Source organism: Solea solea, chromosome 6, assembly GCF_958295425.1.
Source record: "Solea solea chromosome 6, fSolSol10.1, whole genome shotgun sequence".
Lineage (NCBI taxonomy): Eukaryota > Metazoa > Chordata > Actinopteri > Pleuronectiformes > Soleidae > Solea > Solea solea.
Window position 1 is genome coordinate 3,651,940 of NC_081139.1, and position 51,016 is coordinate 3,702,955.

The 51,016-nt window shown below is 39.7% G+C and overlaps 1 protein-coding gene across 3 annotated transcripts; it reads left to right on the plus strand.

The window, feature by feature from the left end:
* Nucleotides 1-1,427: 1,427 nt before the first annotated feature.
* On the plus strand, nt 1,428-34,299 carry LOC131460388 (SLIT-ROBO Rho GTPase-activating protein 3-like). Of its 3 annotated transcripts, none has more exons than XM_058630840.1 (22): nt 1,428-2,020; nt 9,553-9,748; nt 13,018-13,180; nt 14,943-15,005; nt 16,877-17,068; nt 17,671-17,799; nt 17,883-18,104; nt 18,215-18,316; nt 20,605-20,802; nt 20,883-20,967; nt 21,905-21,932; nt 23,489-23,591; nt 25,364-25,424; nt 26,455-26,532; nt 26,740-26,874; nt 26,971-27,076; nt 27,151-27,378; nt 28,757-28,830; nt 28,919-29,099; nt 30,298-30,441; nt 30,547-30,859; nt 31,646-34,299. In XM_058630840.1, exons 1-22 carry the CDS (start codon nt 1,954-1,956, stop codon nt 32,111-32,113), a joined length of 3,336 nt encoding a protein of 1,111 aa, XP_058486823.1. In that variant the 5' UTR covers nt 1,428-1,953; the 3' UTR covers nt 32,114-34,299. The 3 variants fall into 3 exon arrangements, 2 of the variants coding, with proteins under 2 accessions (XP_058486823.1, XP_058486824.1); XM_058630841.1 differs by lacking the exon at nt 23,489-23,591 and adding an exon at nt 24,460-24,490; XR_009240384.1 differs by lacking the exons at nt 23,489-23,591; nt 26,740-26,874; nt 26,971-27,076; ... (4 more) ...; nt 30,547-30,859; nt 31,646-34,299 and having other exon boundaries at nt 24,460-25,424; nt 26,455-26,533.
* The last annotated feature ends 16,717 nt before the right edge of the window (nt 34,300-51,016 follow it).

Genomic DNA, 51,016 nt, shown 5'->3' on the forward strand with positions numbered 1-51,016 from the left:
ATGAATGTGCACAATTAAATTCATATGGCGGTTGTCTTTTCAGCATTGGGAACTATAGAGGTGACAACATTTCTTATCACAATATTGTTCCTTAAGGGCTGCTTTCTTCTTGGACACCTCACCACAGCAAGCAGTCACTTTTAAATCCTTCATATAACCATGTCCCCAAGGTCCAAGCTGGATTTGGGTGTGGTGGGAGGGAGGGGCAGTGTTGTGTTGTTGTTTTCTTTCTTTGTGTACTTTCGTTTTTGTTTTTCTTGTTTGTACTGGTGAATGTGTGTGTGCATGTTCTGATTATTATTCTAGTTTCTTTTGCTCCTCTGTGACAGTAAACTCAATAATAATAAAAACACATTCTCATTAAGAATTGACTCGAGATCCTTACACCAAAGAAAACAAGCGCGTCTTAAGCTTCGCTTTAAATACATCAGCTGAACATGGCCGTCTGATCTCAAGAGGCAGACTGATCCAAAGTGTTGGGAGCACGAAAAGCAAAGGCCCTCTCACCCACTGTCCTCTTTTTTGACCTCTTGGACGCACACAAAAGGCCGGTCCCCTGTGAACGCAGTGACCTAACCAGCACATGCAGCTTCACCAGATCACACAAATAAGAAGCTGCCATCCCATTTACTATTTTAAACCTAAGTGACAGCACCTTGGAAGTCGGCTCTGGTTTCAACAGGCAGCCAATGAAAGGCATCATCAATAACTTGATAACTTAACAAACATTGATTGGAGGTCATCATCATCATCATCATCAGCAGCAGCAGCAGCAGCAGCAACAGAATGAATTTTGGCAATTGACATTTTTCTGTATTAAGGATGCAAATGATCAATAAAACTAGTAAACAATCGTACGAAAGAGTATTAGGGCCACATGTAAAAAAATAAATAAAACAGCATGAATTCTGAGATTAAAGTCAGAATTCTTAGAAAAAAGTGAGATTAAAGTCAGAATTCTGAGAAAAAAGTGAGATTAATCCCAGAATTTCTGACCTTTTTCTTAGAATTCTGAGATTAATCTCACTTTTTTCTTTTCTTTTTTTAAAAGAAAGTCAGAATTCTGAGATTAAAGAAAAAGTCAGAATTCTGAGATTAGAGTCAGAATTCTGAGAATAAAGAAAAAGGTCAGAATTCTGAGATTAGAGCCAGATTTCTGAGATGACTGATTTAATCTCAGAATTTTGATTTTTTTTTGCTGTATTTTTAATATTCTTTCTTTCAATTTTTTTTTTTTTACATGAGGCACTAATACTCTTCCGTAGAATCGACAGATTATTCGGTTATAATAAAATGATAGTAGGTTGCAGCATTAACTAAGGAGGAGAGCCTTAAATCATCCAGGAGAAGAAGAAGAAGAAGAAGTGTTGAGGGACAGAAAGGAGGGGCTGTGGGAGGAGTCTCATCTTGACTTTGAATCCATTCAGCCTTTTCTGCAGCACCACTGAACTTGCTGAGAGACAAATGCAGACTCCATAGTGTTGTGCAGAAACCTCTCACTGCTGCTGATGCTTCTTATTTTTTAATCCACCCCCCTCCTCTTATTATTATTCTTTTTCGCTGCCGTCGGCTTCTCCAGGCTTTTTTTGTGAAATGTCCACCAAACGTGACTTGCTGTCGGATTCACCGCGGAGTGCTGCTGCTGCTGCTGCTGGAGAGGAGGAGGAGTGGTCAGGGACGCAGATCATTGTGTACTTGTAGATCGACGGCGCCCCTGAACGCATCATCGCAGCGCCTCCAGTGCCTTTGATCTCTGAAGTTGTGCTGAGACTGGCGATGATTGGCGTCTAATTTGTTGCTCAGTTGTGTGGAGAGGACTCACGGACGGACGGACTGACTGACTCACGGACGGACTGACTGACTGCAGACAGCCAGGCAGGGGAGCCAGCGCTGCATTGTAGTAACTGAGACGCCGATTCCTCCCCGAGGATTGCACAACCCCGTCCGCTCAAAATGTCATCTCAGGCCAAAGTCAAGAAGGACAAAGAGATTATTGCCGAATATGAGACACAAGTGAAAGGTTGGTACCGTGCAGGCCTAAGCCTATTCTTTGCTATTCGGCATGTCGAGGCACTATTGCGTAACTTTACCACAACCTTTTTTTCCACTGCTTTCCCCAGTGCTGTGCTGTTGTGTTGTGGGGTGGGACGAAATGCTATAACAGTCATTATCATTCTGTCTTACACTGTCTACGTCAGTGGAACTCAGCGTTCAGCTATTGTTGTTAAATCAAAGATGTAACTTGGCTGAACCGGTTTTTTTTTTTTTGAAGATGTATCCCAGGGCGATAACATGCCCAGCCCTGCTGTGTTCAGGGCCATGTAAACCAGTGGAGCTTCATAATTTCTCTCCAAGTGCGGCTGGTGTGTCAGTGAGACGGTGCTAATGCTTGTACACCCACTAAGGGAATGTGCCAACTCACCTTGGACACATTTTCTCCTCCTGACAGACTGGAGGTCACGCATGCACCTATGCTCATACAGTACAAGGTCCTGGCAGGCAGCTTTTTGGCACCAGGACCTTTTTCATAAAGTGAAATGAATTGATTTAATCCAATGCATAGCCTCAGGGAGGTTAAATAACATCAGACGTCTCTGTCAAAGTTGCATACACATTGATTGGCTACTTAAAAGAAAGTCAAAATCAACAGGGGGAGGCACAAAGAAGCAGTTTTTTGCAGCTCCATTTTCTATCTCCTCGCTGTTATGTCCATAGATTGTATATATAATAATAAGGCCAGATTTTGTGATTTGACTGGGCATTCACCAATGTCATCCGGTACTAGCTGCTGAATCACATGGCGTCTACTCATGTGAGCTGCAGTGATTTATCCTCTATTTTCCCCTGAATGGGAACAGAATTTACATCAGAGAAGAGCTGAAACTAGCCGTTTAGATCCTTAACTCCTCAAGAAAATGTTTACAGACATTATAAATCAGATGAGAAGAAGGTTAAGAAGGTTTTCCTGTAGACCTCCATTCAAACAGAGTTCATTTCGCAACCACAGGAGTCGCCCCCTGGTGGCTAAATGCCCCTTCCGTCCTACTTCCTGGGCTTCACTTTTACAAACCAGTCTATAGTCACATGTAGCTTGATTAATTTAGCTTAAACTGGGCTAAGAATGTCCCCCCTTATGTCCTTAGACCTGCTTCTTGAAGGTAAAGGGTTAAACTTTTGAACGTTTGTAGAGATTTGTGTTGGTCATAAAAACGGGATCTGGAGTAAGTGTTATCCTGACACCCCTGGACAAAGTAGTAGGATGAGGGAATGCTCGGGGAAGGTCACACAGCAAACGGTTAAGAAAGTCCGTAAATAATGTATACTGTCTGTATGAATTATGAACCATGAAAGGATTTTTACTGTCTGCCACCAAGAGAGGGAAGGAAGTCAGGGACACTGACACTGTGGGTCGTCTTCTCAGCCTTTAGAGAACCTTTTCACTGCTCTTCATATATATCTGTCTTCATAGAGATAAAGCGTATTGGCTTCCTTCTACAACACATGATCACTTTGAACCAGATAGAGCTTCCAATTCTTTAGTCCATCAACTGAAAATTGTGTGAAAAAAGAGTTTTGCTCATTTGGGCTTTTGGAAGCTGTAAGAGTGTCTTAAATACTGAGCTTTAAAAGTTGGTCAAGATCGTTATTAACACTTGAAGTATATAAGGTCACTGGGAGTCTGGATCAAAAACAGACTAAACTTAAATCTGTATTACTGAGTAACTCACAGTGGCAGAAACCACAATATTAGAACTCTTGTTATTTTACTTGCAAAGTGCAGTTTTGGACAAAGTATATTGTTGTCTGTAATCTTGATCCATGGGCCTCAAATCTTTCATACAAAGTATCACATGAGAAAATATTGAGCTTGTTATCTCCAAAGTTAAAATACAGTGGTGTGAATATGCCGAGCAAAGTCAGATACAGACTTTTCACTGGAGGCAGATATTTATCCCCAATAAGATAATGCCCATTTCATACAAACATGTGAAATGGGCGAGGAAGGGATTTGTTTTAGGTTAAGACAGACAGGCAGCAACAACAACATTGCGCTAGTAAAGTGAGGCAGTTGCAAACCGCTTGTAGAATGGCTGAAAACATAAAGATGTGCCCAGGAAAAATCTCAGAAGCAAAGTCTGCTGCTCAAAAACCTGCTTGCTTAGCAGTTTAATGGGATAAACGATTCTTCTTAAATAGCTTGTTGTGGGGAGATTGTGGTTCTGTCTCCACTGCGCTTGGAGTCCTCAGTATCAGGAGATATAGGGTGATGTATAAAGTTTTCAGGTCACAAATTGCTTCACTTCGCTACACAAACATACCCCCTGGGCAGGTACAGACTATAAGATCTAGGCAGCGATAGCGTCGTTTTTGACGTTCATCATGGCAGAGGAAAACTGAGCAAGCGGCCACACACAAGTAAACATTGGACCAGCACATATCACTTCAGACACTGGTATAGTGAGATTAGAGGAAGCTCCACAGTTTGAGAACCAAGGCTCTAGATCAGGGGTGTGAAACATAACCCTAACCCTTCACTTTGTGCCTTTAGTAGATCCACTGTGATCTGTAAGTTGCAATGCACACGTGTTATTGGTAAACTTAATGGAAATCAAAGGCAGACATTTGGATTTTTGTTTATAGGTTATTATGCTGTTATTTTATTGGTTCAGCCTACTTGAGATCAAATTGGGCTGTATGTGGCCCCTGAACTAAAATGAGTTTGACACCCCTGATTCTAGATAATTGAAAGCATCTCAACATCCAATTTTAGTGTCTGGATTTCAGTTGTCCAGATAAACAGTTTACCTCTGTATTAGACTAGTGTGTCTAATGTCACAGAAAATGTAATGGGCGTAGCCACCTTTTACATCTTTACTGAGCTGTACCGCAAGAGCTTTTATTTAATGCTTGTTTATTGGATGAGAGAATTGACTCCTCTCTAATGCAAAGGTGTGCCCACTAAACATGCTGCACTTAGAAGCCCAGGTAGAGCTTTTCTTAAAGACTGCAAACAGGGAGAGGCACTTTGCCAAATCCTTGGCTCGATGTAGTAACATCCTGGAGTCAAGTGGCCATGGTTCAGGTCATAAACTGCTCTAAAGCCACATCTTTGTTTGTATGGTATACAAACCACACGCAACATGTTAATTAGTGAGGTTTAGCGGTGTTAAAAGTTTCTACACAGCCGCCACTTGTTTACATTTTTCTACACGGCCAATCGCTGCTGCGACTTGTTTAGATTACAGATACGAAAGTGGTACTAATCTGCTCGTTTTCCACATTTCACCGTCATTTTACTTCAATTGATTTATAGAAATGACATCATTTATTGGTATAGCTCTGCATTATTTGAATATATAAGCTCCACAGTTCAGCAAATGCCATTCAGATGTCCGCCGAAGCTCTGCACCGGCTCCAATTCCATTTTAGAAGTCGTTTAAAAATTCTGCTTTTTACTGATAAAGCCCCATCTTACCCCAACATTGTTTCCTATCCTGTCTGTTTTATGTATTTATGCGATGTGCAGCACTTTTGGTCCATAAATGTGGATTGGGTGGGAAATCTAAAGCCACTGAAGGTGGCCGGACTTAAGTTAGACCTCACTGTTATTGCAGGGAAGGAAATAACAAAATATTGTGAGCGTGTTTGTGGAATGAAGGGTATGATTAGCGTTATGGCGGCGACAGAGGTGCGGTTTATTTATTGGTTCCCTGTCTTTGTCTGTTTATTTGTCTTCGTCTGTCTCTGTCTGGTCCCCACACCGGCGTTGTGGCTGGGAGAGAGAGAGAGAGCCATCACAGCCCCCATCGCTCGTCTCAGTTTCAGGAAAAGCTTTTAAGCCGACATCTTAAGCTCATTTGCAAATTGGGCATAGTTCACTTCTGACACCGACACAAATGACCAATAATGCTGAGTTCAGCATACAGACATTCAAATATAGACCTTAATGCACTTGGCGTCCGGTGTGTTTTCAGGTCACGGGGGTTTTACAGGTCTGGACCTCTGTTGTCACATGTCAAGTCTGATTCATCAATGACTGAACAGTTGCTCATGAAGCAGCAGATGAAGTCATCAGTTGGTCATTATTTTAGTTTTTTATTTATAAACACAGCAATGTTTTCTCACCAGGTTTATTTCTGCAGCATTTTATTTCTTGTGGCTGATCTTTGAGGGAAAACAGAGCATTTATTTTAGGTGTTGTTGTTGCCGAGGGAACATAGTGCCCTTCAGAAATTGTAGCGATCTTTAAAGGATATTTGCCAGCTGAGATCATTTAAAAAAATCGAATAGATCTTTGGATGTGAGTGATATGATAAGTGTCACTCTTAAGAAGGTAGGAGCTCCCACTGCTACTGTACCCTCTGCAGTGCAGACACACCCCTTCTGCAGGTATTCATCATAATGAAAGAATGCTCGGACTGAAACTGTCTTGAAACGTCAGCGTTGCGTTACAACAACGAAACTGTATCTTTGTTTCCCGTTGCACTGGCGACACGTATGACACGTTGCTGTGTTGACAGATTCATATTCACAGCTGAACATTATGAGATTATGAGCATTATAAAGAAAACAATGTCTGGTATTCTGCCCGTCACAGCACCTTCTGGATTTTCCTGTCCTGTGATGCCCCCCCCCGCCCTTTTTCTTTAGGCACATCTGCATGGAAAGAGCGGCAGAGATGTGAACTCGTGCAAATAGACGGTGGAGACATACCGCGGTCATTAACGCATTCAGAGGACAAGTGTTCAGAGAACGCAGTCTTGATTTGTGCCAAATTATGTCAACATGTCGGTCTGGGTTAGGCCACGTGTGAGTAGCCACGCGTGGCTAACTGCAGACACAGCCCCAGAGAGAGCTACCGGCCTCCGCAGTAGATGTGCAAGGCTAGTTGGAGCAGGCTGCCGTGGCGACAATGACTTCTCACTATGTGATATTTGGTGCTCTCTGCTGCAGTGATGATGCACGAGTCTAATTAGCAGCCCTGCAGGGCGAAGCCATACGACCGGGCACATAACCTTTGCAGACACGCTGCATTTGAACTTGACGGATCGAGATGTTTGTCACCTTTTTAAGGATTCAATCACACACGATGGTAATAATAATGCTAAAGACAAACATCTGCAATTGTGCAATTGCACAACAATATCCTGTTGATTAAGTAGTTCCCTCCTTAGTTTTTTCCTGTGCTTCAGTGTTGCCTTTACTGTAGGATGTCCCTTCATTTATCCTTAAAGTGCGCATCGTCACGAGTCGCGTCGGTTTGGGCGGAATTACTATTACAAATGGTCCTATTGGCGTGATTTGTAAAGATCTTTGGGTGTGGACCGCTTTATTCATGTCGGTGACATCCTGCTCCCGAGTTGGTCCCTGGTCGCTGCGTGTGACTTTCTGTATCCATCAAAGGAAAGCAGTACCACTGTGAGATCAATAAAAAAGATGGCAAAAAAAGAGGCTGCATTTCGCCCCGTGTGGCTTAATTCTTGGTGTATTATTCACTTCTTGCCAGCTTCCTTGTAATTATGCATTACTCTGCTCGGGCTTGAATCCTTCATTGAATGTAATGCTCTGGTTGTGACTGTTTAAGTTCTAAAAATATCACGCTCTACGAGAGAGAGAGAGAACGCAAATATCACGAGTCTATTTGTTGCCTCGCTGATAAGATGATCCATTTTAATCCATTTATGTTATGTTGTCTGCTCATTCTTTCCCACTGTATGATGCTAAATGATTCAGCAGAAGTACAGTACATCGAGCTTCTTCCTGTCTTGAGCGTGATTGCGGCCATGTTCGTCCGCACAGGCTGTTTACTGTGTATTTCGTCGAGGGGGAAAAAAAAAGAAGAAAGTTGCCCTTGTCCTTGGCCATTATGCTAAACAGACTGACTGATGTCAGAACAGGGAACTGGCCAGCCCCCACTGAGATGCCTCCAGAGGCATGTAACCAGGCAACCGGACAACTATGGAGACCACGAGGGGTACTTCTCCAATCGGCAAAGGGACTACTTATTTACTCTCCCCGTTGGTGCGCTGTCATTCATATTTTTCACTCGCAGATGATGTGGGAGGCATTTTTGAAGTCCTTTTCTTCGAGATACAGAAACTGCATTTTCAAGTGGACAAAGGGCTGTTTCTTTCTTTCCCCGTGGGCCATCTTCTCCCATTGAGAAATTTCAACTGCGTTTCTCTCAACTGCTCGACAATCGTATGCATGGTTGAGACAGTCAGTCATCATGGAAGTGTCTCACACAGAGAGAGAACAGAAGCTTTGTTTAACCCCCCCCCCCCCCCCCCCACGCACACACACACGTGTGCGAGAGTACGGTGCACATATTTGCAATCATTTCACAATGTAATGGAACATATCAGCGTTTAGAGAAGAGAAAGTTATCGGGCGCCGCGTCACTCGCTGATAAATGGCTGCAATCACACGTCCCCGAGCCACTTAGCCACTGGATTGACGACGTCCCTGCAATAAACGGCGTATATAGATAAAATAAAACGTGACCTGTATTCCTTCTCGGTTTTAATGTACAACCATAAAAGTGCTGTTATTACCTCTGTGGACGTGTTTATACCTGAACTCCCTGAGGTATTTTGGAACAGTTCTCTACGGTAATAACACTGCACTGCAGCTCAGGTGAAAGTCATTTTTGTGGTCATTGTGGAGAAAAACAAGAAAACATGACGACACAAGACTTTCTGGAGAGTTATATCCTATTTGTAACTTTACATAAATAATTAAATGATTCATCGATTAGTAATCGATCACTAAATTAATCGGTTTGAAGCTTTTTTTCATTTTTAAAAACAAGATTTCTGATTGTTTCAGCTTCTTAAATGTGAATGTTTTCTGGTTTCTTTGCTCCGTGTAACAAAGAAATCATTTCATCATCTGAGAAGCTCATTATTTAAAATTTTTTTTAACGTTTTCTGGCATTTTATGGACCAAACGATTACTCCATCCAGCTGCAGCTCTACGGAACACGACGCTTACCCAAAAGTCAAAAATATTGGTTATATATTGTACACATTATGTATCTATAGATCTGTATTCTCACCGTACTTGTTTTTAAAATAGCAGACGGACAATATTTAAAAGTGCAGAGCAATCGTCTCATCAGACGAACGCCGGCATTTTGTTTTCATCGTACAAACTTTTCTAAAGGATGGCTCAGCACAAAGCATTTTTAGAAGCTGACCTATTTTATATTTTCCGAGCTGTCTGCTGCAATCATCAGACGTGCATCTCATACGCACGTGTGCTACCCCAGCACTTGGACACCCCCACATTCCCTCTCTCCCCTCACACACACACACACAGAGCAGACAGATGCAATTTGACAAACAGTTTTATCCAATTATGATGATTTTGTTGTTTCGCTGCTGGCTTTACTGTGTCCTTACATATTTCTACTTACTCTGACTGTGGGTTAAAAGCTGACCTGTGGCTCTATTTGGCAGGCAGACGTGAGGCCCAGCATGTAAGCCCACTCCCCCTGTCGGCCTCTGTTTGTTCTAAAGGTGGTCTCCCGTTTTTTTTTTTCACATGCAGAGATCCGTAACCAGCTGGTGGAGCAGTTCCGTTGTCTGGAGCAGCAGTCTGAGTCCCGGCTGCAGCTGCTGCAGGACCTGCAAGAGTTCTTCCGTCGGAAAGCAGAGCTCCAGCTCGAGTACTCCAGAGGCCTCGACAAACTAGCCGAGCGCTACGCTGCCAAGATCCGCACCTCCAGAGAGCACCAGCACTTCAAGTGAGTCCTGTCACTGTGTGTTTGCTAAGCACTCCGACGCCTGCATCATCAAATGTGTTTGACAAACAAAGTGTTAGGCGCTTAATACTGATCACTGACATAGCACAGAGATGGAAAGAACAGAGACGGAGGAGAAGAAAGAATGGCCGAGCAAGACAAAAGGGGAGGGGGGGGGGGGGGGGGGGTGAAAGCAGAAGAACTGACCTGAAATGAAGCCAGAGCTAAGGAAGCTTGTGGCCTCCGGCTGCTGTGTTTTTCCCCAACTAGGTCAGACTCTTTATCCCTCCTTTTTTCTCTGTGGCTGTCGTTTCACTTCCATTCTCAAACGGCTTCAAATCAGACTGCTGCACTGATACTTCTGTCCTGTCAATAGACACAACAAAAAGAAATAAACCAGAGCTTGTTTGGATTCTGAGGAAAGGAACAATAGAGGCCACCACGCTGTATTCCTTTTATCTGTTTGTGTAACAGAGATGTGTAGTCATGAGGCAAACACCCCGCAGCACACTGAGGAATAACTTCTCAGATGCTCTGACCAGCCTGCAGCGTGCTGTGGCTTTTTAGATCCCGCTGTAAATGTAAACGCTGTGTGGACGGTCATAAATAATACATCGTTAAAACCCTGACACGCGAAGACTCCACGATCGACGAGTTAAAGTTAAAACTGTAGTGTGTAACTTTTAAATGAACCCACTGTCACACAATCATGCTGCTCCACACAACTCTCTCTCGCTCTCTCTCTCTGTATTCTTTTCTCGTGTCGCCTGGCAACACTCCCCGCGCTGCTGCACACGGGGAGTGATTTCTTTTATGTCGAGACACACGGAGGCAGAGGCAACATTGCACTGGTAAAGCTCGATGTCTTTGGACGGGTCGGAGTACGAGTGAAAAGAAAAGAAGCGCCCACAAAGGTCTTCAGAAGTGAATTCCACTGATGGAAAAAACACAGTTTGACTGAATGAAGGTTTCAGTCAGGGCTAATGGTATAACTTGGCAGAACATGAATGAAAGACACTGCTGACAATTAACGTTGCATCGTTTCTGTCCACAAACACGAACAGAGGCAGATTAACACCAAAGAAAAAATCACCAAAAGTTGAACACAGCAGCTTTAAACTTTATTTGTTTCACACCTGTCACTGGTGCTTTATAGATAAATGTAAAATGTAAATGTATAATGAATGAATTGATTATTTACAAATAAGATAATTAGTGACTCTGTAAGAATGTGATAAGATTTATTTGCCAAATAAAAATGTACTAAAATTAGAGCTGAAACAATTACTCGCTGAATCGATTACTAAATGAGTCGTCAACTATTTTGATCACCGATTAATCGATCTCGGATTGTTTCAGCTTCTCAATTGTGAATATTTTCTTCGTTCTTTTGCTCCATGCAACAGAGAAATCATTCAAACTGAATCGTTGTGGTTCGTGAACAAAAACAAGACACGAGAACATCGTCAGCTCCAGGTTTGACAAACACTGATTGACATTTTTTTAACACTTTCTGATATTTATGGAGCATAATCATGAGTTGCAGCTCTAACCAAAATGATTTATTATTTTAATTTCTCTCTATATATATTCGTAATGAAGTAGCAGTGTAGTATAATGTATTATAGGACAGTGGAGAAAGTGTAATTGACATGTAGGCAGTTGTACACCCTACTTAGCTGTGTCAGTCATGCATAACAAACATTGGTTTACTTAGTCTTTCTCTGGCCACTTGGATATAAAGTGTCATAATCATGGCAGAGAGCTCCCTCCCATCACTAGGACACTGATTAATGAAGCATTCCCTGGAAGGGAGACCCTTGCATGACTTCCCTCCTCACCCCGGTGTCCCAGATTCTCTCTCTCTCCCCCGTCACATTAAATAGTCATCTTTTAACTGACTGTCAATGACTACATTCATACTCGCCTGTGACTGCGACGGACCAACTACTACGTCTGTAGCATTAATCATCCCACATCCACGTCGTCAAGTCATCAAGTCTCCCAGCACTCTGGGTTACCAGAAGCATGACATCTCGTTGATGTGTGGCACTTTTCAGATTGCAATTGCACTGGGTTTTGTTTTGTTTTTGTTTTGTTTTCCCACATCATACTTAGTCATCAATGAAGCATGAAGCAGAGGAAACTGACATTTAACTGAATGTGAGGAACACATCTCGTGAGACTGTGTGTGGAAACTGCTAATGAGTGAGTTTGTTATTCAGATCAGTTTCTGATTTAACAGCAGAGACGGTCGCATGCATTGTTGAGTTTTACCAAAAATAATCCCCTTTTAAAATAAAGATGAAAGCATTTAGAAAATGTCCCAGAATAAAAACAGTGTCAGTGTTTTTGAAATAATCCGACAGGAAACAAGTCAGTAGCACTCTTTCAATTTGAACTTCAAAGCTAAATATGAGAGAAAAAGCTTCAGACCTAGATGATATTGACACAGTTATACAGACAAACAAAGATATTGGCAGTTTTAAGAGGACTTGTATTGTTAATTCTCTATAATTGCATAGGTTCATACAAGTATGAATCAGGTTTTAGTCCATGATCACGGAACAAAAACAATTCTGTTCTCATTTCTACTGGATCCTGACTGAATTCAAATTTACATTTTTAAAATCACTGCGAGCGTTTTGCTCCTCCAGACTTTCCACGTGTATATTCTGGTTTATAAAATGGAAGTCGTGTTTGTTTACATTTTCTGTGGTTGAAAATCAATTGTGTCTGTGATCAAATGCTGCACATCTGCAGGTTATCTGCATTTTTGTGTCTCGTATCACATGAACGTCTTCAGTGCGTGGCTCTGATAGGAATGACTCCATTTCAAGTAACAAAAACAAACAAACAAACAATTGGAATGTTTTCTAAAGACAAAGGAAGAAGACACACAGACTCTTTGGTGTGAGGATAATTGAACTCACATGCTTCTCTGAGCAAGGAAGCAAGTGCAGTCAGCTTGCCCTGTGTGTGTGTGTGTGTGTGTGTGTGTACTGTTCCCTCCTTTTTCCCTCTTTCTTCACCACATGTGCAGCGACCTCTTGATCTCAGTGTTTTTTTTATATTGTGATCGGGAGACGGTTATTAAACTTCTCCTTTTCAGGTTCAGAAAATCCCCCACTTTTCTCCCCTGGGAAAGCATGTTCTTTATGGTCTGGATATCACAGATGCATTGATGTAGACGCATCTTAAACGAATGAATTTATTTTTTTTTTAGTTTCAAATAGTGACAGTAACAAAGTATCTCCCCTTGGCCGTTTCAGAAAGGACCAAAATCTGCTGTCCACCGTCAACTGCTGGTATTTGGTCCTGGAGCAGACCAGACGGGAGAGCAGAGACCACGCCACGCTCAGCGACATCTACAACAGCAACGTTATTGTCCGTCTGGCACACGTGGGCGAGGATGTCATCAGACTTTTCAAAAAGGTCAGCATCGGAATTAAAGCGACGAAAGGCACGTCACCCCGGCCGTTACTAACGCGCGCAGTCACAGGAATCATCTGCATGAACTGACGCCCACAGCTCAGAACTTGATGCCACGACTCCTGAAGTCAAACGATCATGTGTCAGGACATAATACGGATCAGTTTTCGTGTATGTGGAGCGTATTCATTCTGACTCCTTGATTTGCCATTGTCTTTTCATGTGACCAGTCAAATTTGATTACGCGCTAATTATCGTACACTTAGAACAGCAGCCCCTGCCACTTCATACTCCACTTAAAAGCTGCTTATGAGCTTTTATCCTTCTCGTAACCTTCTCGTTGATAGTGGATGCTTGTTACTGTGAGAGTGGCGAGTGTCTGCAATTAGATTTCTTCACTTAGACCTCTTCCACGCCGCGTATTGTCATGCTCAATATCACGCGTAATTTGCTCGCCGTGCTTTTCACACCTTATCTGCTCCTTACTCGTTTAATTTCACACCAGATTGACATTAACCTGGCGTTCATTCAGCAACGTGCGGACTAGAGCTGCAACTAATGATTATTTTCATAATCGATTAATCGGTCGATTATTTTCTCGATTAAACAATTAATCGTTTGGTCCATAAAATATCATAAAACCTTAAAAAATGTTGATCGGTGTTCGTCAAACCTGGAAATGATGATGTTCTCAAATGTCTTGTTTTGTCCACAAACCAAAATGATTCACTTTTAATGATTAATTTGTTATCCAGAGCAAAGAAACGAAGAAAATATTCACATTTAAGAAGCTGAAACAATTGGAAATCTTGTTTTAATCATGAAAAAAGCTTCAAACCAATTAATCGATTATCAAAATAGTTGTCGATTAATTTAGCATTCGATTAATAATCAAAAAATGGATTAATCTAGTTCTAGTGCGGACACAAATGTGTTGCATTTTAACAACATACGATGTGTTTTGCGTCTTTGGTTATGCGCTGATGCTGCATGGCTAATGCCTGATACAGCGGAGTGCTCGTGGTTCATGCAGAATCTGCCTCTGGGATCTTGAATCAGTGTCGTTTGACAGCAGCGGGAATCTGTGGTAATTTATGCCCTCTAGGGGGCTCTCCACTGTCATGAAGGAAGCCCTGATGGGAATGGGATGGCCTACAGCCAGAACGAAAGAGCCTGCAGATAAACTGTCTCCCTCTGCATGAAGTTAACTTGCGTCGTGACAACGAGAATCCCGTGAAGCTGCGGCGTTCCTGGTTCAGCTGCAGCACAGACTCCCGGTTAATAATCTAATAAACATGTGGCAGAAAATAAACGTTGTATGAAGAGATGTTTCCCCACGTTTGATTCTAGTCACATGGGAAAAAAAAAGTGCGCGGTCACTGTTTTGGTCGTGTCCTTCGTCCGTCTGGTTTATTTCCTACGGTCACGGGACACGTTCAGTTCACCGTAGGCTCTCGGCCGCTGTAACTGAGCTCCAGCCTCCGCTCCATGGAAAAATGCTTTGCAGTTACTGCCCAGTTCTATTTTTATCCACTTGTGCGCTGTATTAGATCTGTTTCTGCTGCAGTGTAATGACAGCGTTTCAAATCCTGCTGCTGACATCCCTCACGTATACAAAACAAAAACTGACGCAGCCTTCAAGCATTTCATTTTGCGGGGAAGTAATTGTTAGAAACGTTTAGACGTTTGGCCTATTTTATTATCCATGTGTCATTTTTGATCTCTTTTGGAGTTGAACTGTTTTCTTTATTTCCCTCCTTGACAGAGCAAAGACATCGGGGTGCAAATGCACGAGGAGTTGGTGAAAGTCACCAACGAGCTCTACACTGTGAGTGAAACACATATCATTGTCTTTTTTTATCTCTGAATGTTGTGTGCTGCCTTCCTGTACACCCTCAATACTAACGCTGAGCCTTCCGTTTGAACGGAACATAATTAAGCGTCTCACGAGTCGAGATCATGACTTCGCAATGCGCGCTTTTTGACCCACACACGTGCAGCTGTAATTTCCCCTTAAGCTTGAACCGATAACCTGAGAAGCAGCTGGCACTGACGCTGCACACGGCAGATATGCCGTATCAGCAAGTGCAGCCTCTTACAGGTCATTTATTTCTTCTTCAGAGGTCTGGAAAGGCGGAAATGTGCATTCTTCCCGCTGCTGTGAATTTCTTCATCAGCTGGAGCTGGAGAGCGGTTCTTGCCACACTGGCTGTGCTTTTCGCAGAGTCAGCACTCTGTGCTGCAGAGATTCACTGTGCTCCCTTCAGACATAAGCTGCTGTAACACACACACACACACACACACACACATCTGTGTGTTGTTACACACTGCACTCACATGCAGAACACTTATCTGACATTAACTGTAGTATAAGTGGTCGTGCCTGCGTTTACTCTCGATGCATCATCGCTTTGGCCGAAGAAACAAAACGTGGCGCAATGAAATCATGATCGTCTGCTGTTGACGCTGGACGCACTTCCTCCTTCAGGGTCTCGTTACACAATCAAAACATTATAGCAAACTATATTTAAACAGCTAATGGAGCAATAAAAGCTCACTTAAAAACAAGTTTTTTTCAGGCTCCATGTTGAGAAGGAGACAAAATATCCTACATCACAACAAAAAGTCACTAACAGTAATGAATGAATGAATGAATATCTTTATTTCATATAAAAAGTAAACAAAAAATTAGATCATTAAGCAGTACTACTAGTCTAGTACTAGTACTAGACTTTCAATTTGCATTGTAAGCTGCATTATTTTACATTTCAAACTACATTCCACAATCTACATTTGATATTTGTTGTCGCTTTGATCGTTTCAAACACAAATAATCCTCCTTCTCTTAATTTAAAGAACGTCTGAATGTGCAGAGGATCACAAATGGATCTGAAGTAAAAATACAGCCGTGGTACGAACCACATGAGAAATACTCTCACATGTAACATTATACAGCACTTAACTGCTCGACTCGTATTGATTATTTCTTTTTCCTTTTTCTTGGATTCATCCATTATTAAATGTCCGTCTGCAGCTTCCACAGACACAGCAGAAGGAATCTCTGTTGTCTGTTCGCATTCACAACGCTTAGAATTTGGACCAAGAGTTGCATCATTTGTTTTATCAGATACTAGTAGGGATATCGTGTCGGATACCGATATCAGTTATTATTTTAGACCTTTGAACGCTGCACGTTTGTGCCATTTCAAGTGATTTCAAAGATTACAGCTGTCTCCAACTGTGCAACAAATATAGTTCTTGCTGTCATTGATTTTTATTTACATTTTTTTAACATTCTCTGTGTAGTGAAGCACAAATGTGATGGATTATTATAGAAATACCTTAAATTGAACTAAACCATGACAAAAGGAGGCAAGTAGACCACTTTTTCAGTAACCAATATTAGTTTGAAATTCTGTCTTTTAATTATACTATAGTGGCAGCTATAGAGTTATGATTGATGCTGCTATCAGAAAGATTAAAAATTCATATTGATATCAGCCACAGTGTCAGCTACATAATGAGGCACACAGAGGACTGCACTGTAAACAAATCCCCCTCACTTGTCATCGATTGAAGTCATTTTTTTCTTCTCCTCAAAGTCACCTTCCTCTTAAAAAAGTAACTCGCCACTATGACGCTGCTGCCGTTGACATTGAGCGGGAATGTGATGTCATGTGATGTATTTTATGCTCCCAGGTGATGAAAACCTACCACATGTACCACACGGAGAGTCTCAGCGCCGAGATCAAGCTGAAGGAGGCGGAGAAGCAGGAGGAGAAGCACATCGGCAAGGCCAACGACATAGGCTCCAGCCTGCTGCGCTACGGCCACGACGAGCGTCCACAGCGACGGAGCTCCGTCAAGAAAATGGAGAAAATGAAGGAGAAGGTCTGTTCGTTACAAACCACTTTCTGTATATTCCGGCACTTTATGGCGTAACATTTGCACCATAATATATATTTTTCATAATATACTTATTTTCTACTTTCTGTCATATTTCAGCTTCTTAAATGTGAATATTTTCTACTTCCTGTCATTTTTCAGCTCTTAAATGTGAATATTTTCTACTTTCTGTCATTTTTCAGCTCTTAAATGTGAATATTTTCTATTTCCTGTCATTTTTCAGCTCTTAAATGTGAATATTTTCTACTACTGTCATTTTTCAGCTCTTAAATGTAAATATTTTCTACTTTCTGTCATTTTTCAGCTTCTTAAATATGAATATTTTCAACTTTATGCTAAAAAAAACCAGTAAACTTTTTAAATATTCCCATTTAAGATATATATATATATAACGCCATAGCACACCTATATTCATGGATGAGAGTGGCACAGTGAAAGCTATAAGACGCCTCAGTTTCCACATTGTGTAGAGTCGTAACAATACGCTAAATTGATTATAAAAGATAAAGTCTGTTTACTGTCGAGATGGCATTTTCCGTTCTGATTTTAATGGGATCTATTTTCTTGCCCCCCCACACACACTCTAGAGACAAGCCAAGTACTCTGAAAACAAGCTGAAATGCACAAAAGCTCGCAACGATTATCTCCTCAATCTGGCAGCCACCAATGCCCTGGTGGCCAAATACTACATCCACGATGTCTCCGATATGATAGATGTAAGTCAATAAAGAAATGCATATATTGATATGAGCCATCACTGTATCTTTGTATTAACTTTGTACGATCTTGCGTCCCTCAGTGTTGTGACTTAGGATACCATGCGAGCTTGGCACGCAGCATGAGAACCTACCTGTCTGCTGAGTACAGTCTAGAGACGTCTCGCCACGAGGGCTTAGACTTACTGGAGGGAGCGGTGGACGCGATGGACATCAGAGGAGACAAGCTGAAATTTATGGACACGCACAGCCAGATCTTCTGTCCTCCAGCGCGCTTTGACTATCAGCCGCACATGGGCGATGAGGTGAGTCACCGCAGGAGTCTCAAGGGTTTTACAGTAGTACTCGATTCAAAGTCTCTCTCGTCATGTTTGCCGTTCAAATCCCTCTGCTAATGTTCCTTCTTTTATCCAAGGTGTGTCAAGTGAGTGCACAGCAGCCTGTTCAAACTGAGCTCTTGATGCGCTACCACCAGCTGCAGTCTCGCCTGACCACACTGAAGATAGAGAATGAAGAGGTGAGGGTGCCATTTATTTTTCTCCTGACATAAATGGGAATGACTGGATCTGGTAAGCTACGTACATAAGCTATGAATTTGAGTCTCTTTCGCTGAGGTCCTAAGTCGCCAAGATCTTTAAACGCGCCAATTAGTTTGCGGATGACAAACTCAACAGAAGCCGTGTGTGTATGTGTGTACCAGGTATTACTAATGTTGTGGGGACCAAAACCTGTTTACACAGTCACATTATGGGGACTTGTCCTCCTTGTGGGGACAAAAAGCAAGTCCCCATAACGTAAATTACTACATTTTAAGGTGAAGATATGTTTCATGGTTAGGTTGAGGTTAGGGTTAGGGTTAGGGTTAGGATTAGGATTAGGCCAGTAGTAATTGTGGTTAAGGTTAGAGTAAGTCTCCAAGAAATGAATGTAAGTCAATGCAATGTCCCCTCAAGTCATGAATGTCGAACATGTGTGTGTGTGTGTGTGTGTGTGTGTGTGTGTGTGTGTCTTTTGCTGCGCGCAGTGACACATCTGCTCCTTTTGACGTAGCGATGAATGATGATGACTGTATGATCTCGGTGTTTCCTGCGAACTTTTCTAAAGCGGCACAGTCATTCAAATGAGCCGCACCTACGAAACCGCTGCACATAACCCTAATTTAACACACACACACACACACACACACACTTCTGCACATATCCGTTATTCCAAAATACACTTGTCGACATATTACTGCACATTTACTCTGCCAGGAAAAGGAAATAAAAAATTTTTTTAATGTAAAATAGTCCATAAAAGAGTGTTAAACACTGTTCTGTGAGCTATGTGTGATACGATACCACAGTATTATTGGAACCGTTTAATTCTCGGGGAATACTGTAATTAAAAGAGGATCAAAACCATGATCGTATTCTGTATGCATGTGTAAATGTGCAGGTTGTAAGTTTTTTGCTAGAGCTACAGAGAGATCAATGATGGCATTAGTGCAATAGAATTAATAAAGTAGTTCTTAGGGCTGAAACTATTACTCGATGAATTGATTACTAAATTAATCGTCAACTACTTTGACATCGGTTTGAGTGTTTTTAAGGAATCAAAACAAGTTTTCTGATTTTTCAGCTTCTTAAATTTTAATATTTTCTGGTTTCTTTGCCTCACGTAACAAAGAAATCATTAAAACATGATTTAGACAAAACAAGACATTTTAGGACATCATCCTTTGCAGGTTTGAGAAACACTGATCAACATTTTATGGACCAAACGGTTACTCGATTAATTGAGAAAATAATCGACAGATTAATCGATGAAGATAAAATAACCGTTAGTTGCAGTGATGGTAGTTATTAGCTGGTAATTGTTGACATCGACCACTTGCCAAAGAAGCCACAAATTTATGTTTTTTACATTTAGTTTGCTCGGATTCGGCAAACAAAAATATGCAGTGTTTATTTGTGTGAGCCGCGTGATTGTCACCCTTGCACAGTGTTCCCCTCATTTCAATATTTTTTTTTAGGTCGATACAATTTGAGATATTTTTTTTATGAGGGCAACAACAATTGGAGTGTGTACTTGTCATTTCGTCCGTCTCGCCCAGCACTCGTCGAGTTTGTTGAAATTGGATGCGCTTGTCTGTGCACACTGCTCTCCACTGGGACTTTCTGCTGGAGATCACTCTCGTATTACTCATTACAGCGACTACTAACTCCATGTACTTTGCTATATTTAAAACTGGGGGTTGGCAGCCAACACCCTCACTTGTCTCCCATCTCACACTCCTCTTGAGTGTCTGTGTTTTTTACGATGTTGTGTAATCTAGCGCTGACCTGCGGGGGTCTTCCTGCCTCCCATGGGAAGCCTTTGCAGGGATCTACCTGGCCCGCTGCCCTGGAGTCCCCAGGCAACCGTGACTCATGCAGACCTGTACTAGGATGTGTCGGGGCATGAATATGGAAATGGCACCCTCCATTTCCTGTCTGCGTCACAAGGCAGGGATATAGTTAATCTTCCATGTCGCGGTGCGTCATGCAAGGAAGATAATTACTCTGTTTACGGTGTGTCAGTCAAACTGCTGTGCCAATGCCCTGCAGCGGTATAATCGTAGGCCGCGTCACGTTGTTTACACCGTACAGCTTGTTTGTGATAATGCATTTAAGTATAAATACTTTACTTGCTGTTGTTTTGATGTATGCAAGCCAGCGATGTTCAATTTTACAAGGATTTCATGCAATTATACCGTAATATATCACAAAGCCGTTTGTGATTGCAGTCACGTTTCTGTTGTGCTCACGCCGCTCTTTCTTTCAGGTGAGGAAGACTCTCGACGCCACAGTGCAGACGCTTCAGGACATGCTCACCGTCGAGGACTTTGATGTCTCGGAAGCCTTTCAGCACAGCCAATCCACAGAGTCGGTCAAATCGGCTTCCTCCGACTCCTACATGAGCAAGGCCAGCATCGTCAAAAGGCGAGCCAATCAGCAGGAGACGGAGGGTTTCTACTTCACAGTGAGTTCTCAGACAAACGCAGACGCACCGCCGTTCAAAATGCATTCGGTGCAACTAACTTTTATCCATCTCGTGTGCAGAAATACAAGGAGTACTTGAATGGCAGCAATCTCATTGTAAAACTGCAGGCCAAGCATGACCTTTTGAAGCAGACACTAGGAGAAGGTGAGAGTTTGGAGTGAAAAGTATCGGTGATACTCAAGGATCTGTCTTTTTGCCCATTTTAGTTTGAGTGGAATGGGAGTAAAGTAGCAATATTAGTCTTTGGAGATTTCTCATTACAACTGCAATGAATTTATCTTCATGCAGCTTTGGATCAAAAATACCTCGATATTCAGTTCAACATTATCTGTGTGGAGTTGTATTATTTTAGGAAAGTTAAGTTTATTACAAGTTTTTACAATTTGCTAAATATACACACAGTAGCACATACGATCAGTGATCCATTGTTTATGATAATACACAAGTTGCCCTTATTATGACACATAGGACTTTTTTTTTTAAACAAATGACATCACTCGTTATAGCATAAAATATGAGCATCCATTTTGTACCTTGCACCTGCACCTAGAAGGTCAAACAAAAGACAGGAACTAATGCTGTGATTTGCTTATTTAAACCACTATGAACATACGACTAAATAAAGTAGTTCCATGCCGTTGTGTTGTGCTGCCCTCACCTCATGACTGGAGTTGTTGTGCGTTTGTCGGAGGCGACTGGTCAGTGTGAGACTGTGGGGTGCTGATAATATGATAATATGAAGTCGTCACAGTGTGCGACGCAGCTCCCGCAGCCTCCCACTCTTGTTGCCCCTGGATACATTTTCACTTTGCCGAGTGAGTAGACAGGGGCCGTGACCTTCTGGGGCCCTTGTGCTGTTTCTAGGGTGACCACTAAATGACCGCTGCTTGGCAGTGAGTCAAATGCAGCCATGTGAGTCCGTCTGAATAGATGCCATTTTCTCATAATGCCCCTTTCTGTTGCCCTTCTGCCAGCCATGTATATTTGGCCAGCACACAACTGTACTGCTAACTTCTGTGATTGTAAAAGAGTCGTAGACTAATTTAGTCTCTTCCTTTTGCTGTTTTTTTTTTCCTTTTAGGGGAAAGGGCTGAATACGGAACAACAAGGTAAGATGTCAAGTGAGAAGAGGGTGAATAAAGTGAGCCGTGATGTGAAGAATCCTCTGTGTGTCTTTGAATGTTTCAGAAAAATTAGACCAGAGTGTAGGGAAAGTTGGGTTTAGTCCCAACTTCCTTCTTAGTTGTTTTATTTAGAAATGGATTGGATTCTATTTAGAGAAAGTGATGCTCAGAGTTCTTCCTACGTTTAATCTATAAAATATATTACGACTAAGAAATGAAATGTCAGTGAGACGAATGTTCTGTCAAAACATAGTAATTCAGCAGAAGCCATATATTGATAAGGCAAGGCTTAAAACTAATTGAATACAGGGGGGTTTGGCTTTTACTTGATTTGATCGATTGTATATTTTTGCTCCAACAGAGCTACATTTTTGACATTTTGAGAAATATGCTTATTTGCTTTCTTGCTTAAAGTTTGATTGGATAACTAATTTATACGACATACCGCACTTCATACTCAATATGAAGCCATTGCTAACAGCTTATTAGCTTAGCATAAGTGTTGGGAGAACAGGGAGAAACAGCTACAGAAAGCAGCTGTTTAAGAAATAATGTGACATTTCACATTTGTGTTTAGTGTTGGACAAATGAGACAAACATTTGCCCCCATTTTTAGTCATTGTGCTAAACTAAGCTAATCGGCTGTTAGCTTAAAGGTCCAGTGTGTAAGAAACAGTCTCCAGGCGTGCCAGGGAACACACATACCAGAAAGAATGTCAACACTCTGTCTAATCTACATTTTCCCACTTCCTCATATAGCGCTTTTCCACTATACAGTAGCACGGCTCGACTCTATATTACTTATTATCTTTCCAATCAGTTAATTAAAAGTATTAATACACTACTTCCTGCATGACCGGAGCTGCTGTGGTGTCACTAAAAACACCAGAGTCTTCTGTTAAATATTCCAATTTTTGAAATTTCCGTGCTAAATATTGGAGATTAACACACGTTTTCAGGATTTGTATGTGTTTTTAACTGATCTACAGTTCACAGTTGTTCGGGTCGATACTTGGGTGTCGGACGTTGCGCTCATGACTCTTTCAGTCAGCGACCATTTTTAGTATCGGCTCAGCTCACTTGGAACCTCACCAGAGCAGGTACTGAAAAAAGTACCAGGTCTGTAGAGTCGAGCCGTGCTACAACTGTATAGTGGAAAATGGCCAATAGCCATATTATTATGGCTGCCTCTGTAAAGCAAAGCCCTTGCCTAAAGTACATATAAAAGGTTTATTCTATAGTTATAAAAAACAAATTATTTATAAAGTGATTTCACACTCGTACAAACATATTTATGGGTAGTATATTCACTGGACCTTTGCTTTATATTCATCCTAAGCAGTCAATTTTATCATCTTCCTCGCAGCAGACAGCAAATAAGCAGAAATGTTGGTAAAAAAAAGTGATTTATTTTGTAGACGTGTAAAGTGCTGTGGTAAATAAATGTCTGTACATTGATGTATTTACAACTGCATTATTATTTATTCTTTTTTTTTTATTTACAAATGTACCAACCGTACACCCCCCCACCATCTCCCCAGGCCCCCCACTCTTCCCCCTAAACCCCAGAGAATGCGGAAGTCTAGACCTCGCTCCATTTATAACCATAAGCTGTTTAACGGCAATATGGAGGCCTTCATTCAGGTATCAGCCCATCTGTGCTCTTTGTCTCTCCATGAGCTCAGCTGTCTCACAAGCAGTCCTTGGGGGGGTTCCTTTTGCCTTTTGACCACTCTTTTTTTTACGCAAACATTGGCTCACTCATGCGCTGACTTTCCTCTTGCTCATTGTCTTGTCTTCCAAATTTTCCAGTTTGAAAAAGACAGGGGTCCAATTCAAAAAAAGAAACCTGCAAACTTGTTAAAAAGGTGGTTGGATTCGAAAGCACCCACAGCCTCCAGACACCGAATTAATTTGACTTTATATTTGACGTCTGGCAACTCACCAGATGTGTTTAGTCTATGCAAATTAAACACATGACCACATCCACTCTAAACCTCAATCAGACCCGGGACAGGCAGACATTGTGCTCTGGCGGCAGTGGAGATAAATATCATAATATTTAATGTTTCTCAAAGTTTTGTGGTAGATATTTTAAAATAAATCTGTGACAAATGTTTCCCTTTTATGGTGTTAAGATTAACAAATGACAGTATGACACCTCAGGGTGTTCCAAACAAATGTCAAATAACGAATCCTTAATTTTACAAAATAATTGGCAGCAAATATATGAAATATTTGGAAATGAGAGTCTTTCAAAAAATGCTTTACGCAGCCCCCTCCCTCCCTCCCTTCCTCCCCTCTTTATGTAGCACCCTCTCTCCCACACACTCCCCACTGAGCCATGCCTTCATGTCTCACACCCCACAAGGCACTGATGCTTCGACTGTTCTCTCAAGCCAGGCCTCCTCTTTTTTTCTTCTTCTCTGTACAATCTGTCCCTCTCACTAACCTGTTGTGGTTGTTGTTGCTTCTCTTCCTCTGTCTACGTGCCTTACTGCTCTGTGCCCAGGGGAAGGAGGAATGTCCGTGCCAGGAGTCAGGTACTCTGTCTTATAGCGGGGCGGGTTCTTCGTCACACTTGTGGTTCGGTTGATGCTTATGCGTTACATGTCTGTGCCTCTGTCCTGTTGGGATTCCTGATGTGTGAAAAATAGTTTTAACCTCATTAATGGTGCAACATTTACATACATGCTTTTGCTTTGTTTACCAAATTAATAAAAAAAAAAAATTAAATAATTTATTCTGTCTATAGACCCTTTCCAGAGCCACATAAATATGCGTCCGCAGTTTGGGGTCAGAAAACACACTCGTACCATTAACTTGTAACAGTCCAACACGTAAGTTGCCTACTTGTAGTGTTGTTGGGTGTGAAAATAGACCAGCAAGTTCTTCAGAATCCCTACAGGATCTGATCCTTTTCAAAAAATAGACATCGTCTGTGGCTCCAAGCATTAAAAAGAGAAGACTAGGATGATGCTACTGCAGTCAAAGAGGCTCGCGTTTCTAGCGCTCACTTCATTTCATTTAAGTTATCAATTATCAGCTCTTTCTGTTTATATTACGATGAAAAGCCTGGATTTGACAGAAATATGTGTACGGGCTTAGTTTATCTATAAGGTAAGAGTGGATATCTGGTCAGACTACTGCCGTCGGCTAGTACTAATTTATTCAGGTATTGTTCGCGGTCCTTAATTGGCAACGAAAGAACATATTCAGAATTATTCGGTTGACGACCGTGAACATACATGCTCTTACCTGTTGTGACGTTTTCTGACCCCAAACTGCGTGCGCATTCTCACTAGGCTTGGAGTATTTGTATACAATGAAAGGGTCTATAAGCTCATGATTATTTGTTCTCAATGATATGCTGTTATTCTTACGAAGGGTTAATGAGATTCTCTCTGCTACTGTAGGATTCAGGGCAGCCTATACCAGTGGTGGTTGAGAGCTGCGTTCGATACATCAATCTGTATGGTATGTTCATGTCATGCTTTCATATCCACAACTTTATAGTGTGTCCCTACATATTTGCATAATTTGTGCCACTCTCAGTCAGCGAGCCAAGCCCCAGTTATCAGTGCTTGTATGTTTGCTAGTAAAGCAGGACTTAGCCCTTTAACAGCGAGCGTTTAATACGTTTGCGCAAGTGTGCTTTGCATTGCGGTACTTACACGACAGTTTGTGCTATCGGGAAAATTCAAACTGTTTCACGAAAGCTGAGAAGTTGCACATTAAAGCCAACATGTGGTTATTACGGTAATTTCACCCGTGCTTTAGCAGGAAGCCGGAGAATCTGCGTCTTTGTCACCAGAGAGGAGAAAGTTGAAAATGTTTTGGCCTGTTTTTACACATTGAGACAAAGACTGAACACTGTTTTATTGTAAATATGTTTTATAGTGTTCTAAATTCTAATTTAACACGCAAAACTTTTGTTTTTCTTCATTTTTAATTGTAAACACACTAGTTTAGCATGCAGTAAATTGTAAATAACTGCCAGATGTTGGAAGTTATTCTTGACAAATGGGCAATAATACTAACTCACAGGACATTTTCTGGCCTTTTTATGGTTAAAATAAGCAAAAAAAAAGTCCAGACAGACATTTTAAGGATTAGCTGTTAAAGGGTTAAACAAGTAACTATAGAAACAAGGAGGTTTGATAGTCTCTTTGAAAGGGAAATGCTGTGTTTATAATGTCATGCAAGTGAGATTTCATGGTATCCTATTCTTTCTATGATGATTTGTATTGAAGTGGGTCAGATAGGTCCAAAATGCAATGCAATGACAAATAACCAACTTAAAACTGAAAAAAAAAAGTCAAGAAAGAATGACATTTTCAACCAGTTAGTCAAGAAATCCTCATCATGGTAAGCATGATTACTCTTGTCTGTTAGCTTTCATATTCAATCTCCCCGTGTTGTTTTTATAAATGTGAGAGAATTATATAATGATTATGTGTTTCATACGCGAGTGTGGCGTTAATTACTCGTACTCACTTCTCCACAGGTCTTCAGCAGCAAGGTATATTTCGGGTTCCGGGCTCCCAGGTGGAAGTCAACGACATTAAAAATGCATTCGAGAGAGGTTAGTCCCTGTGTGTTCTTGGCCATTTCTCTTGATTGATTTGATTGATTGGATCGCATTTTTAACCACTTCAAAAAGCCACTGTCTCTCCTGCTGAGCTCCAAAGTGCAGCTAAAGAGCTTGAATGTCACATGCAACCCTGTAATGGACATGTGACCCGTTTTAGATTCATAATGCATTGGATTTCTATCTTGTTTATTTCTGTAGGAGAGGATCCATTGGTGGACGATCAGGCTGATCATGACATCAACTCAGTGGCAGGCGTTCTAAAGCTCTACTTCAGGGGGCTGGAGAACCCACTGTTCCCTAAAGAGCGTTTCCTTGATCTCATATCTACTACCAGTGAGTCACATTTCAGGATTACATCTAAAAAAATGTTAAGGCTTTGATTTAGTGTAGTTTTTCACAATATTGTTTTTCTTCTCTTCTTGTTTTTAGAGCTTGACCCTGGAGCAGAAAGAGCTCATCACATTCAGCAGATAATTGTGACTCTTCCGCGGCCCGTGATCATCGTCATGCGATACCTGTTTGCTTTCCTAAACCAGTAAGTCCCGTCACAACTATTAAACATAACAGCGGTTAAGTATCGCGATAATTAACCGTTTCTTGTCGCTCCAGTCTTTCCCAGTACAGTGATGAGAACATGATGGACCCCTACAACCTGGCCATCTGCTTTGGCCCCACATTGATGCCCATACCGGACGAGCAGGACCCTGTGTCCTGTCAGGCGCACGTGAACGAGGTCATTAAGACCGTTATCATCCACCATGAGGTCATTTTCCCAACGCTACGAGAACTAGAGGGACCTGTGTATGAAAAGTGCATGGCCGGAGGGGAAGAGTACTGGTGAGTACTGGACAAGATGTCCGACATGTGCCAGTATGTAACGTGTGCATTGTAATTTATAGTGTAGAACACATTAAGTGTTGGTTTAGCGATAGACAAATGATCCTACATGCTTTTATCTCATCTCGCCTCGACTATTGCAATAGTCTTATAGACTTTTAACTCACACCCACAAAAGAACACATTTTTAGCATTATCCCTTCACTGGTTACATTTGTTTTAGAATACATTTTAATGTCATTGTGACTACTTTTAGAGCTTTAAATGCCCATGCTCCTTCCTTCATACACTCAGAGGCTTATTAGTGGTTTCCCAATCAAAGTACAAAACTAGAGGAGACCGTTTGTTCCTTTCAGGTAGTAGCACCTAGACTTTGGAATGCTTTACCACTTACATTGCTCTGACCTGGATTTATAAACAAGCTTTTAGTTGAACAAGGGTTTTAAATGTTTTATTATTTTATTATATTTTTATTTTGAATAAAACTTAATAAAAGTTACTTACTTACTTGCTTGGATTAAAAGACATACTCATATAGTCTCTTTAAGTATTATTCAGCTGGATGCTAAATCAAGTACAGTATAAGTTCTTATTTTAAGTGTTTTGAGTCATTTACATTGGCAAAAAATATTTCCTATTTATATTATTGGGTGCATATTTATTGTGTATAGAGCTGCAACTCATTGATGATTATTTTCCTAATCGATTAATCTGTCGATTATTTGGTCCATAAAATGTCAGAAAACGTTAAAAAATGTTGATGTTGAGTGTTTGTCAAACCTGGAAATGATGATGTTCTCGAATGTCTTGTTTGAATGATTTCTTTGTTATGTGGAGCAAAGAAATGAAGAAAATATTCACATTTAAGAAGCTGCAACAATCAGAAATCTTGTTTTGTTAATGGAAAAAAAGCTTCAAAAAGATTAATCGATTGTCAAAGTAGTTGACAATTAATTTAGTAATCAATTAATTGAGTAATTGTTTCAGCTCCAATTGTGTAAAAAAAGAAATTTAATAATGGATCACAAATAGTCATTGCGGTTTGCTCTACGTTATGTCGTTGAAGCTGTCGCTATAATGGATATCGATGGATAGATACGATCCCGAATAACTTGGTGCCATTAACATTAACTCAGCCAGGGATGCACAACGAAGATAGATGGATAGATGGATGTGCATTAAAGTGGGTTTATAATATAGTATATAATATGGTCTATAACTGCTGCTCTCCCTGCCTTAGAATAGAAGGTATGAGTCCTCTTCCTATCTTAGGCTTTCCACAGTCCCACTCCAAAATTAGAATAAATGATATCATGACTAAGGTGTTCCTGACTGGAATAGAACACATTTCACTGTTTCTATTTAATTTCTCATTCAGTGAAAGCCCCCACAGCGAGCCTGGGGCTCTCGATGAAGTAGACAACGGTACTGGGCCTAACACGAGTGACGAAGGTGAGTCACCCGAAGACACGCAGCATTACTGTGTGTGCTGTGCTTACCTGCTGAGAGTTGACATAGGAAACACATCATTGTTTTGCAGAGGTGGAGCAGATCGAGGCCATAGCGAAGTTTGACTACGTGGGCCGGAGTCCTCGAGAGCTTTCCTTCAAGAAAGGAGCCTCTCTGTTACTCTACCTGCGAGCCTCTCAGGACTGGTGGGAAGGCCGGCACAACGGTGTCGATGGGCTGATCCCACATCAGTACATTGTGGTGCAAGACATGTGAGTAGTTAGTCTGTTCTATGATCTCACACAGACATGTATTATTTTTGTGTATAACTCCTTTAGTAATGCAGTCAGTCAGAGTGAGCATCATGGTTTTACTTCAGGACAAATCAGAGCTCCTGTGGGCTTTGTTTTTTACGAACTCCGCTCTATTTTACCTAAATATAAAGTATGGCTACTATATTCTTACTGTCTCCAGTTTACTGTGTGAGCTCATCTTGATCAAACCTGTGCGCCCCAAAAAGGATCTGAGTAAATAAAAGTGTATAAATCACCCTTTTCCCACATGTTTTCACGTCATTCCTGATGAAAACAAAACAAACAACCTCCAACAGGAATTAATGTGTTTTACCAGAATTGTTTATGATTGACTGGGTGTGCGTGTGAGTACCTGGAGTTTGATGGATAGATAGATAGATAGATAGATAGATAGATAGATAGATAGCTTGTACGCTAACTAGCATGATAAATAGCTCGTACGCTAACTAGCACGGTAAATAGCACGATAGATAGCTTGTATGCTAACTAGCACACTAAATAGCACAATAGATAGCTCGCAAGCTAACTAGTACGCTTTATTTTGAACTTTAATAAGAAGAATGGCAAAGAAGGTTGAATTGAATTGCATGGAATTCTATTATTTTTATAGCTTTAATGTGGTGCACTTTAGGTTTCTTGTGCTTTGGCCTTTTTGTCTCATTGGTTAGCAACATTTAGAGCTGTGATGTGAAAAGTGATGCATCCTTAGTGTGACTGTTAAAGCTGTAGTGTGTAACTCCTCAATATAAATGGCTGTTTGTTTTTTAACAATTTTCAAAAAAATTCAGCTCCACGTGACTCTCTCTGATTCTCAGTGATTTGTGATTTGTTTGTGAGTCCGTGGTGATGTGTCTTACGTCACAACTGACGGAGGGAAGGAGCGGAAGCATAACAGCTTCAAAAAGTGAGACACTACCATATTTTAGGTTAAGGAATTATCCCTGATTCTCTGGAACAGGATCTAAAGAAAAGTCAAGTATGGAGAAGGAGAAGGTCTGGAGAAGGTAGCATCACCAGCAGTGTTTTGCTGGCTAAAGTTACACACTGGAGCTTTGACGAGTATCATGTGCTCCACGAGATCGAACACTTGGGAAGTTCAGTCTGAAAACAGAGAGCGTTTAATCCACATTACTGCTCTGCTGTCTGTCTGTGTCAGGGATGATGCATTTTCAGATGGTCTTCAGCGGACTGACGGCGAGGCCAGCAGCGGTTCACACCGAGACGACAGAGCCTTGACTCGAGAACGCCCAGCTACATGTGAGCACACACCAGAGCACCGCTTTAGAGCAGCAATGGGAAGGTACGGGCTTGAAAAACTAATGCCACGACACATTCTAACCATTCGGAGTCAAGAAATCCATACCACGGACAAAGTATGACTCTATGTTAACACTTTTTTTGTCAGAGTGAGAGTGCGATCAGATGGAGCAGCAGTTCCACACCACAGGAACAGTGACACTCACAGCCCCCCCAGAGCTGCAGACCAGCCCCCCAGGGTTATGCCTCGGCCCTGCAGCCCACACAAAATGGCTGTTACCAGGGGCGCAGCAGACAGTCCAGAGAAACGCCGTCTCACCACATTTGGCAGCGCAGGCTGCATCAACCACCCGGACAGAAAGGCCTTCATGGACAGCCATTCTCAGCGATCGTCGCCCAGTACCACTCGACATGCAAGTTTGGGAGACCACAAAACTCTTGAGGCTGAAGCTCTTGCTGAGGTCAGAATAAACATCATAGGTTGAGACGGGATATTATGCAAAACCATTGTTTCATTGTTCCATTGTTAATGAAATAAACCCACCTAAAATCTTATGTTTTATTGGCCTATTGCTCATAATATTTTTTAGATAATTCAATAGTAGAGCGGCAACTAACGATTATTTCCGTAATGGATTAATCTGTCTATTATTTTCTCGATTAATCGAGTAATCGCTTGGTCCATTAATCAGTGTTTGTCAAACCTGGAAATGATGACGATGATTTCTTTGTTATACGGAGCAAAGAAATGAAGAAAATATTCACATTTAAGAAGCTGAAACAATCAGAAATCTTGTTTTAATCACGAGAAAAGCTTCAAACCGATTAATCAATGATCAAAATAGTTGACGATTCATTTAGTAATCGATTAATAATCGATTAATGGAGTAATTATAGATATTGTTTGTTTTTTGTTAACCAGATGATAATATACAGCAGAGGTCAAAGGGACAACCCCCTAAACTGTCCTTTTATCATCTATTGTTCTATAAATGGTAGCATAATTTACAAAATTGATATAACATGCTATTGAAGAAAACCCGAAACTAACGACTAAGACAATAAACTCCTCAGGAAAATGTTAACTGTAGTTAGAAATCAAGTGAGAAATAGATTCTAATTTCCCTATAGAATGCGACGTTGTCCCACTCCCTGGGCTTAATTTTTCAAAGTGGAAGTCTATGTCCAGTTTTAATTGGTTGAGATCAGCTTCAATGTAATTTCCCCTCTGCTTGTGTGTTCATCAGGACATAGAGAAAACCATGAATACAGCTCTCCATGAATTGCTGGAGTTGGAGAGACAGAATGTAGCCAAACACGCCCCCGATGTGGTTCTGGACACTCTGGAGCCTCTCAAACACCCAGGTGGAGGAGCCCAGGATCCGCCCTGCAGTCCTCTCCACACCATGGTGATCCGGGACCCCGACGCCGCCCAGCGACGCAGCAGCAGCAGCTCCTCCTCCGAGACCATGACCACTTTCAAACCTGCTCTGTCAGCGCGCAGACCAAGCGCACCTCTAAGGCCCCCGCCTGTCAGACCCGTTCGACCTGCTCCGGTGATCGGACAGGGGCAGGGACCGCACCGCTCCAGTAGCTCTAGCTCCTCCGGCCTCGGCAGCCCAGGCATCACTCCCACTGAAAGGGTCTTCCCCAAAGCTCCCTCCCCGTCGCCGTCCACCTCCTCCTCCTCTTCAGACAAACAAGGTAACATGTAGCCCCCGTCTGTCACGAGTCAAGTGTTGTGAGAACACTGAATACGAAGTGAGACTGACTTCATTCACACCTCACACTTCTGTTTGATAGCAAAACAAACACTGGCACCTGGTGTTTATGATGAATATTACCACTAATCCGTGTACTCGATTACAACAATGACAAAAATATTACTCAGAGAGACCTGTGATGGATTATGAGCCACTGGGGCCCCTGGGCACAGACTGGAAAAGGGGCGTCCCTCCCACACACACACACTTACACACACACACCAATCCCGCACTCATGCACGAATCGACAGCGGTACAAAGAAATTAAATTGAATATTTTAGTTGTAATGTAAAGAATCTCACAGATTCTCGCTAAAGGTGCTTTTTGTCAGGCAACACCTGGCTGCTAACAAAAATAATAATAATAATAATGATGGTAATAATATGATTGCGGGGCCCCTATTAGACATATCCCATAACTCAACCTTTTGTTAGTTGAGGGCCCCGTCAAGACATCAGGGGTGGATAATATAGCCTTACGGGCCTATAAAGATGACATAATTACTAGTGTTTCTTGGCTGAAGGGCCATATTCCGATATATGATTGAGGGGCCCTATTAAAATATTTCACATAACATAACCACTGTTATTTGGCTTGAGAGCTTCATTAAAATATCAGGATGAATAGGCCCTTGGGCCCCAGGGGCCCAGGCCCATTCAGTAATCCATCCTTGCATGAGATTTATTTTCTAGATTAGCACAGTGCTGAATAGTCATGCTGGATTAAAAAAAAAAAAAAGGGATGCACTGGTGTGTTTATTGAAATCTGTCAATGGAACATCTCACTCAAACGTCATTAGGTTATGAAGCTGTTGTGAGTTTGGACTTCTGTGCCTGGTTTCCTGTTCCATTACGAAGGAACACTTAAGGGATTATCTTCACCCACATCCTGCAGACGTCCACTCTCGCGCCGGGTGGGTTCGTGTAGTCTATTACACGAAGAGGATTTTCTTGGACACCATTTAAATTAACGGGGGGAGTTCACCTCAGAGGGCCCGCACCACGGTGTCACTCGACCATGGCTGAGTAGTTATTAATTAAATGCAGTTCTCCTAATGGCCACTAGATGCAGTACCATAATAGACTGTACATTTCATGTGAGAGGCTTAGAGTGTCTCACCATGTGTGGTGTCAGGTTTCTGTTTATTGTTCATGGCTTGTGTTTTTCTACGAACAAGCGTACAGCACCAGACGGATATAAGTACAACTATATTTTTCACACACACACAAAAACAAATCTGTATACGTTTGAATGAATTTTACATAAGAAAGTAAGAAGTTCAGCGAAAGAGGAAACAAAAAGTCCTCGCTGCTTTACTCTGGTCACTTTGTATCCAATGATCTTGTTTGCACTAGGTTAGCTGGTGGTAGTTCAGCAGTGCTCGTACATATACAAAAAAAATTGAGTATTTAATGACTATCAACGCTGGTAACCAATAACATAACATCCGTCTCAAGTGTGAGAACATGAGACGAGAATATGAAATGTGTCTCAGTGAAAGCCACAGTTTCCTCCTCTCAATACTCTCAGATTATGTCGGGGAAGCAGACTAGTAACACTGAAACATTTTAGACTAGTCTAATAACTAATACGTGGGAATAAATATTAAAAATCTGCAACCTGTTTTCATTCTATAGCCACTTCTCTTTAAAAAAAAAAAAAAAAAAAGATAATCTGGTACCTCGAACAAGCTAAAGCTTCCCCTCTCTATTCAAGTGACGGATGCACTTCTAGGCACGACAGGAAGAGTGCGCTGCATCTGTGGCTTCCGTGTTTTCATGTTAATGAAATTGTGCTAGGAACGACGATCGTATTAGCACGTGCGAACAATTAAAGCTTACATGATTATTGTCTAATGATTGCACACGGTCAGTTCAGGGCTGTGTGCTGTTGTAAAAATGAATTTGTTTTACTGTTGGATGTTTTTGTTGTTTTGTTTCATGGGGATAATAAATATATCTTTAAAGTGTAACAGGAACATTTGAATGAATATAAAACTGCTAAAGGGTAACTTGTATAAATAACATTGTATGATAAAAAAAGAATAGGATATATTATCATCGATAGTGTGTAGATTTTTTTGTAATTCCTATCCTTGCACAAACATTAACAAAAACAATAAATAAATGAAGCCTCGCACAAAGTTCTCTTCGTTTTTGTGACTCAAATGAAATGACACCACAATATGTATATGTATGTATGTATGTATGTATATGTATATATATATATATATATACTGTATATATGTATATGTATATGTGTATATGTGTGTGTATGTGAATCACGGTGACTAATATATATATATATATATGAATCACGGTGACTACAACATTTTTGATCCTTCACATAATGAACTATCTTGCTCTCAGGATGTGAGTTAACTTGTAATTTCAATAATATTTATTATAACTTTGGCTGTCCATTTTATTATAAAATACATTATTCATTGGTCTTAGGACAGAATATAACCTTAACAGCACTGATTTTTTGCTACCGGGTATCAAGTGTCACAATAACAAAACATTTAAGCACATGTTTTGTTATTGTGACACTTGATACTTATTCCTTTTACTTTATCATTTCAACACTGCTCAGTGTACAAAGATTAGACAGAGTGGTTTTACAGTGCCACCTACTGGTCATCCTACATTTTTGTCACTAAACAGTAGAAACAAACTAAAGAATTTGTATTTGATTTATCTACTTTTTTTAAATATTAATACAACACTGAGGAAGAAAAGTGCTTTTACTATCAAAGGTATCATGTTCATCTCTGAAGTTCTGCCTTATGAAAAGAATTAAGAAAGTAGTAAGAAGTGTTGGTTATTCAGTATAGTATAATATGACAATTATTATAAGATGCCTTTCAGTTTCACTTAAAACTACAGCCTATATATGACTATACAAAGGTATGAAGGCGATGTAAATGATTTCTGAAGATGAATTACTGTAATATTCTTTGGTTTGAATATAAAAAATCACTAAAATCCACTCCCCTCCCCTTTTAGATAACGTGTGAATCAGGACATCTGTTCTGTGGTTATTGCTGTTAATGGGTTCATGGTAGTGATTCATGTCCTGGGTCAGTAATGTCAGCTGTGGGAGTCTTAGATTAGTTTTAAACCATAAACTGGACCTTTTTTACAAACTGTAATGTAAAAAATGTAAATAGCTCAATGTCTTGTGACCTATTGAAAGCTCAAATGAAATATCTGGCTGAAGTATAGTTAATTCTTTTTAATGTTTGTATAGGAAATATGGAATATTTCAGAATGTATAACATATGCAAAGATAAACTGAATTTATTGAATTGTCTTGTGGTTGTAATTACAAATCAGAGAAAATATAGTGGGTAAGGAAAATGTGGACATTATCTGAATTATGGATTAATATTTAGTGTCTGTGTTCTGACAAGAAATCTCATTATTTCAAGTTTTAAAGATGTTTTTTTCCCCCCCACAAGCAACAGCTTGTCAATGGATTAAGCTCTGTCAGCTCTGACATAAGGGTATTACTGTACCACAGAAGTGAATGGGTTCACATTTCTAAACTGTAAATCAAGATTTTCACTTACCACTTGTATCCTGTAGGTGGAGACATTGTCGTCCATGAGTGTCAGGATGAAGAGAAAGAAAGAAAGAAAGCAGGTCAAAGGGCTAAGAAAAGTGATAAAGGACACTCAGTTGTAAGTAAATGTATGTTTTTAAGAGTTTAAAACAAAAAAAGGTGCAATTCAGCCTGAATAGGATCATTTAAACTGATGCAATAGCTGGATTAACTGCTGATATGTTAATTGTATCCAGTTACTTTTGAGTAGTTTTATCCTCTGGTTCTGTGGTAAACGTTGGACTATTTTGAGAAAGATAACATACACAAATTTAGACTTTGTTCCCTGAAATGAGTGGAAGTGGCTTTTTTTTGTAGAACAAAATTACAGATTAATTATAGAAGTATTCAAAACATGAGACTAAATTCATTCACCTTTTGTTTTGTATGACATAAACAAAATATCCTCCCTGTGGCTTCAACGGCCAAAAACATCATCGAGTTCCATGTTTTCAATATCTCGATGAGGGTAATTCTGCTGGACTCTTTCATTTCTTCCATGGCCAGCAATCAGAGTCGGGTTAAATTCATTTCGCTGTGTTTATTGAGATTAAAGTGGGACACAATCAGATTATGACTGTAGCTCGAGGCCTAAACAGATGGCGAGAGGGAGCGGGACCACACGTGGACTCGCACCTAGCTTTCTTATTGTTGTTGTTTGTCGGTTCAAAGGGCCTTTTTCATTCATGCTTTGATGTGATTAGTGTTAGGCCACCAGGCGAGGCTGCAGCTTGTGTACTTCAGTGTTTCCAAACATCGCACAGGATTAATCTTCTAAATATTCGAATACATTTATGAATAAATCAAGAATATGCCGTATATTTATTTATCGTGTCATCTCTTGACATGGAACAAATCATTTTGTGTAAAGCAATTGAGAAAGAGCTATATTTCTGTCCTAAATTCAACAGCTACTGTGTCTCGGCTACTTTCTGTGTTTGTTATTTGGTGTTTGAAGTGTTTACCAAAGCTTTGCTGCAGGAAACATGACTAAGGGTTTCCTGCAAGATAAAAAAAATCATGAATCTGGATCTGTGTCTCTATCGAAAACCAACATCTTGAGTTCTAGTTTGTACATTTGCCGTTGCGGCACATAATTATGGTCTGTATCAGTGTATTTGCACACCTGTGGTCCTCGAACATGCAAAGAATCGATCGCTTACCAAAAATCAACAACATTAAATTGAGAAAAACTTTAGTAGATTAAAGGGCGGTTTCACCCATTTTTTCCCCCTCTTGGTCAAATGAAGAATAAACTTAAAATCACTATGATGCTGCTGCTGTGTTTTTTAAATTATTGATGATTAAATTTGAGCAGTTTTTTCTTTTTTTTTTTACATTTGATATTTTTCCAGATCTTTTACTCATAAAACTTGACAGAAACACACTAAAGAGCCGAGTAGGGCTTTTATTTTCTTTCTTTATTTTTCCCTTATTTTTGTTGTTGTGGGAATGAGACATTTATCGCAGATCCTCTGTCTCATGATCAAATAACACATTTATCTCTGGAAATGAGTAAAGAAAGTTTAATTGCTGTTTGATCAGTGCAAGTTCAGTAGTAAATGTGTAGTTAAACTTAAACTTACAACAGTGTAAGAAGGCTTGTTCGGTTGCTCTTGTTCTTGTTCTCTGACTCCTGGTAGATCTCAATATCCCGTCTTCCACACCATTAGGTTTCCCTAGAGCATATAGTTTCCGCTGACCTTCACTAATAGTTGACCATGGATCATCGATTCAGACATTTCGACCTTACATCGAGCATTAACTGACAGAATGCACCATCAGCAGTTTGAATATCAGGACATATAGGTAACACTTTGTGCTTTAAACACTTGTCTCTTGTTCTCAACAGTGATGCGTTCAGGTGCTTTTACAACTGGGCGGGACCAACTGTGGTGCCCAGTTGAGTCGAGGTCCTGAGAGCAGCCACTTACTTTAGTCTGCAGTAATGAGAATTGGCCAATTCAAAAAAGAAGAAAAAGGCAAGAAGCAGCACTGTGGGGGCCCCCATGTCCCCTTTTCTAAAGGCCCTTGTAAAGCCCCTGGTTGGGTTGAACAGGTTTTTGGTATCAGTTGACTTTTTTGAATTGTTATCATCTTTGAAATTTACAAAAATAGTGCAATAATATATCAAATTCCACAGAGTAATTTACTTTAATTACCTCTAGTTGTGTATTGGGTGTGTGGGTACTATAATTTCCCCCTTTCCATGTATAAAAGTCATAGATTTGTTGTTTTGGCAATGCTATAATGACCATGCAGTACAATTATTTATCAAATACTTTGTTGGAGCACATCCAGAAAATGGGAATCATGTATGCAGTTTTAAGATAGCACAAAAAAAAACAACTTCTACACTTGAAAAATAGCACAAAACTGATGAGGAAACCTAATTAATGTCACTGGTAAAAACCTGTGTTTGTCCTACATGAAAAATGAGAAAAAAAAGAACCAAAAGACCAACTTTCAGTCACATAATTTCCATCCAAATGTCAACGATCACAGAATGAGACTTTAGCACCATACTGTAAGCGTGAATGACCTGAAAGTGGAATGCAGACATATATATATATAGTGTAGGTATAGTTTCATATACATTCCCTTGTAAGGCTTTCATTTGCACAATATGGGAGGTCAGCACACACAGCTGCCATCATTTGTCTTCTTGTTAGCTTGGATTTTGTAGTGTGCTGCAGTCGCTGCAGAACTGTACCTGAATACATGTCTCCCGTCCTCCTCCTTTCACGGGCTGACTGGGGTCAGCCTTTTAACGCGAAGCTGCTGTTCGACAAGTGAATAACTTCGTCTGTTGTCTATCTGTTTGTTTAACTTCCACTCAACCAGGCATGGCAGCAAAGAATATGACCTCAAACTGCAACATGTAATTAAGCAAATCTGCTTTGAAGCTTTGACATTTGAGCCAGATGGAGAGAAAACGTGCAAAACACGCAGTCAATTTATAGCACGGAGAGAAAAACACCTTCACACAGGTACTAAGTATGTACATTTGTTATTATTATGACACATATGTCATATTAATGCAATCATATTCAGTAAAAAACTAGAGCTCAGCTCAGTCTAAACATCTAAAAGTCATAATTAATAAAGCAGCAAAAAGTAAACAGTGTTTGTGTGCAATATCAAGAATAGATCAACACAGAGGGACATTGTTCACTAATAATGTCTTTTATCAAATGGAAAAAAAAAACCCTCATTATGGACGTTCAACAGTATTAAAGACTTGATTTCTGATTGAATTAAACGTGATTGGAGCGAACACTGCCATGGAAGCCTCTGGAAGACACAAATATCCAGGTGTCTGTTTTTAATCAGAGGAACACGGCGAGATGAGTCACCTCCCCCTCACATCTGCCCCCTCCGTGCCTCGGTGAGATATTTCCAAAAACAACAACTAGAAGGCGCTGATGTAACTGACAGGAGATTGTAGCGCTCTGATCGACTCCGTTTTTTCAGAGGGGTGATGGTGGTGGTGGTGGTGGGGGGGGGGCTTTTAGCCCCACAGGAAGTTGGAAAGAAAACAATGTGGTAGTAAGTGAGGATTGAAGTGTGGATATAAAAGTGCTAAAATACTCCTCGCGGGTCCAGAGTGATTAATATTTCACCGGTGGAACAAATTCTCATATTGGAAAAGATTTACTCTGAGGGATAGAGTCCATTTAGAGAAAATCCTCTGCTCCAAATTAAATAGAAACATATTTCTCAGGCGTTTTTCTTTTAACTCGAGGTGATTTCAGACATGGGGTAAACGTTTCACACTTTTCTGAACCCTGAGGTTTACATAAGTGCAACAGTTTTCTGTTGTGGTCCACCACTGTTGTTCTACGCCACTGCAAACTGTTCAAAAGAATTATTCCCCAACATCAAACCACTTTGATTTCAAGCAAGTGATTTTAGTTGGAGCCTTTGGCAAAGGTTAAAGGTCAAATAATAGCTCAGACCTTATTCCCATTAAGAGTTTATAAAGTGGAGACTAGAACAGAATCTTAAGTTGAGTTAATGATCCCACTTATTTCACGTGTTTACTTTTATTGAACAGGGAGCCTGTTGGGTTTGCACTGCAGTCCTTATTTAGAAGTTTGAAAGATCTTTCTCTGATTGAGTACCAACCAATTTTTTTCAAACATCTTTTCCTTCTTAAGCTGATCTGAAGACAAAAAAAAAAGAAAAGAAAGAACCAGCACAAAATACCTCAAGTTAAGACTTTAAAGATAAATAAACATGTTTTACATTCATAACATTGTGAGGTGAGTTCAATACTGGATAAGCATATCAGCTCCACACGACAGCACAGTTGTTGCACGGCTCGGCACGGTTCTACTTTACCCAATTTTTTTGCTTTTCCATAAGCGATAATACCTGGTACTTTTTTAGTACCTGCTCTGGTGAGTGTGTTGACGGGCTGTCGGACACTGATTTGGTCAGAGAGTGTCGTCACTGGAAGATCCATGAGCCCGACGTACGACACCGGAATCAAACCGAACAATGCCGAACTGTAGATCAGTTAAAAATGCGCAAAAATGTTGAGGAGGTGCTAATTGAACTAATGGAAAATGAATCAAACCGCGTCGAGCCGTGCCGTGCTACAGCTGTATGTAGTGGAAAAAGTAGTAAAATACCAACTGGACGGTTGAAATATGATTTAAAAACACGAAGAAACACAAATAAAAAGTTTGAGAAGTTAAGCAGTTTGACTTGCTCAACCCCCTCTTGTCCCCGCCCACCCCTGCACTGCGCCTGTATACATGCAAGCGCTCCCTCTTTGTTATTATTGCATGACAGAGAACATTTTCAGATGAAGGACACAGCATACAAATAATGTTATATACTGTTCATGATGACCAAAGAAATCACCAAAAGTTACACACTGCAGCTTTAAATAAATCATATTTCCATCTCACTGTGAATCTAATGTCTTACTTCAGTGAATGGTTTATTTGCTCTTCCAGCACTGTTCAGGTTTTAGATGGAAAATCCAGCACCTTAAAAAGAGTTAAAGTGACGCTTCCTCTGGTCGGTTCAGGGACACGCACTCATCTGAGAGGCCAGCTTTCGTTCTACATTCAAACCGTTTGACACATTCTGAGACGCTGGGATCATCTCACCGCATGGGAACTCACTGAACTCAATTTATGTGACATGTTGGAATTCCTGTCCTCCAGGAATAAGTGTTGTGTAAATGGCCCCGGGCATCACAGATTGACGTTAGATATGGATAAAGTCACATGAATCTCACAATTTGCCTGGAGCGTTGATTCTATTTTGTCACAATGCTGCGAGCTTCTCCATGGGTATCATCTGCTTTTATTTAAAATGAAACATACATAGATGTAAGATCACTTTCCCATATTTGAGATGCAATGTGATACAGTTATATACCATAGTGTGTGTGTGTGTGTGTGTGTGTGTGGGGGGGGGGTGTTTGTTTGCTTAGCCTTTGCTCTTCCTGTGGACAATATGTAGGCAGCCACAGTGGACACTGGCATCAGGCTGCGTGGATCACATGGGTATGTAATACGTCTGTTTAGACGCGCAGACCTATGGTCACTCATGGAAAATAACTTTACAAGACCATTTCTTCTATTTGCAGGGTGTTTGAATCTTGTTAAAACAAATTTACGTGTGTTTTCTTGATAAAGGAAACTGTAATGAGCTGTAAGAGTCGTGTTGGGTGGCAACGCCGTCGCAAGGTCAGAGTGAAGTACAACCACTTGTGAAAAAAGTGCCGTTCCCTTTAGTATATACACCCAACGATGACAGTGATCCCATGGCTTTTTACTGCCACAGCAACTGTAGGTGGAAAGAGTACTGAAATATTCTACTCAAGTAAAAGTTCCACTGTTTTGATAAAAAAAAATGTACTTAAGTAAAAGTACTGGTCTAAAAAAATTTACTCAAGTTAAAGTAAAAAAGTAGCTTGTTTAAAAGTTACTTAGTTACTTTTTTAACAAGGTTGGGGTTCTTTCTTGTGTCAAGGGGACACAAATCTCACGTGAATTGTTTTTTTAATTAAAGGCAAACCTTTACAAATTAAAGTGCTGACAAAATAAAATATGTAAACACATCACGTGTCAGTCAAAATGGGTCAAAGGTCACAGATGCTTTAACTTTCTCACCTTAATTAACACCAATTCACCTGTCCTCATCATTTCACTCAGTAACTAATGTGATTTGAAACATAGTGAAGTACATCACTTCCCAAAAAACATACTTTTGAAAATGACTAAAAAAAACCTACTCAGCTACAGTAACACAAGTAAATGTAATTCATTACTTTCCACCTCTGACCTGTAGGTCATTATAACATTAACCATAACATTATTAAATAGCTCAAACTAGTTTTCTTTTATATATATATTACTGACCTATATATACAGTATATACAGTATTACTTCCTCTTTTTTCCTTCAGATCATCCATCTTCTTATCTTCTTATCCTCCATATGAGGGTTGCCGGTGCTGATCCAAGTTGACATTGTTCACTCTCTGGACAAGTCGCCAGTCCATCACAGGGACACATAAAGACAAACAACCATGTTCTCCCTTACATACCTAATTTAGAGTGTCCAAATGATCTAATCCCCAAATCTGCATGTTTGCAGGACTATGGGAGGAGTCCTGCAAACATGGGGAGAACATGCAAACTCCATGCAGAAAGACCCTTCACACATGCTGCAAAGGCAAGAGTGCTAACCATGTCAGATTTTATTCGACTGCTAAAAATAAAACGTGGCATAGGAAGACTGACGTCCACTGGACGAGACGTTAGAAATAATCCAAAGAATTTGATTTTGGCTGTGGTAATCCTATAAAAGAGTTGATCCCACTCAGCCTGTAAATATTTAGAATCTGTTACAACAAAACGAAGGCAAAAAAAAAATGCTACACAGCTTTCCTTTATTCCACTGCTCCTCAAAAATGTAAACGTCTTCAGTAGAAACAGGGGTTGTGGCTGCAAACAGTGTCCAAAGTCTGTCCAGAAAATATTGTGAATTGTGAGAATTAAAGTCAACTTATGTAACAGCTGCAGCTCCTGTTATTTAGTTTGGAGATGATTTGGTAACACGGTAATGAACTAACTATGTTTTTGTTTTATATACATTATAGGAATCTTATTTTTATTCAAGGGTGCAGACGTGGAAAGTAATGAATTGCGTTGACACTCGTGTTACTGTCATTGAGTAGGTTTTTTGTGTACTTTTTAAAGTCATTTTTTAAATGTGTAATTTTACTTTTATGTATGTTTTTTTGGAAGTACTGTACTTTGCTACATTTTAAATCACATCTATTACTGATGAAAAAATGTTGGCCTGAATTAAAAAAAAATAATAATTAAATTAAAATCCACGCATCGGAAACTTTAGCAGTGAATGATGAGGACAGGTGAATGATGAGGACAGGTGAAAGGTGAGGACAGGTGAAAGGTGAGGACAGGTGAATGGTGAGGACAGGTGAAAGGTGAGGACAGGTGAATGGTGAGGACAGGTGAAAGATGAGGACAGGTGAATGATGAGGACAGGTGAATGGTGAGGACAGGTGAAAGATGAGGACAGGTGAATGGTGAGGATAGGTTAAAGATGAGGACAGGTGAAAGATGAGGACAGGTTAAAGATGAGGACAGGTGAAAGGTGACGACAGGTGAATGGTGAGGATAGGTTAAAGATGAGGACAGGTGAAAGATGAGGACAGGTTAAAGATGAGGACAGGTGAAAGGTGACGACAGGTGAATGGTGAGGACAGGTGAAAGATGACGACAGGTGAATTGGCGTTAAGGTCCCTGAGTGAGTGAGAAAGTTAAAGCATTTGTGACCTTTGACCCATTTTGACTGACACATTATGTGTTTACATATTTTATTTTGTCTGCACTTTAATTTGTAAAGGTTTGCCTTTAATTAAAAACAATTCATTACATGTCATTTACATGTCATTACATGTCATTTAGGATTCATGTGAGATTTGTGTCCCCTTGTCCTTTTTACACGACACAAGAAAGAACCCCAACCTTCTTAAAAAAAAGTAACTAAGTAACTTTTACATAACTAAGTAACTAGTTTTAAACAAGCTACTTATTTACTTTAATTGAGTACATTTTATGTCAAATATATAGAAAACAATATTTTCCCTCCATTTTCCGCAAATCAAGTAAATATTGATGCACATTGTAGAACCTTATGTAAGAATCCTAACTGTGATGTTCTCTTGAAATATGAACAGAAGGCACTTTGGCGTACTGTGTGGCTCTGTTTGTTGTCCAAATTAGTTTGTTTACATCTATGAAGGCACATGTATTAGCTTGTTTACTGATATAAATGAGCAGTCTGCGGGGACACGCTGGGAGACACAGAGTATGAGCAGTAACCAAACAAACATGCCGTAACTTTTCTCATGGCGCAGGGTTGTTGCATGTTACCAGAGGGCGGTTGTGAATTAAAGAAGACCTTTGCTTAGATCTGTGACCTGTGATGCTGATTAGGGCAAGGTGTCTGTTGGAGTTTGGACAACTAGGAAACACAAAGAGAAACGATTAGTTCACTGAGGTTAAATCTCTCTCCGGTGCCTTATATGGACACGTTTTATGAGGTCCGTTCTTCTGACTGCGGATCACTTTCACTGCTTTGCGCAGTCTGTGACACGTAGTGCGGTGTTGTAGACACTTGACGTCATGAGCTGTATGATTGATTCTCAGCCTCTTACGAAGGGGAGGACGAAATCAGCTGATGTAGCATCTGTGTAGCTCCATCAATCAACATCAGGTCCGTAAATGAACGCCGATGCAGTTTTGACGTTCTGATATTCTTATTATAACAAAAAGAAAACCCTGTTTAAATGAAAATGTCCCGCTATAATTATTCATATCTGTCACATCAACTCAAGTTCACATGCTGTAAATGAAAGATAAGAAAAATGACAGATATTAATGATCGTGTTGCTTTCTGTGTGGACGTACTGTATGCGGCATGTTTTTGTTTGACTTTTTTTTGTGTGGCCTCAAAAAATGTTATCCTATATAAAATATTTTCCTTACACATTTATCCACATCCCATTAGCGGCATAGAAAAACATCCCACTTTGATAACAATCGGCCACTTTTCATCACGGCCACAGTGTTAATTGTAGATGTGCTGACATGTGAGAAGACGCAGTCTCAGTTATAATGAGTCAGTTATGTATTGTTGCTTTGATTGTGGCTGTACTTTACAACATTTCCTTCTCCTTATGTCACGTTGTCCTTATCAGTGTATTGAGCGAAAGAAAAACACACGCGTGGTGATTCATCTAAAGCAGTGAATTAGCCTCAGCTACAACCGAGTATTTACATTTCATGAATGACTTGTGTGTGTGTGTGTGTGTGTGTGTGTGTGTGTGTGTGAATGACAGGTAAGAACACGTCCATGTTTGTTTACATATCTCGTTGAACGCACTTTGTAGCAGTGCGGAGATTTTAATAACTCAAGATGTGAGCGAACGCGTTGAAGAGCACTTCAAGTAAAATTGTGATTTTCCCCTATAAATACATGAAGTGTAATTTCCTCTGTGCACAGCGGTGTGATGATATCATAGTTAAGTCAGTAAACACAACAACAGTCTGTGATTAAAGACTCATTTCCTCTGGTCTGGCACGGTGTTGTGATAAGTAACAGACAGAAAATTAGCCAGACAGTTGTTGATCAGAGGAGCGTTTGTGTTTGACGATATCAGCGGGAGATGTGTTCACAAAAGTTTAGTTTAGTATTATTTATTTGTTTTGTTGACAGGGAGCATGTACAGAAACAGGTCTATACCAGAGTATTTGCATCTGTGGTCCCTGGGCAGGGAGTTAAAAGACAGTAAAAGACAGCAACAACAACATTACAGAAAAAAACATCATACAAAACTCATAATAAAATAACACTTTCTTTGGGTTTTTTTTGTGCTAAATGTTTATAGGTTCAGGTGATTTTAGTAACTTTATCTGCGACAATATGTTATATCCTATAAGACCAACAGAGATGGGAGTAGGTCACAGGCAAAGTCTTAACCTTCAAATCTCAAGCAATGCATGCATTTTAAATATTATGCAAAAAAATCATAACCAGCTTTTGACCCACTGTCAGTGTTAGATTAAAATAGCAACTAAGTGACTTCCTGTCTTACCTTCCTTTGTGGGATTTGAAGTCTTGGTTACAAAAGCAGACGCCCCATGTTTTCCATGATTCAAAATCAAATTGTGACGGTAACTCTTCAATATGTGAGAATAAAATGTTAATTTTGCATAAGTCGAGTCATTTTTACTTAAGTCTTAAGTCGAGTCAAGTCTTTTAAAAATACATCCTAGACTAATTAGTTCCCTTTGAAGCACCCAGAGCTCAAAGCTCATCAGGAACAGGTTTACTGTGTATTTCCCAGATGCAGAACCACACAAAGTGGAAGCAGCATTCAGTTATTATGCTCCTCACCTGTTCCTGGACACCTGAGGCTCACACTGTCAACTCATTTAAATCACATTATCATTCACTGCAGCCTTTTCTTTAATTCTTAACTAATCATCTTAGCTATCAGTTTATTCGTGTCTTATGTAGAATGCACTTTGTATTGGCAAATCCCACTTTAGGATTTGAATGACTATTTTAATTTGAATGTCTTGCTTTTATTCTGTGATTTCCTCAATGTATTTCTATGCCCTTGTGAAGCACTTAGAGTTGCCCTGTGTATGAATAGTGCTACACAAATAAACTCGCCGTGCCTTTTACCTTTTACCTTTTACCCCTCCCTTCTTCACACTGTTCTTTCACTTCACTTCAATTCACTTCAATTCACTTCTCTCACTCCCAAATATGACTGTTTGCACTGTACATCTTTTGCACTAATTTTATTTATACACTACCTCAGTACCGTTATTTAAATTTAAATTAGAATTTTCTTATTCTATTCTCTTTTAATCCTTTTATAGTCACACAGCACCTTTCCAGAAGTTAATTTTTTTTTTTTTTTAATGTTTGGGCTGACCGGGTTGTGTCATTCATGTCCGAATGTGTGTTGGAATGACAATAAAGAATCTTGAATCTTGAATCTTGAATCTTGTATCTTAAAACCAACGTTAGTCAAGCAAGTGTCAAGTCCTCAAATTTGCTGTTTGCAGTGTCGCTTTCCAGTAAAGGCCATAAAAATGGACTTTTCCTGAGTTCTTATACACTTTTTAAAGAAAAGATATTTGAAAATAGACAGCATGGAAATGTACAAGCTTTACTGGATATCATTATTGATGTTTGTAATAAAAAATAATTAGCAGGGGTGTCAAACATACGGAATCTAATCATGACGGCCCAAATGTCACATCATGATTAGATTCTAATTCAGTTCCAGATACCTGTGACTAAATGTCAGATCCACTGTGATCTGTAAGTTGTAATGCACATGTGTAAATGGGACATGAAGCATAATATTGTCGTTTTTCTCAGGAAACGTCAGCTTGTTCATAATGTGGAAAAAATTGGAGTTCTTGTTGTTTATGGGTTATTATGCTATTATTTTACTAGTCCAGCCCACTTGAGATCAAATGTGGCCCCTGAACTAAGAAACACAATCTTCACACATTTGTTCTTATTTCCAATGCTGACAGACAAGAGGAAAAGAAGATTACTGTGTGCCGACTGACACTGCTGCAAAATAATACATTATACTTTCATGAAACTGATTTACGGTCTATTTCCACCTGGAATTATTGTCTTTATTATATCATTGTCTCTTTCCAACTCAACAGCTTTAGCCCATGATTTCAGTTTCAATTAAGATGGACCGTGTAAGACGAGTGATGTGTCGGTGAATGAGGCTGAAATATGTGGCTGACGGATGAGCTCTGATAATTTGATTTTACGACTGAGCCGCAGCGAAATCCTTACACTTTTTTTTAGAAGTAGAAGATAAGGACGGATATGTCTCCGTTGTCCACGGGTTGTACTGTACATGATGAAACGAAACAGCAGATGTCAGCTCAACTTGGCTTGAAGACTGGAAAAAAGAAAGAAAGTTAAAACAACTCATGCTGAGCAAGCTCTGTCTAAGGACAAAACAATCCAGCTACAGTGTACCGGCCATCTATCACTCGCACACACTGACCAGCATTTTTATGGAACAGCATCAGTGGAGTAAAGGCTTGAGCTGAGCTGCCTAATGCTGACCATGTGTCACACGCTTTGAGATTTTGCCAAAGATTAACCTTTCACTCCCAAAGTGTAAGCTGTATATTGAATTTTCTTGTTAAAATTTAATCAGACCAGATAACGTAGAGGATCAGAGTGTAGATAATGTACATATATATATATATATATATATATATATATATATATATATATATACATATAAGAGGCAGATACAGTGTGGTAAGAAAACAAAAATGAATACAATATTGTTGACAGCATTTATTTGTATTTTTAATGGTTAACAAACAATTAATAAAACAAGATAATTCACACTTATTTAGAGCTGCTGCTAATCGATTCATCTGTCGAGTATTTTCTCGGTTAATTGAGTAATCGTTTGCTCCATAAAAGGTTAGGAAATGTAGAAAAATATTGATCATTGTTTGTCAAACCTGGAAATGATGATGCTCTCGAACGTCTTGTTTTGTCCACAAATGAAAAATTATTGTTTTCTATTTTATGTCTTTGTTATATGGAGCAAAGAAACCAGAAAATATTCACATTTAAGAAGCAAAAATGATCCTCATTCATGTGTTATCTCACATGTGATGACATCATACTCTCCATGTTGTCATCACATTACAGATAACGGTGATGTATGATATGGTATATTAAAAGTAATGTACAGTTGACCTCGGTCAAGCGTTACCCTCCGTGTCCGTTCTATCATTGGAAAACAGCTCAGACTGTGACAGGATGACCTCAGGGTAACATAATTTCAAGCAGGCCGACTTCTTGCTGCTGATTTTGAGTGGATTGAACCTTTAAAAATGAAGCTTTTAGACTGGGGGTGTCCAAACCTTTTTTAACGAGGGCCAAATTTGATAATGTGAAGATGTTTGGGGGCCACTGGTCAATTCACACCTTTTTTTAACTGTAACTTTTACAAACAAATGCATTGTTTAATTAAAATTTGTCATCTAACTATAACATTTTTGTCAAATTTTGGACGACATACTAAACTATGACATTTTTGTCAAATTTTGGACGACATACTAAACTATGAAATTTTGGATGACATACTAAACTATGACATTTTTGTCAAAGTTTGGACGACATACTAAACTATAACATTTTGGTGACTTTTTTGATGACGTACTAAACTATGACATTTTTGTCAAATTTTGGACAACATACTAAACTATGACATTTTGGTCAATTTTTGGACGACATACTAAACTATGACATTTTGGTCAAATTTTGGACGACATACTAAACTATGACATTTTTGTCAAATTTTGGACGACATACTAAACTATGACATTTTGGTGACTTTTTGGATGACATACTAAACTATGAAATTTTTGGCAAAGTTTGGACGACTTACTAAACTATGACATTTTTGTCCATTTTTGGACGACATACTAAACTCTTAAATTTTGGTCAAATTTTGGACGACATACTAAACTATGACATTTTTGTCAAACTTTGGACGACATACTAAACTATGACATTTTGGTGACTTTTTGGATGACATACTAAACTATGAAATTTTTGTCAAAGTTTGGACGACTTACTAAACTATGACATTTTTGTCAAATTTTGGACGACATACTAAACTATGACATTTTTGTAAAAATTTTGGACGACATACTAAACTATGACATTTTGGTGACTTTTTGGATGACATACTAAACTATGACATTTTAGTAAAAATTTTGGACGACATACTAAACTATGACATTTTTGTAAAAACTTTGGACGACATACTGAACTATGACATTTTTGTCAAAGTTTGGACGACATACTAAACTATGACATTTTGTCAAAGTTTGGACGACATACTAAACTATGACATTTTGGTCAAATTTTGGACGACATACTAAACTATGACATTTTTGTCAAATTTTGGACGACATACTAAACTATGACATTTTGGTGACTTTTTGGATGACATACTGAACTATGAAATTTTTGTCAAAGTTTGGACGACTTACTAAACTATGACATTTTTGTCCATTTTTGGACGACATACTAAACTCTTAAATTTTGGTCAAATTTTGGACGACATACTAAACTATGACATTTTGTCAAAGTTTGGACGACATACTAAACTATGACATTTTTGTCAAATTTTGGACGACATACTAAACTATGACATTTTTGTACAATTTTGGACGACATACTAAACTATGACGTTTTTGTAAAATTTTGGACGACATACGAAACTATGACATTTTTGTAAAATTTTGGACGACATACCAAACTATGACTTTTTGGTGACTTTTTGGATGACATACTAAACTATGACATTTTAGTAAAAATTTTGGACGACATACTAAACTATGACATTTTTGTCAAATTTTGGACGACATACTAAACTATGACATTATGTTGACTTTTTGGATGACATACTAAACTATGACATTTTTGTAAAAATTTTGGACGACATACTGAACTATGACATTTTTGTCAAAGTTTGGACGACATACTAAACTATGACATTTTGGTGACTTTTTTCATGACATACTAAACTATGACATTTTGGTGACTTTTTGGATGACATACTAAACTATGAAATTTTTGTCAAAGTTTGGACGACTACTAAACTATGACATTTTTGTCCATTTTTGGACGACATACTAAACTCTTAAATTTTGGTCAAATTTTGGACGACATACTAAACTATGAAATGTTTGTCAAATTTTGGACGACATACAAAACTGACATTTTTGTCAAATTTTGGACGACATACTAAACTATGACATTTTTGTCAAATTTTGGACGACATACCAAACTATGACTTTTTGGTGACTTTTTGAATGACATACTAAACTATGACATTTTAGTAAAAATTTTGGACGACGTACTAAACTATGACATTTTTGTCACATTTTGGACGACATACTAAACTATGACATTTTGTCAAATTTTGGACGACATACTAAACTATGACATTTTTGTCAAACTTTGGACGACATACTAAACTATGACATTTTGGTGACTTTTTGGATGACATACTAAACTATGAAATTTTTGTCGAAGTTTGGACGACTTACTAAACTATGACATTTTTGTCAAATTTTGGACGACATACTAAACTATGACATT

Excerpts from the sequence above, each read along its gene's own strand:
- LOC131460388 (XM_058630840.1), top strand. The coding sequence starts at position 1,954 with ATGTCATCTCAGGCCAAAGTCAAGAAGGACAAAGAGATTATTGCCGAA. Across the intron at positions 20,968-21,904 it reads GAAGCAGACACTAGGAGAAG|GGGAAAGGGCTGAATACGGA; the intron begins GTGAGAGTTTGG and ends TTTTCCTTTTAG. Across the intron at positions 28,831-28,918 it reads GCCTAACACGAGTGACGAAG|AGGTGGAGCAGATCGAGGCC; the intron begins GTGAGTCACCCG and ends ATTGTTTTGCAG.